The 70,906-nt window shown below is 38.2% G+C and overlaps 5 protein-coding genes and 1 non-coding gene across 11 annotated transcripts; 3 read left to right on the forward strand and 3 right to left on the reverse strand.

Moving 5' to 3' along the window:
- Positions 1-2,681: 2,681 nt before the first annotated feature.
- LOC107646131 (protein LATE ELONGATED HYPOCOTYL) lies at positions 2,682-10,819 on the forward strand. 5 transcript variants are annotated; one of them, XM_088492137.1, is made up of 8 exons: positions 2,682-3,065; positions 3,482-3,507; positions 3,738-3,932; positions 4,052-4,163; positions 4,407-4,476; positions 8,325-8,549; positions 8,640-10,046; positions 10,132-10,819. In XM_088492137.1, exons 4-8 carry the CDS (start codon positions 4,147-4,149, stop codon positions 10,528-10,530), a joined length of 2,118 nt encoding a protein of 705 aa, XP_088348263.1. In that variant the 5' UTR covers positions 2,682-3,065; positions 3,482-3,507; positions 3,738-3,932; positions 4,052-4,146; the 3' UTR covers positions 10,531-10,819. The 5 variants fall into 5 exon arrangements, with proteins under 5 accessions (XP_088348263.1, XP_016205809.1, XP_020959874.1 ...); XM_016350323.3 differs by having other exon boundaries at positions 4,407-4,468; XM_021104215.2 differs by having other exon boundaries at positions 2,704-3,065; positions 4,407-4,468; positions 8,643-10,046.
- A 287-nt stretch (positions 10,820-11,106) lies between these two features.
- On the reverse strand, positions 11,107-15,648 carry LOC107646132 (Protein kinase superfamily protein). The gene is made up of 13 exons (XM_016350325.3): positions 14,987-15,648; positions 14,774-14,891; positions 14,615-14,673; positions 14,414-14,478; positions 13,812-13,905; positions 13,628-13,708; positions 13,412-13,523; positions 13,192-13,246; positions 12,854-13,113; positions 12,403-12,767; positions 11,962-12,250; positions 11,783-11,853; positions 11,107-11,676 (listed from the first exon to the last, which is right to left on the reverse strand). Exons 1-13 carry the CDS (start codon positions 15,230-15,232, stop codon positions 11,446-11,448), a joined length of 2,046 nt encoding a protein of 681 aa, XP_016205811.1. The 5' UTR covers positions 15,233-15,648; the 3' UTR covers positions 11,107-11,445.
- Positions 15,649-24,574: 8,926 nt separating this feature from the next.
- On the forward strand, positions 24,575-24,937 carry LOC148554852 (uncharacterized). Its single transcript, XM_088490521.1, has one exon. It carries the CDS (start codon positions 24,575-24,577, stop codon positions 24,935-24,937), a length of 363 nt encoding a protein of 120 aa, XP_088346647.1.
- A 5,346-nt stretch (positions 24,938-30,283) lies between these two features.
- Positions 30,284-32,105, forward strand: LOC107648071 (soluble inorganic pyrophosphatase 1-like). Its single transcript, XM_016352087.3, has 8 exons — positions 30,284-30,498; positions 30,621-30,741; positions 30,843-30,871; positions 30,969-31,034; positions 31,116-31,223; positions 31,360-31,425; positions 31,522-31,724; positions 31,814-32,105. The coding sequence occupies exons 2-8, from the start codon at positions 30,621-30,623 to the stop codon at positions 31,854-31,856; spliced, it is 636 nt and encodes a 211-aa protein (XP_016207573.1). The 5' UTR covers positions 30,284-30,498; the 3' UTR covers positions 31,857-32,105.
- Positions 32,106-32,652: 547 nt separating this feature from the next.
- DCL1 (dicer-like 1) lies at positions 32,653-43,657 on the reverse strand. Of its 2 annotated transcripts, XM_088491983.1 has the most exons (21): positions 43,151-43,643; positions 41,755-43,030; positions 41,530-41,643; positions 40,575-40,785; positions 40,032-40,426; positions 39,721-39,952; positions 39,032-39,204; positions 38,819-38,941; positions 38,560-38,720; positions 37,772-38,005; positions 37,526-37,676; positions 37,261-37,443; positions 36,710-36,871; positions 36,534-36,629; positions 35,802-36,433; positions 35,349-35,449; positions 35,057-35,256; positions 34,061-34,975; positions 33,794-33,958; positions 33,322-33,686; positions 32,653-33,220 (listed from the first exon to the last, which is right to left on the reverse strand). In XM_088491983.1, the coding sequence occupies exons 2-21, from the start codon at positions 42,910-42,912 to the stop codon at positions 33,043-33,045; spliced, it is 5,949 nt and encodes a 1,982-aa protein (XP_088348109.1). In that variant the 5' UTR covers positions 42,913-43,030; positions 43,151-43,643; the 3' UTR covers positions 32,653-33,042. The 2 variants fall into 2 exon arrangements, with proteins under 2 accessions (XP_088348109.1, XP_020959875.2); XM_021104216.2 differs by having other exon boundaries at positions 41,755-43,657.
- A 10,733-nt stretch (positions 43,658-54,390) lies between these two features.
- On the reverse strand, positions 54,391-54,498 carry LOC148554853 (small nucleolar RNA R71). The gene has a single exon (XR_015887611.1). It is a non-coding gene; the product is annotated as a small nucleolar RNA R71 (small nucleolar RNA).
- Positions 54,499-70,906: the final 16,408 nt, after the last annotated feature.

The raw sequence follows: 70,906 nt of genomic DNA on the forward strand, positions 1-70,906 counted from the left end.
AATGTTACCCTATCATTAAATTTAACATGAATAATTTACTCTTTAGTTTCACTTTCCCTTTGTCTATTCTGAGTTTTTTTACTATGAATTTAGTTATAATAAATTGTAATTCTAACTTGAAAATTCTTAATGATTTTACTGGTTTTAGTTATATCATTTGTGACTTGAGTATTTATTAGTTGAAAAGTTATACTGAGAAGTTTTTTAGTGATAACATCTTTCATGATGAACTCCACCATGCTATTTCAAATGTAGCTTTCGTAAAGTTCTTTCTAAAACAGATTGTTTAAATACTTTTCTAAAGATTTATAAAAAAAATCTGATGCTCCTATCCTGAACCGAGACTTGGTAAATTGGAATTGAAAGGTGAAAGTCAACTTGATTCAAAGAATAATCAACTATGTATCTTATGGCCGTAATCATAAGTTTAGGAAAGTAAAAGGAAAAATAACTATTTGTACCTATGAACTTTATGAACGCTGATAGCCATCAAAGAAGGAAACTAATGTTGTATCCATTAAAGATGGATTCCGTATAATAAAAGTACTCAAACTCTAAATTTTGTTGATTTTTTAATAAAATTCTCAAATTAACCCCAACCTTTACCTTCAACCTCAACTCCATCACCAACCCTTCTTTCCTAAATCTTAAATTTTTACATCCTTCCATTAACACCACTTTAACTATCTTCTCTATTTTTTGCTACTCCATTACTGCCACTGCCACCATCTTTGGACGTCGACAATGATAAAGACGATGACAAGGCCTCCAGAAAATCTGTCTGTTCCCACGTAATGCTACCACTTCTGACAGTACCCACCCTAAGCCTCTGCACATAGATTACCTTTACCTCAACACGATGACGAGTCCAGAGTTCAAAGCTATTGGATTCAAGTTCCAGCAGGACCTTCGCACAGAGATGCTCCAACGCCTCTCCAGTAAGACCCCTCTTCTAGTGCCGCCACAAGATGGAGAAGCTCTGGAAACGATACTGAACCAAGATCCAGCGCATAAGGTCCCTTTCTGTGGTTCGATTCAACTCCTCTTGAGTTTACTTCAAACTCATGGACTCCATGGTGACAGGTTCCTCCCCTGTTAAGTCAGAGAATGCTGAACCAGAACGTTGGATCTAACTTCGGGACGAGGATTTTGGAGAAGAAGGAGAGAGAGGGAGATGGATCCAGTTGGAGAGGTTGTGTCTGCGATCAAGCTGCTTGGAGATGGGTTCGTGAGGATGGAGTAGATGAAGATGTAGATACCGTCATGGTGGCGGTGGTGGAGTAGCAGAGAAGAGAGAAGGTGATTAAAGTGGTGTTTATAGAGGAATGCGAAAGTTTGAAATTTAGGGAGGAAGAGATAGTGGTGAAGTTGAGGTTAAAGATAAGGGGTGGGAATAATTTGAAAATTTTATTAAAAAGTCAACAAAAATTTAAAGTTTGGGTACTTTTATCGTACGGAATCCATATTTGATAAGTACAACGTTAGTTTCCTTTTTTGACAGGTATTTTTGTTAGTGTTCATAAAGTTTATGGATACAAATGATTCTTCCGAAGAAAAAATATGTAAAATGGCTTTAGTCATAAAATGAGCTTCAACACATTATTAGCCTAGACTTAGGCCCCGCCAATTAGTTTGGTTTTATTTTTTCTTTTTTCTGTTTGTCTTTTTTTTTTCCTTTTATTTTTAAACAAAAAAAATCAAGAGTTTAATTTTGATGTATAAACATTATAAAATATTTTATATGACTCATATTCGTGTTTTTTGATAATTATTTATACAATCAATATAAAAAAATAGTTATTTTTATTGATGTGACAGTAAATATACGTATAAATTTTTTTTATAATGATAATGCATCAAAAACTAAATTAAAAAATTAATCGTAGAAACTAGGTATAAGTGGTGGATTACGGATAAAATTACATATAAAGTTAAAATTGGTGACAATATTATTTATACATAATGAGGCGTTAATAAAAAAAATCTTTTGAGACAAATAATTATATCAAATATAAATACTTTAACTTTAACTTAAAATATAAAAATAATACTATTTCACCCTAACTCATTGATTATATCTTAACTTATCCTACTTAATACAAAAGCGTTTACATATTTTTCGTTTTTTTTTTTTTAATGGCAATGCAGTAGGAACTAATATTAAATTAAATAAATAATTATACTAAGAAAATTGTAAAAATAAAACACCACTCGAACCATATGGATGTTACAGGATCTCATTAGGAATGCGCACGTGTCCCATGGACCCATCCAACGTCCTACACTAACTATAAATGGAAAGACACGTACCGGTCTCCGAAAAGCGGGAGCCACGTTGGCGGAAAATGGCACCATGAAACAACAATATCCATAGGGAGATGACCGGATGCAAGCGGTCACTGGCGCCACGCAATATGGGGACCCACGTCTGACAACTGGCGACGCTTTTACGGACTGATAAGCAGGGCGTAGAGTTTGTGGATGAGATTTGATTTGAGGGTGAGAAAAAGGACCCAACAAAATATAATAAAATAAAGGTAAGAAAATTGAAAAAGAGAAGCAATAAAAAATAAGAAAAAGCGCAACGGTGGGTGTTAGAAGCATCAACCACTAAATAAGTGCCACTTGGCAGGATGGATGGGAGTTTCCCTCTTGCGTCCTTAGCAGCCTCAAATTAAAACGACTCCTTCCTTTTTAAAAAATAAAAATGAAAAAATGAAAAATGGTAGAGAAATTATAGTGGCTGAGATTGCTTCTCCTTCGGGAAGAGTTTGGTGTCGATGCTTCTGGCTTGTTGTAGTTGTACTTGCAGAGTTTGCTCTCCCAAACACTCTTCTTCTAATCTTCTTCTTCCTACAGTTCTCTGTTGATTCTGCTTCTTCATTTTCTTCTTCCGATCCACAAGATTCAGATTCGCCATTGCTCGAGATGACTTCTCTGCCTCCGGGGACCGTTAGATGAATTCCCTCAATTCTCATGCATGATCGCTCTTCCAAGCCTCCTCCTCCTCCTCTTCTTCTTCTTCTTCTCCTCCTTCTTCTTCGTCACCATGACTTTGTTCCAAGGTACTTTACTGTTTGCTTTCTGTTTTCTCTTCTTCTTTCTTTATAATTTCTTTTTCCCCTCTTTTTGGTTTGGTTTCCGAGAAAATATAATCTCCAGAAACTGATAATCGATTTATTCTTCGCCTTTTCGTTTTCCTCTCTTTGGTTATGTTCACAAAATAAATTGCAGGATTCGAATACATCAGGTACGCTGAGCTGAACTTTTCTGCTAGGATAGTCTCTCGTTAAATATTCGCTACTACAAACAGCTGAACTTTCCTTTGCGATTAGTTTTTCTCGGTAACCAAACAAGAGAATGGAAATTGTTAATTAGTTTTTGTAGTGACAGAGATAGTATTAATTAAGTGATGTAAGAAGTCAGAAGCTAGAAGTGGTCTGAGATATTTACTAATTATAGTTGTTTCCACGTTTGGAAGGTTTCAGCGCTGTGGAGTTCGTTTTGGTGAGGATTCTGATTAAGGAATTTTCTTTTATTCTTTGGGAGAAGCGTCTCTCTCTCTCTCTCTCTGTCGCGGTGGATTCTTAAAATTTGATAAATCTTTTTCTTATAGTTCTTTCTATCTATTATCTTGTTTGTGTTATGACTTTATGAGTTGGAATGCTTATGAATAACTGTTGATTCCAAACAGAGACGGATCTCTACCTATTCTTCTCGCTTTGTTTATTTTGCAGTAGCAACCTCTTCTTTCTATCAGATACTGCTTACTTTCACCATAACGGCTTTAGGATTAGCTGTGCTCCATGTCACAAAGGACGAAAGGAGATATTCCTTTTATCCATTCCTTGTCAGGGAAGATCTGAAGCAGCGTCAGCTGCACACGTCCTGTAATGGATGCATACTCCTCTGGAGAAGAAGTGGTTGTTAAGGTCAGTTTATTGCAGTACATGGAAATCTTTAACTTGTCATGATGCAGCTCTGATTTTCTCTTGAAAGGAAATTAAACGATTTTAGTTTCATTAACTAATGAGATAACTGGCAATTGCAGACAAGAAAACCATATACAATTACGAAGCAAAGAGAACGATGGACAGAGGAGGAGCATAATCGGTTCCTAGAAGCCCTAAAGCTATATGGGCGAGCATGGCAGCGGATAGAAGGTAATATTTTACTCCCAACCGACGCCTAATTTTTTAATTTTTGTTTTTTGGCATTTCACCTGATGAATATGTTCAGTTTAGATTGCCAATTAATCTCGAAATATATCCGGACTCAAAATTTTGAAATTGATGTCAGCTGCTGACTTTCTTTTTAGGAAAAATAAATAGATCTTAACTGGAAACTCTTTTTTCTCCCGTCTTCTACCCGTTTTTCTTTTATCGTGTTTTGATTCTGTTGTGCAGAGCATATAGGAACAAAGACTGCTGTGCAAATCAGGAGCCATGCACAGAAATTCTTTTCAAAGGTCAATGGGTACCTTCTCATCTCGGATCATATGTTAGAAATATTGATCCTTTTACATGAATATATGCTTTTTCTTGACTTGCTATTGATTTATTTAGTAGTTTGGTACATCATTTAGTACACTTTAATCAATACAATTCCTGTCCATTGCCATAAAATAATTCTGTATCTAAACTGTTGCTTTCGAACTTGAAAGATCTTACATGAAAATTAAGTAAATCTGACAAATTGACCAACTTTGTCAGGGAAATTCAAAGCAAAAGTGATTCTTTGATGTTAATGTTTTGTTCAGAAAGTTGTTAGCTCTTTTTTTTTTTTACCAAAGATAGGAGACTCGAACCCGCAACCTCTTAATTGAGTATGGGGAGACAATGCCATTTGAGCTATAACTCATTGGCGAAAGTTGTTAGCTCTTTCTAAAGGCACTTGTGAGGATGGTATTGAATTATGGTTGATGAGTCATGGTACATCAAAATGAGATTGAGAAATTTACATTAGATAATAAAGGAGGTTAAAATCGTACATAAAACGTGATGGAAACTAAGTAATGGATATAACTATGTGTATCAGTAATGTTTCTAGATATGTCAAAAGATTATTTATGTTTAACATGGAAGCTTCTTTTTGGTGTATGTTCAAGTTGACTTAGAATGAAATAAATATAATACTCTGATTACAAAAACTTTTCATCTTATTGATTTGTTAAATTGTGATACTTTCAATGAAAACAAAATGTCATGAAGTTGATGCCCACTCCATAAACAATTAAACATAGTGTATGTAAGGATAGTATGACCCAATTTACATCACTGCACATTATGCATAGTGTTGGAGGCCCATTTTGGTATTCTAATCAGTGGCTTTTGGAGAACACATTACGCTACTGACTAAACAAGTAGAGAAAGTTTAACTACCTTCTACATTAAGGTTAAGCATTTCAAGGGTAAACCATCTTTGCAAAAGAAATCCAAATTTCCCTATGCTGCCGTAATATACAATAAATCCAAGTGCAAGAATCTTCAATATGCTATTGCGTATAAGTATAGAAGTTTCATGGATGTAGTTCAAATTAATAATGAGTAACGACTTAATGACTACTAGAGGTTCATTCAGAAAATTTAATGGATTTTAAGGCTGTAGGGTTCTTAAGTGAGATTTACAATGCTAATTTATAACTAAGAAAGTTGACCCTGCAAACCAACAAGTTTGGTTGGAATTCCAGCACTTTCAAAGCTAGTATGTAAGTCAGCCGGATCATGTGTGTATATGGACCAAGTGTAAGGATAATGTATTGGGTATTTAGGCTTTGTACTTTGTGTAGAGAAGTAAAGGAGGACAATAATTTAATGCCTAGAATGACAGGGTCTAGAGGATTGTTATCTAGCTGCAAAATCAGTGCCTATTAGAGTATAATGCAAGATAAGACAACACAGAGAGAAATGGAATCGTTTCTCATAACTCTTATTGAATACTCAATAACTCCAATGTTATTCTTCATTGAATATATCAGACGCACTTGTATATAGTATGTATATGCACAAAAGTAAAAGGATTTGGACACTGATAGTCTGATAGAGTAACTCCCTTATTCATTTGTTATGGCCTTTACTAAATTGCTTACAATTGCTGAAATTACAGTGCTCCTTAGGTGAAGGAAAAAGCTCAGGACATAACTTCAGTCTTAGGTATTTGTATGGGTTACATTTTCTGATGCACCTATGATTTCTGTGTTAAGCACAAGTCAATAACTGTTCTGAATTGAGTTACCATGCCAAACCCTTTTACTGGGTTCTATTTGGAGAATAGAAGGGGGCCTTCACTCTATTCGACAATAACCTACCGATAGCCACTTTGATACCAGCTATCAGTATTCAGTATTCACCTTAATCCAGCCTATAGATAACCCTTTCTGTGGCATCGATAACCAAGGGTCTGATACCATTGTTAAATACCTAAGGAAAGTGAAAAACCACACCTAAAAGCAATAGGATTTGGACTCTGGCAGTCTGATAGAGTAACACCCTTATTCTTTTTTTATGGCATTTACTAAATTACTTACAGTTGCTGAAATTACACTGTACGCATTAGGCGAAGGAAAAAGCTTAGGACATAACTTCAGTCTCAGGTATTTGGGTTACAATTGCTGAAATTACACTATACGTATTCGGTATTCACCTTAATCCAGCCTATATGTAATTTCCATGGTGCTGACAACCAAGGTTCTAATACCATTGTTATGTACCTAAAGAAGGTGGGAAACCACACCCAAAAAGCTAGCCATTAAGGAGAGAGAACCACTTTCCTTAAATATAACGTCAAGTATCCCAATTACCCGATGTGAGACTTTGGGCACTGTAATGGACATATAATATGTGAATTAATATTGGTTTTAAAGTTGAAAAAAGGAGTTGGGTTTGGGTGGGTTTTGGGTTTTGGATCCTTCCGGGTTTGCCCGGTTTTACCATGTCCAAAAAAAAAAAAAGTTGAAAAAAGCAGTGAAAGATGAGAGAGGGGGGGGGGGGTGGTTGGCCAAGTAGTCAGTTTGATTGTTTGGTCAAGGTCGCCCCCCCCCCCTCCCTTTTTTTTTCTATTTTTGTTCATTGCGATAGTATTTGTGCCTCATGTACAGCATAGAGCTACTTGTCAAAGCAAAAAGAGCAACAAATTAGTCACAAGGAACTAAGCCAGGTCAGGTCAGACGACGCCATAAAAAGTACCCGAAAATGGTTAAACCCACCCAGCTGAATTTGTGCTGCTTAATGTCAGAACCCAGCACAAACATTTAATAAGTACCACTGAAACCTCAAAGTTAACATTTTAGAGCTGACCTTACATGGAATTTATCAATTTAAACAGAAAACTAGCCTAATAGAAAATTTTATAAGTGGACTAAACCGGAAAAATGATATCGAAAGCTGTATTTTTTTAAAAAAAAACTTAGTTGTAGGATTGAAGATTAAACAAAATCATGCTCTGACATTAAATTATTCAACTTGCGAGTTATTGTCCTCATAGGAGATAGCTGGTCGATCTCTCATGGAGAATAACCGCTGGTTACTTTTGGACTTTCCTCAATAAAAGAAATATTTTTAAACTGATTACGGAGGAGCTGTAAAAGATCCCAGTATTGCACGACAAAACTTTTTCAAACATATACTATTCACATACCTCCACTTCAAGTCATTCACATAATACCTTGGTCCCTTTGACTTCTGTATAATGAGCTTGGTAGAAATGTTAGCTGTTTTTTCTACTGATGAGGAAAGGCTTTTTCTTTGATTTCCCAGTGCACCATACATGAAAGTTTTTAGTTGGAAAACTATATTCTGAGAAAAAGGGAACATTTATCAAATGTTTGTGGTTGTTTTCTTCATGTCAGATTCTTGTCAATAATTGCCTTTAGTCATGATTGTAATTGATAATATACGATATATGATTTGGTACTATGCAATCTCTTGTGGACTGTTAGTTGACATCTCCTGTTCCATGGAACTAGAACTCAGTTTCCAGCTCACTAATTCCACATTAATAATCCTTGATTACGCCTAAATTTATTTTTCCCCCCAACATGATTGGAGAAACTTTCTAGATACCGTCTTTTCTTGGCATTCTTCGAATAAAAAGGTCTTGTACATAGTTTTCTTCTCTTCATCTCAATAAAATTCCTTTTTTTTTTTTTGAAGAAAACAGTGTACAAAGTTGATTCTGCTACATGTGAGATCACTGTAATGTTCGTGTTAGATCTACCCAAAATTTACTGATTAGTATTTTGGAAATCATCAATCCCACCAGAATGCTTAGATGGTTTCTGTGAAACTTCAGCTGCTGATAATATTGTTACAATTTTTTACTTCCAGTTGGAGAAAGAGGCCCTTGTAAAGGGTGTTCCGTTAGGACAGGCTATTGATATAGACATCCCACCACCAAGGCCCAAAAGAAAACCAAGCAATCCTTATCCCCGTAAGACCAATGTTGGCACCCCAACCTCACATAGTGGAGCAAAATATGGAAAGCTTCTCATTTCAGTTGCATCTTCACATTGTAAACAAACTCTGGACTTGGAGAAAGAACCTCTACCAGAGGTTAATTTTTATTTTCTATATTTTGGTTCAGAAAATTTTATTGTGTATCCCTGTTAGTGAAATAATTGTGCTTGTTCCCTCTTCTGTCAGAAGCATAATGAAGATGAAAGGCCAACTTATGCAAACGAGAATAAGAGTGAAGGCTGCTCAAAAGTGTTTACTGTTCTTGAGGAGGCACCCAGTTCGTCCCCATCTTCAGCAGACAAGAATTTAATACCAATGTCAGTGCCAATGCAAAATTCATGTGCCTTGAGGGAGTATATACCTTTAGTGAAAGATGTAATAGCTGAAGATGAAGGAAATAAATCTTTTGTTACTGTTGAACTTGAAAATCAGAAGTTGGGGATAGATGATGGTAAGTGCACGCAAACCAATGGCATTTGTAAAGCCTCTAAGATGGACATTTATTGTGCTTCTAAAGCCAAAATGGTTCATACTGAGAAAGCAGATGGAATTCAAGGCAGTCAGAATTACCCAAGGCATGTCACTGTGCACGTCATTGATGGGAATCATGGAACTGCTACACAAAATCCATCCCATGATACATTGTTTCGAGACTCCGTAATTCCGCAAGGAGGGGTTAATGGGCAACCCAATCTTTTTACCAATCCAGCTGCATCAAACACAAGTGGAAGTCAAAATGACACAGCACGATCCTCTATTCATCAAACATTTCCCCCATGTCCTCCTTTCATGCAGCATAATCAGGAAGATTACCAATCATTTCTTCACATGTCATCCACATTTTCAAGTCTTATTGTTTCCACATTGATGCAAAACCCTGCCGCCCATGCTGCAGCAAGTTTTGCTGCAATGATTTGGCCCTGTGCAAGTGCAGAAACACCAGCAAATTCTCATTCGTGCTCTCAAGGAAGCTTTCCATCTAGCCATATTGGCTCTCCTCCAAGTGTGGCAGCTATAGCAGCTGCGACTGTAGCTGCTGCAACTGCGTGGTGGGCTGCCCATGGGCTGCTTCCTTTGTGTGCCCCACTTCATACTGCTTTTGCCTGTCCACCTTCATCAGCAACTGCAGCTCCCTTGATCAATACTGGCGAGGCATCACCCAAGACAGAGCAAGGAAACGTTGCTCCAGAAAATCCTCTGCAAGATCAGACAGCTGATCCAGAATATTCAGAAGCTCTTCATGCTCAAGATTCATCTTCTAAGTCACCAGCTGTTTCTTCATCCGAATATGAAGAGATTGGAGATGCCCAATTAAACGCTTCAACCAAGGCTACTACTGATCATGGGAAGAACCAAGAAGTTTCTGAACACCTTGACCCTGACAAAGTGAATGGCAGCAAACAAGTTGACCGCTCCTCATGTGGTTCCAACTCAGCCTCTAGCAGTGAAGAAACAGATGCACTAGAGAAGGAAGAAAAAGAAAAGGAAGAGTCCAAAACACATGATGCAAACCATGTAGATACTGAGCCAATTAATCGTCGTTGTAGAAGCATTAGCTACCTTACGGATTCTTGGAAGGAGGTCTCCGAAGAGGTGCTGGATAATATCTTATGACATAAATTTATTGTAATCTATGCATATATTGTTTTTCTCCTCATGCCATGTTTGTTATTATCAGGGACGGCTGGCCTTCCAGGCTCTATTCTCCAGAGAAGTGTTACCCCAAAGTTTTTCACCTCCGCATGATTTGATAAACAAGGATCATCAGATGGGCAATATCAAACATGACAAGCAGCAGGTTGAGTGCAAAGATGAAGAGGATCTTGACAGTAAGAAATGCAGTTCTCAGTGTGAAGGGGTGCAAAAAAACCTGCAATTTGAAGAAAATAAGAAAGACGAGGAGGGACTGCTGGCCATAGGTCTTCAACAAGGTAAGCTCAAGACTCGTCGAACAGGGTTTAAACCTTACAAAAGATGTTCAGTAGATGCCAAGGAAACAAGGATTGGAATGGCCTGTAACCATAGTGAAGAGAAGGGTCCCAAGAGAATACGCCTGGAAGGGGAGGCTTCAACATGACTATTGACATATGCAGCATTGAGCATGCAGGTGCAGTCACAGTCACACTAGGCACACCTCTTTTGCATATCATTAATGTCCCCTTCTTTGGTGTTGTATTGTTTTTATTCTACTTCAGCCCACGAAACTCATCGTGTAGGTGCGTGTACCATATTAAATTACCAGATACACTCTTTTACTTTCTTAAACTGATGTTACTGCTGTTAAAAACCCCGCTACATAGATAAGAAACATTAAGTACTGTTTGAGCATTGAACATTCAAGTAATTTATGATCCTTCATTCAGTCATTATCCCCGTTTTCTTTTCAAGTGTCGACATCTATGAATCATTTGTCTTCTATTTCAAACTATGCGCGCATTGACTAAAAAAGGTAGCATGACTGTATATGATTATTATAAATAATTTAATATGATGTATTACATGACACTAATGAAAGTATCGCTGTTTTCACTAAAAATTACTTACATGTACTAAGAAAGGTACTACAAATTTCTCCCGGTTGTGTGTACATTGCATATATTCCATGCATAAATGAACTAAGAACAGCTATTGTTTGAGGAAGGCGCTTTCTATATACAGATTTCAAAATCGTAGTAACTGCAATATAATTCCACCTTCTCAAAAGCAATTTGAATACATTGCACATGTAGTTGGTTCAGAACTGCATGTTAGACTATTTACAATTTCCACGTTGAAAGAATTAAGAACATTTATATACACGGAATTAAGCAAATATCAAGGTCCCTCTACAACGCCATAGTAGGTCATATATTTCTCTATACACTTAACGTATCTGTCAAAAGTTTAGTAGGCCACAATAATAAGAAGTTAGCCTTGACGCCACCAACAATTGCTTCACTTTATCCACAAATAACAAGTGGCCATGTAAGGACTACTGTACATAGCTGGTTATTTACTCAGACAAAAGAATATGGGTTGCTTTGGGAGAAGACTCTGATGAAGATTTTTGATGGGATTGCAAATTGTGAATATATTGTAGGATTCGCTTCTCGTTAGCAGCAGTAAGCAAAAATGGTGGGTTTAATGGAAGGTTCGTTGCTTCCCCCACAATAAAGGAAAGCAGAAGCATAGCTTTTGAATAAGATGCAGCTGCCCTACCTCTGTTCTCCATATATTCATCTACCTGGGAAAATGGCAAACACCTAAGTACTAGCATTTTCATTCATATACCCTTGAGGAAGACTAGGGCTCAGAAAAAATTGATTAGTGCACATTGGAGATGTACTTACAGCACCACTTTTACCAACTAGGAGTGCTTCTTGGAATATGATCTCCATTGCATCTGGCATCTCAGCTTCTCCTGTAAATATATTTTCTAGTACTATGAGTATATAGGAAGATAATTCCTTAGATAATATGGAACTAATGGAAGGATTAGAATAATTCCTGAAATAAAAAGCAGTCCTACCATCCATATTTTGAATATGACGTGACAGTGTCTGAGCACTATCAACTGCAGCAATAAACCCCTCTTTTGCCCACATGTAGACTGACAAAGGATCACAGAAATTTATTTTCTTTTCCACGTTTTGTGATGAACCCACATCTCCATAGGAAGTTCTGGCTTCATTGGCCAAAGTACTTGCAGGCAACACACCCTTATTCATCCAAGATTCACAAACGTCTAGAGCTTTCTTCCATATAGCCAAAACTACTAACTCAACTGCAAACGATTCCAGATACAATTTTGCATTGTACTGCAAGATATGGACATCCAAAATTATTATATATTTTGAAAAGACAACAGAAAGAGCGGCAGAGTACATTATAACTATTTTCATTTTCAGGCATATTTCAAAACCAATAAAAACCATATCACAGTGTGATGTAGTGAACAAGACTAACTCACCTTTTCACATGAAAGCTCCGCAAGGATCTGCACATACAGATGCAATAACTCTAGCCTGTTTGAAGAGCTCAGCGAGGAAGTTCCATGCATTTTACTTAAGACATCAAATGCACGGGATGCCACTAATGCCACAGGTTCACCACTTTTTGGATCTTCTAATTGACCAGCATGGCAATGGGATGGATCGTTTGTTTGCATTGGAACACCAGTTTCCATGTTAGTCCTCTTTGAAGAGCAAATAGAAACCTTGCAAGTGGAATTATCTTGCACAGATGCCTCAAAGTACTCAGAGAAAGCTTCCAATGATGCAAAATGATGATTGACTAGGACATAATCTTTTTCAATGGACTCCATTAAACGAGAAACTGAAAGGAAATTGAGGTTTGGAAGGATAAATAATGGGCAGGAAGCAATGCAAAAAGAAGAATGCAATTTTCAGAATGTATTAGACCTTGAGGTTCTTTTGACAAATGAGAACAACCAAAAACAGGCGTCTCAACAGCCTGAATGCCAATTGTTTTCTTCCCAGTATTTCTTTGCAGTGCCAAAGTATCATTGAGAACTGAATTGACTACAACTGGATCATCTACTAATGACTCAACATGATGCCCAGAATGCAACTGAGACATGTCTGAAGTGGAGGTAACTAAGTGTTGAACCACGGATCTCTCTGATGGATGCAATAAAGACTGCTCAACATGCATGATTAACCTGTAAGTTATGAAATTTAAGATATTAATATTAGTTATGACTTGGAAGGAAATGAGAAAGGAGGGAAGAAAATATCACCTGGGTTCCTGAAGGAAATTGTGATTGAAGAACTCCTTGAAAGTTAATCGCTCAACTGCATATTAAAATAAAAACTTTATGGAAGTTCTCCACATAAAATCTAACTGTCATGCAAAACATATGTATAATTATATTTAACCTCAGATTCATCATCCTTGTGCATCTGCAACATGATGCAGAAGATTTGACATACACACACAGATGTACATGCCATTGATACCTGGATTTCGACGTAAAAGGCCTTTGCAAAGATCCAAGCAATCAGAATGTAGCTCTTTTAAAGCCTCTTGGGGAAACTGCGGCTCGCTAGATGTCAAAATGTTTTGAAAAAGCTGCAATGCAAAAAATAAAAAATTGTCAGAGGAGAAAATAGGATCACAAGGAACTTTTATTTTTTGTTTTAATGAATTGAAGCAGAAGTAGCCTCTTCGAAAACCTGCAGTTGACTATTTCCATCAAATGGTGGCTTCCCAGTTACTAGTTGGAACAATATTGCCCCTACACTCCATAAATCAGCCTGCAATTACAATACAATTTTACTTTTTCATTCTTCATAAAAAAGAAAAAGGAGTAACAAATATTTGCATGTACAATCCAATATTGGTTCTAACTTTCATCACCTTGGCATCATATTTTTTATTTTGAATTATCTCTGGAGCCATGTATAATGGTGAACCACACAGAGTGTCAGCCAAACCCTGGGGTGTGAGAGACCTAGTATAACAGCACATTAGGAAAAGGAGTAAAGAAAGTTTTAGTATTCTTGATTCCATCCAGTTGGAGTTAAAAACCATTGGAGAACCAAATATAGGAAAACAGTTTGAATGCTTGCCAGAGAGAGAGAGAGAGAGAGAGAGAGAGAGAGAGAGAGAGAGAGAGAGAGAGAGAAGAGGAAAGCGGGGTGGGGGGGGGGGTGTTCCACAAGTAGAGAAGGTGCAGCATCAAGGATCAAACAATGTCATGGTATCATATCATAAATAATATTCATATTTAAACCATTAATATTTAAATGTCAAACAGTGTTGTTTATGGATAGTTTCCCCACTGGAGATGGCTGAGTGTCATGTAAATCTGCCATCAATCATTTATGAAGAAGCAAGACACAGCATCCTTTTTCAGAAAAACATTATTAGGTCATTCTAGCATAACAATAAGCCAGTGATAAGCATAAAATAATAATGGCATAAAGTTGTATTGTTTAACTCCAATGAAGCCATAGTACCTTGCAAAACCAAAATCTCCTATTTTCATGAGTGGTGTAGCTCCAGAAGTTGCCAATAGTAAGTTCTGCATGTATGTTTAGGGAAAAACAAGTATCATCAAGGCATGAACCATTTACAATGTGAAAGCCATAGTATCTTAAAAGAAAACTTATCAGCTTTTTGGTAGGAATCTAACAAAATATACTTGGTCACTTAGATACCTGTGGTTTCAAATCTCTGTGAATGAGGTTCTTCTCTTGAAGAACCTGCAACCCCGCAGCTACAAGGGAAAAGCACATGGCAACACAACATGAGTGATGGACACAAACATGAAAAAGCTTGAAATTATGATAATAAAGGAAAAAGCCATAAGAGGTTACCCAATTGGATCATGAAGTGCCTGGCAGTGGCTTCAGAAACTTTGCCATGGCGATGAATGTAAGCTGCAAGGTCGCCACCACTACAATACTCCAACACAAGGTAAATCCTGTCCTTGGTCTATAATCAGAGTAAAAAAACAGAAAAGGCAGCAACTTTGAGTATGAAAGAGTGAGTTGAATAAGCAGAATTGGGGTGCAGGGTGCCTCAGTTACCTGAATAGCTTCGAAGAGTCGAATGATGTTGGGATGATCGATTGTGCTGAGAATAGTAATCTCTTTAAACAGATTCTCACTCACTTTGGGGCTCAGCTGCTTCTTATCGATCTCCTTAACAGCCACCACCGTGCCGGATTTGCGGTGCCTTGAACGCCACACTACCGCGAAGGAACCCGACCCGATTTTAGGTCCAAGTATGTAATCTCCGATCACCCGGGTCCCTCCTCCTCCTCCGAAATCCATAACCCAATCGGAATTCCTATGAAAGAGAGCAAAGGAGAATCAGAAAACCTACGGAGCCATATGACGTGGTGTGTATGGCGTGCTGCCTGTGTGTAACTAACTAACTAACTCAGTGAAAGAGCGGAACGGAATTGAATTCAATAGGATTGGATTGTTGGGATGGATTGATGATATTTGGAAGGGAATCTAAGGAAAGATTGTGTTTTTCATTTTTTTTTTTTTTTGTGCGGAAACGAAGCCGAGAACAGCACAACAGGGCAACTGGCAAGTCACTCAAACTCACGGAAGTTGCTGAGTGGACCAACTACAACTTATCTGCGGAGATGACTTGGAAGAAACCTGCAAATTATAAAATAGGAACACCGAACACACACACTAACACTCTATTCATTATGCCTAATTAAAAAAACACTACTAATTTAATTTTAATGCGAATCTCACTTTATAACTCTATTCGTTTATTTTAATTTAGAATATCCACGTCAATAATAAATATAAAATCGCCAACTTTTTTTTTTTTATCAATTTTGCATTAAACAATTTTATTTTTATTGTACTTTAAATCTCTAACTATCTATCTTATAAGATTAAATAATTTTTTAAAATATAAATATGACAAATTCATTATTCAGGCATGCTACACATACAAGTCTTTTTGGCATACAAATTTATACAAATTGACCCAAACTTAACAAAAACAATTCTCCATTATGACAAATGGTTAATCTCCCTCAATCAAAATCGCAACACTCAAAATTCAAACAAGAATCAAAATCACTCAAAAATCTCTGAAAATCGTCGCGAAAAGTAAAGAAAATTTCGAAGCTGAATTCGAAAAGAATTATAAGAAAATGAAATAAGAATATGAAAAAGAAGAAGTAACAAAATATGAGGAGGAAGAGGAAGAATTTTAAATTATGCAGAACTTATCAGTATAAAAATACCGAAAATTCTTAAACAATACACATAAATATCTTATTTTTACACCGAAATTGGCTGTCAATACAGAAAAATGTTTCCTTTAATGTTGCATTTTTTTTTTAGTAAACTACTATTTCAATCTACGAATGTTGAAAATGCTAACAGATCTACCCATAAAAAAAAAAGAAATTACCATTTGTACCCATAAAACATGGGTTCCAAACAACAAAATTATTCAAACACTAAAAAATTACATAAAAATTCCAAATTACCCTTATCATCATCCATATCATCTTTTCCCTCCCCACTAACTACTCCATCATCCTCATATGCTCATCACCTTACCACCACTCCCACCACTAACCCCATCCTCTATCTCTCACCAATAATCAATTAATTTTCAAACAATCCTAGCAGTAATCTTTTCAGCCGCGAGCCACCTCTCCTCCTTCGTGACAAATGTCGCGGCCTCTGTTTTCGTTCCTGCAGCTTCCAGCGTCAGCGACCACCGCTGTCGTCCTCCTTCCACCGTGGCCACCCCTCCTTCTCTCCTTCCCTGTCTCGCTCTCGCCGATCAGAGGACCTTCGCACCAGCCCCTACTTTGCCGCCACCAGCAACCCTAGAGCCGCAGTTCCTCGCCTCTCCTCTCTTCACCGCTGACCACCCTCACCTATCGTAGCTACCTTCTCCTCATCACTGAACCAGTGCCGCCGATGGGCCACCACGCCAGCCGCCACCACCATGGCCCTCTTTGCGAACCAAAACCGCGACGAGCTCTCTCTCTTTCTGTTTCTTTCGCCATCTGTTTTAAACCAATGAACCCTAATTCACTTCTCTGTCTCCTCTTCTTCCCCTTCTTCTTTCCTCTTCAAGAACCAGAGATCTCTGAACCACCATCACAATCCTGCCATCATCACCTTCTGCACTTCTAGCCGCCAGAACCACCGCAAATCACCGTCGTCTCCACCATCTGCGACGAACCCGAGCCACCCTCACTGTCCCAGTCATTCTTTCTCTCGGTCCAGACCACCGCCAGGGAGCCACTCACCAGTGTCACACCTCCTCCACTGAACCCTAACTCAGCCCCTGTTCTCACTCTCTCTTCTACTCCAACGAGTTGTCGGCAACGTCACCATCATCATTAGCTTCTCAGTCGCTGAACCTTCAGAGCAACTACCGTAGCTAGCGTCTCTCTCGCCGAAACAGAGCTGAAACAGAACAAGCTCACCCCTGCCTCTCAGAGTTTGGATCAAGTGAGGATTACTCAATTCGTTCTATTCCCCACATGGCCTGTTTGAGTTTGGCAATTAATTTGTTGCAGGGACATTAGGTGGTAGCACTCTGTTTTGAGTTCAATGAAAAGTTAAAAACGATAATGATGATGGTAATTTGGGATTTTATGTGATTTTTTAGTGTTTGGATAATTTTTGGAACCCATGTTTTATGGGTACAAATGGTAATTTCTTTTTTTTTATAGGTAAATCTCGTTTTCAACTTTCGTGGGTAGAAATAGTAGTTTACTCTTTTTTTTTTCTTCTTTTTTTTTCCTTATTTCTTTCTTTCTTTTAGTTAAATGAATGTAAATTCATTCTCTTCCAAGTAATTTTGCAGCATTATATGTTTTTTCTTCTTCTTTGTTTGATTTTTTTTTGTTTTTATTCTTGTTAAAAGAGTAAAACAACAAGAAACTTGAGAAGGTAAAACAAGAAGAAAAAGATGATTAAGGAAAAAAAAAGAAGAAGATGGTGATGATGATGAAAAAAAAGAAGAAGAAGCAGTAGAAGATTAGGAGGAGGAAGAGGAAGAGTTTTGAATTATGTAAAACTTATCAGTACACATACACCGAAAATTCATAAACAATACATATAAATATCTTAGTTTTACACCGAAATTGGCTACAAATTATACACAAAAATGTTTCCTTTAATACTGCATTTTTTTTCTTCTTCTTTTTCTTATTTCTTTCTTTTTTTAGTTGAATGAATGTAGATTCATCCTCGTCTAAATAATTTTGTAGCATTATGTGTTTCTTCTTCTTTTTTGTTTGATTTTTTTTTTATTTTTATTATGTTAAGAGAGTAAAACAAGAAGAACCTTGACAAGGTAAAACAAGAGAAAAAGTTGAATAAGAAAAAAAAAGAAAATGATAATGATGATGATGATGATGATGATAAAAAAGAAGAAGAAGAGCAGCAGAAGATGAGGCGGAGGGAGAAGAAGAGTTTTGAATTATACAGAACTTATCAGTATATATATACTGAAAATTCTTAAACAATACACATAAATATCTTAGTTTTACACTGAAATTCGCTGCAAATACACAAAAATATTTTCTTTAATGCAGAACTCCTACATTACATTCAATTCAAACCATTAACGATAAATAACAATTTTCACAAACAAAAATATTATTCATCTACAGAATCATAAACTACTAACAAAGTAATGAAAACATTAATTAGAATCGAACCACACCTCAGCTAGTTGATTGAATTCAAAACAATAATCCACTTCGCTCTGGTTCAATCGACAATCTGAACTTGAATCATTAATTATCTTCAACAATGAGATAATTGTTCAAAACTAATTTCAGAGCTTGATTTCAAAAACGTAGACAATGAAGGAAATCGCAAAAAATGAAGAAAGAGAACGCAGAGAACAAACGAAGAGAAACACAGAAAACACAGAGATGGAAGAGAACGTAGATCGAAAATGCTGAGAAAATTCGAAAACAGAAATGAAATCTTTTCAAAAAAGGCAATTATATATTTGTGTGTTGATTGAAAAGTTGGTTAGATAGTGGCACGTGATGTGAATTAGGTTAAAGAGACTTGTATGGATTTGTATCGAAAAATTACTTGTAGGTGGAGAATATTTCTTCATTATTGGGAGGAAAAAAAAACAATTTCTCCTCTTCTAAAAGGTGGGAATTTTTTTAAATAAATAAAATAAATATTTTATTTTATAAAATAAATAATTTGTAATATTTTTACTAAAATGCATTAGAACTCTTATCTCGTTTACAGTGTAAATGAAATAATACTACACCTATCTTGTTTACACTGTAAACAAGATAAGGCCACATAACATTGACGGGTATATTTTGTTTACAGTATAAATGAGATACATGTATTCAGTTTACACTGTAAACAAGATATGTGAATAATTATGACGTTTACAGTGTAAACGATATACGTTACGACAAATTTTTAGCACCTATAAAAGGATGTGTTACCCTTTGTATTCTCCACAAATATTTCACTACTTCTTTTCTATCTTTTTCTTCCGAAAATAAGCTAAAATATCTAGTAGTAGTAGATATTTGGTTGTAAGTATTATCCCAATTGCCATTTGAGTGTGAGAATCCCATTCTGTTGCGTACCCGGTGAGTAAGTTCTTTGTCCGAACTGAAGAGATTGATATTGAGTAGCATCGGTGGTAGTAGTTGAAAAGAGATCATAAGGGTGGGGTATATATAGGTTGCTAACATCGATGAGAAACGAAATTTTTCGATTTCGTCTGTTTTTCCTCCATGGTGACAAGCATGTGCACCTGATGTTTGACATCCATATAGGAGAATCATGGCAGAACAAGTGATTGAGCTTTTTACAGAGGTTGGTGATATCAGTGGTGATGGATCTAGGCAGTCAGATTTCGTCCAGGATGAGCCACCTCTCGCACCACCACTGCTACACGTTACTCGTCCAGTGAAAGACATGGACGTTGGCAGGGAGGACTCAAACGAGGAGTATATTGCGGATAGCAACGAGAGCGGTTCTTCTGAAGATGATGACGAGGAGGATTTTGTACTGGAGACCCCGGTCAAGCCATCACGTCAGTATCTTCTGCCTGCCCCGAACCCAATTCCGACCTTGTCATCTATACCCAGTCACCTATCATACAATAGATTTGGATGCAATGCAAGAGAAAATCCATTTTCCAACACCGCTGAAAATGATTATAACTTAGACGGTGGTGTGGAGTTTTGGGTTGGCCACAGATTCAAAAGTCGAGATGCAGTATTGCAAGGTGTGAATAATTACAGCATTCACAGAAATACTGAGTACCAAGTTGCAGAGTCGGATCGATTAAAGTACTATGTGTATTGCCAACAATCTGAAGCAGGCTGTCCTTGGCGTCTCCGTGTTGCTCTCCGACAGAATCTCGGATATTGGTAAGTTCAAATTTAACTGTGTTCTATATTCTTAGTTATCATTGTTATGCTTGTTGTACATCTCAACCACGGTTGTTCTATTTCTTTAGGGAGGTGCGTAGAGTTGAAGGAGTGCACACGTATTTAGCACCCACCATGTCTCAACACCACTGATAGTTGGACATCAGTCTCATCTGCTGTGTCATCCTCCCGTTGATACAATCCTCGCCATCCATCAGCATCTCTATCCTAAAAGGTGCAGTTAGGCAAAGCTATCACTTCAAACCCTCATACAGAAAAGTCTGAATGGCAAAGCAAAAGAAAATTGCACAGATATACAGTGATTGGGAGGAGTCATACAATAAGGTGTCGAGGTTGTTGCAAGCACTGCAAAGTCAGTGTTGTACCGTACTATAAGAGACACCTTATGGTGTGTGATTGTAGCATGTTTGATAAGGTATTTTCGGCCTTTCCTTCCTATGTGAATGCTTTCAAGCATTGCAAGCCATTTGTATTCGTCGATGACATGCATCTATATGGCAAATATGGTGGTGTTTTACTTATTGCGGTGGCACAAAGTGGTAACATAAAAAAATACTCTCAATTAACATTCACATCAGAAATTAACTTACATAAAAATATTTACTTAATTAATTAATAACTTTATTAGTATACATGTACTTAATAAATTACTTAATTTAAATAAAAAATCGTAATAAATAATTAATAACCAAGATACTACCCAACTAGTTAATTAATACCTAAATTAATAAATAAGTAAAAACAAATTTGACAAATGAGTATAAATATTTATTTAATAAATTAACTTAAATAAAAATATTTACTTAACTAATTAATAGCCTTATTAGTAACATGTACTTAACAAATAACTTAATTTAAATAAAAAAGTCATACTAAATAATTAATAACTAAAATACCACACATCTAGTGAATTAATAACTAAAATAATAAATAAGTAGAAACAACTTCGATAAATCAGTAGAAACACTTACTTAATAAATTAATAAACATTAAGTTAGTTAATAACTAAACTAATAAATATCACGTTAATAAATAAATTTAAAATAACGATATTTAATAACTTAATCACCTAATGTCTACTTAACAACTTACTCTAAATAAAAACAAAATGAATAACATTTACTTACGAATTTAATTTAACCAATACAAAAAAGCAAAGCCTATCAGCCCTTCCTAACAATTCATTCATCCAACTAATACGTCTCGTACACTAGTTCTATAAAAATACCTTAATTATAGCTTCACTCACACATGTTCAAACATAAACACAAAGACAACAACACTAACCTTAAAGTCGACTAATCCTGCGATGTGCCATGTTACATTCAGGTGGTTGATATCCGGTCATGTGCATATGCGCACGCACCATACTCGCCTAATAAGTTGATAATATGGTCAGAAGAGGGTAGAAGTTTGAGAAAATTTGAAGAAATGGGTGAAAAACAACTCTAAATGGTCCTGTAAACAAATTGTATATATAAGCTGCGTTTAGTTTTATCTCGTTTACACTGTAAACGAGATAAGACCCTTACACAACACGTGTATATATAAACGTGATATGACCACGCCGTTTCGTACTTTATCTCGTTTACAGTGTAAATGAGATATATACAATTTTATTTTGTTTACATTGTAAAAAAGAGAAGAAATAAAGTACAATTTCGTAAAATTGCTACAAATTACATATTTTAGTAAATAAAATATTTATTTTATTTATTTAAAAAAATCCTAAAAGATGGACATTATATATTCATAGGAAGTATTAGATATTTAGATAGTAAAGACTATAGTATTATATAAAGCTAATAAGATAAATAATAAATAAAAGTATTTACTACTTTCTATAATTTTAAATAATTAATTCAATTTTTAAAGTATAAAACGAATTAAACTTATTATTTAGTTTTAAATTTAGATTAGATTAAATCAATTTTAAAAATTAAATCTAAAATCTAATTAAGTTTATACTGTTTGAATGGAATAAAATCACCTTCAAATAATTAATTTAACATTTCATTCATTATAAATTCTATTCAATGCTTTATTTATTGGCCTTTTTATTAAATATGCTACTCTTTACGAAATTTATTATCAAAATATGATTTTTTTTTGTAATTAATTAATCAAAGAAGTTATATAAATAAATTATTTAAAAATCAAATTTATATAAATACAATTTTTGAAAACAGGTTACATTCTTATTCTAAACCAATTCCCCTGCCATGATTTACAAATTACATATAATTTGTTATAGGGTATCACGGATTACAGCCAAAACGCACTAAATCATAATCTGATGCACCTTATCGTGAATTATGAATGAAAATTTTAAGGCATACACCGCTCTACCCTATAGCGGATTACATGTAATTTGTAAACCGAGGTAGGGTATAGCGGTTTATATAGAATTAGTTTAGGACACAAATGTAACATATTTTTAAAATTGTATTTGCGTAAATTTGATCTCCAAATGATTTATTTATATAAATTGTCCTAGTTACTCAGATGACAAATGTTATTTCTTTTGTCACAATGACAATTGATTCGTTATTTCATTTTAGTTAGACTTTTTTACTTAAATAAAATAAACACCTTCTAAAATTACTTGATTTTTCTAAAGTAATTTTTGAAACGTGAATCCCCTATTCCTAATAATATATAAATCATCCCAGGGCCTTATGGTTTATATAATATGTTAACCACCACACCCATAAATTGTCCCAGGGTGGCTAGCTTTACAATTTGTGTGTAAATATCCCAAGGTGGGAGGATGTACATGTTTCGAGGCAAAACACAAGGGGCTGGCACGATTTATTTGTAAAAGCTAACCCTCGGGAGTTTGGCACGATTTACCCTCAACTTAGCAAATTATCAAGACCCAACCATGATTTACCTTCAATTTGATAAAGCTTAAGACCCCAAGACCATTTACGAAGACCATGAGTCTATAAATACACGAGGATGGTGTATGCGGCTCAAATGTGAAGTTTATTGAGTTTGAGAGAGATGGATGAGAGTGTGTTTTTGCTAGTTTATCATCGAGGGAAAATTGATAAAAATACAAGTGAGGGTGTTACGTTCTTTAATAAAAAGCATATCAGTGTGTTTGTAAATCCATCAACGAATTTGATGGATTTACAGAATAGTATATTACAGAAGTTAGGAAAGTGCGGCAAAAAACATGTAAAGCAAATATTTTTTTGGATTCCTATCTCATTGAGGCAAGGTTATGTTAAGTTTCGAAAGTATGATGTGCTTGACAATGACGACATGCGAGTTATATTTCACAGTCAAGCAATATTTTCATATTTGGGCGCTATGAAGTTGTTTTCGAGAATGGTTGATGTAGATGGTAGCTTTGGTGGATCTGCTCCAAATCCATCAACTAACATGGTAGAAAGGAGTTCTAGCGCCATTCCAGCAGGTCAACAGGTTACTGCCTATGTCCATCATTTGTAGTAGATTTACCTATTCAGGCAGATAATGCAGATGACTTGGGGATGTGCATACCTTAGGAGAGCTTGCAGCTGCAATGAGAGCAGCACCTGTATTGGATGGTGCACCGGCATTCATGGAGGTCAGAGTTAGAGTTCCACTTGCAAAGGCTATAGGCGATGATGGTTCGGATTCGAAACCACCCATTATTAGTGATAACAGCAATGGCGAGGAAGACACAACACGTGCCGGTAGAGCACAAGCCCAATCAAGCTCTCAGACACAACAGTACCATTCACGCTTCTCTAATTTGGATCTTGAGGCAATGAATCAATCTACATTTCCAAACCACCAGCTCTCTATTATTCACGGAGATGGGCTTAGTATGCTTGGCACAGACGAGTTTCAAATTGGTCAGCGGTTCGAAAGCAAAGAAGAAGTTGTACTGACAGTGAAGAGTTATAATATTCGTTGTAATGTTGAGTATAAAGTGTTTTAGTCTAATTAATTGAAGTATCATAGAAAGTGTGTGCAGTTTGGAAATGGATGTAATTGGCTGATATGCGTGACTATGTGGCAGAAGAAAGGCTACTAGGAAGTTAAAAAGTACAATGGGCCGCACACATATCTTGCAACAGAGATATCCACTGATCACAGACAGCTTGATTATCATGTCATCTATGCGTCAATTCTATTGTTGGTCATGGCGGATGCATCAATCTCCATTAAAGTATTGTAGAATGCAGTCTCATCAAAATTTGGCTTCAAGCCCAGTTACAAGAAGGTGTGGATGGCTAAGCAAAAGGCGATTGCACAGATATATGGAGATTGGGAGGAGTCTTACAACCTGATTCCAAGGTGGATCATCGAGGTTCAGATATATATGTCTCGCACTATAGCAATGTTGCGCACTTCACATGTTAGGGCAGGTAACACAACCGATGGAACGAGGGTTTTTTTTCATCGATTATTTTTGACGTTTCCTCCATGTGATGAGGCCTTCAAATATTACAAGTCACTAATATCTACTGATGGTATTCATTTATATGGCAAGTATGGAGGTACTTTACTGATGGCAATTGCACAAGATGAAAACTCAAACATTCTCCTTGTTGCATTTGGGTTAGTCGAGGGCGTGAACACGGATTCGTGAAAGTTTTTCCTGAGTCATCTTTGTCAGCATATGACTCTTGAGCCTGGCATTCTAGTGATCTCTGACCACCACAACGCAATCAAGGCTGCCTTGGTTGCCGAAGATGGTGGGTGGCTTCCATCTATGGCATATCGTGCATTCTGTGCAAGATAAATTGCTGCTAGTTTCACACTAAACTTCAAGTCTATGGATGCCCAAAAGATCCTCGTGAATGTAGCATATGCGAAGACTGAACAGGAGCATCAATATTACATGGATATCCTGAGGCAGGAAGACCCAGCAATGGTTGATTGGTACAACAGGATTTGGTTAGAGTTCTGGACTCAATATTGGGATGGCGGTCACCGATACGGGCATATGACAACAAACATCTCTGAGTGTATTAACGCCGTTCTAAAGGTAACACGTAACCTACTAGTGGGTTCACTTGTTAAGCAACATATGGGTATTTGGCCGAGCTCTATGTCACAAAAGGAAAGGAAGCAGAGTCGCAGCTCGGGTCTAGGCAAGAATTTTGTTAGACACTTATGAAGGCATTTGAGAAGAATCTACATGCCTCAAGAAACATACGGGTTGATCTATATGACATAGGAAACTTTAAGTTTGTTGTTGAAGAGCTTGCTCCAATAGAGGGGAAGAATTGGTTTGAGTAACTGTCGGGTTTCGCATGCGACTGTGGAATTTTCAAGCCCTCCATTATCCATGTCGTCATGTGCTTGCAACATGTTCATATTACAAGCTAGCTAGATTGGAGGACTTATGTTGATGACGTGTATCGCCTCAACACCATGTTCAATGTTTATAAAATGGGTTTCTCTCCACCGATGCATGATGACTTGCTACCCATATATAAGGGTCCTCAGGTGATCCCCGATCCCGGCATGATGCGAGCTGCTATTAGTCATCCTCAGGCCACAGGGATCAGAAATAGTATAGATGAGATTGATCATGATTGCCCAAAGAGATGTGGAATATGTAGGCTTCCGGGTCATACTAGAAGACAACGTCCCCAGCGCCTAGGTGCTTCTGGTTCTCAAGCAGAGAGCAACGTATATTCGTTAGTGATCTAGCTGTTGGCTAATTTTATTTGTTGTTTATCTTTTGTCGTTAGGTTTTTATGTTCGCTTTAAGTTTACCATAATTCTAAATTTAGTGATGCATGACTTGTGTTTCTTAGTAGCCGTGTTTTGGACGAAGTGTTGTATCTTATCTATGGTCAGTAAATTTAACTAATTCAAAGTTATATTCTAATTCTTTTCCTTATTAAATTAGATTATACAATAACATATCAAAAGAAACTACCATCATATGTAAAGACTCCAAAATATGTGTTACAAACACAATGTACCATAATAGCTAGAAGATACATTAACATAGCGATAGATAAACTACAAAATTACCCTGACATATATAAACTTAATAACTAACGCATATGTGACCCAGTGCCACACTTGGCTGGCTTAATGACACGCTTCTTCCTCTAGGTGATCGGTACGAACGAATCTAGTGGCTAGACCACAGGTGCTGAAACCTGTTCCGGCTGATCGGTAGGTGAGAGCTGTGTATGTCCACCAAAGGCAGATGCAGGAGTACCACCCAACACAAATGGACCTTCCTAGTAACCAGTCAGCACTTCATTCAGGTCCATGTTAACATCCATTGCACCTCCCTCAAATTGTGGCCTATAATCACTACCAGGGCTGACAAATTGGGTAATCTCGGCAAAAAAAATCACTGCCCACACCAAAGACTTGCTCTAATTGCCTCAGGCTACTGAAGTCCGAAAATAGGGTTGATGCCTCAACATGGGAACCTCCATCCCCACCCTTAGCACCTCCACCAAATGCAAAACCCTCAACCCCTCCACCCCCACCCTCGGCACCACCACCAAATGCATAACCCCCAGCCCCTCCTCCTCTAGAACCTCCAGAACCACCAGCTTCTCCCCACCCAGTGCCACCCCCACCCCCTCCCCAACCAAAGCCACTTGCACCTCCTCTCCAACCGGAGCTACCACCACCCCAACCGGACCCACCTCCACCGTGTCCCCAACCTCCTCGATGACTTTGACTTCCAGCACCCCCACCCCCATTACCTTCATCATCATCATCATCAATGTCCTGCTCCTCATCCAACCCCAACACATCATTAAATCCTGCTGCCATAGGCTGGCTGTATTCTGCTGCCGACGTGCTCACGAGTTGCCCTAAGCCTGTTGTTTGGCACGTTTGGTCTCTGTTGTCTTGCTGGTGCAGCAATATGATCCCGAACAGGAGCATCTGCAGGAACCGATCCCTGGCAAGGATTTACAAGTAACCGATCATGTGAAAGGAACCTACGGGCTACCATAAACCACCAATTAAGATACTCTGCTGAAGGCCGAGGGTCTGGCACCAACTGAAATCCAAGCACACTCTGATGTCTATGGTCCCAATACGAATGCCATGTGGTGAATACTTTGGCAAACCATCGGGTCGGTCCACAACCATCCTTCGACAACAGGAAGTCAATGTTGATTACTGGTTCATGGATGTCTTGAACTCCCCTGAGCTGAGATAAAAACCTGTTAACCTGATGCCACTCAATTGACGCAAAGTATATCAACGCAGTAATCGACTTCCATAATAGTGTGTGATCAGACCTGAGGATATCAGGATGGACTACTTGGATAACCTCAAGAGCGTTGTACAGCATCCAAATGAACTGCAACATGAAAATTAGTCAAAATTAACAAAATTATAAATAGATACATGCAAGTATTATGTGAAAAACCTAAACAATTATCAAGTATAATCGAAAGTGATTAATGGAAGCTTATACTTGCATCATCTACACTCAACCTGTCTAGCTTGTGTTGACTAGTGATGACCTAAGGACCATTCTCGTCTGACGATGGTAGGTACCTACCTCACCTAGAAGATTTATAATGATAAGCATTAAACTTAGAAATAAGGTTTATGACTACTACACTGTAAACATCATCCATAAAAAGTACTCACCTCGATGCAAGCAGCTATAGTATGGTGTCAAATCCTCTGGTCCTGAACGTGGGAAAATGCTAAAAAAATCCAAGATTCCAGCAATGTCAGTGGTCCAGCTAGGTTTTTAACATTCCGGTTAGCTACTCTGCAAAGACACCTGTACAACCAAGACAAAGTAGCCGAACTCTAGCTATACTTGTCAAGCCTGTCGAGGTCCGCAACATACGAAAGCCACTGTAAATGAACCCTAGCACCAAACTTGCTCCCGAAAAGCATCGTGGACAATAACATCATAACATAACTACGCACGTAAATCTGTACCATTACCTCCGATGCATTAGTGAGAAAGACTTTGAACTTGTTCTGGAACCATGAAAAAGAAACTGTAAACTCATCGATAAAATCATCTGGTGGAAATTCACCGAACAATTCTCCAAACCACACCCAAGCAGGCTTCTCCCCCTCCATCAACTACTCGAAGTCGCTAAGACATCCACTAACTGCATGTCCATCAATAAGGAGACCAAATTGGTATGCCACATCCTGTAGAGTTATCGTGCACTCTCCAAACGGCATATGAAACGTATGGGGTCTCAAGACGCCATTGCTCCACAAATGCACTGATCAGTGGCTCATCAAGTTTAAACCAATAATCATTCAGTCTTGTAACATATAGTAAACTGGCACGATTTAAATAGGACATTACACGATCATGCATTATCATCTTCTATTGCCTACGGACACTCCTAATATATCAAGTTGGCTGATAAAACAGAAATATTAAAGCCACAATTTACAAGGTCATTATACACAAAAAAAATATAATTCAAAGTAAAAAAAAAAAGAATATGGAATAAGCTAGTGACGTAAAACAGGCCAGGTTATAAGTATCCATTATAATATCACAAATCTAACGTCACAAGCATAGATACATTATAAACAAAATTTTTGACTTTAAGTCTCTAGATTCACCTAGGTCTAACATCCTTTACAATCATCCAAAAACCTGAAAATTCACTAAACAATAAAACCCTAAATTTCATAATCACAAATATTCTAACAGTCAATCACATCTATCGACCTTTAAACCAGCCACGATCTCATTAGATATTCATATTGAAATTAGATTAAATTCATCAGGATATAAATGTCATCAACAGATCAATGGCATCAACTAAATACGGATTCTGATAACTAACCTCTTCATCGATAAATCCGGCAACATGCGCAATACCATTCAAGCAGTACATATATTCCTGATTGGCGGCCATCCTTGCCTCAGGGTTGATTCTTCCCACTCTGCCGCTCTATGCCACACTCCGCCGCACAGTGATTGCTCAATGCCAACCGCCGCCGCAACCTCGCCAATGTATGCTGCATGCTGCCACTCACTGCCCCTTCTCCCACCACTGCGGGCTCTCTTCCACCCCAATCTTGTCTTTGAAAGCTTCAATACAGTAAAAATGGAGGTTCTTCGTGTGCAACGTTAATCGCTGCAACGTCTTCAGCTTCTAAGTTGAGGGTAAATTGTGGCTGGGTGTTGAAGGTGTGCGTTTTGAACATAAATTGTGGTTGGGTGATGAGGGTTAGCTATTGCACATAAATCGTGTCAACCCCTATGCTTTTGCCTCAAAACACGTAAATCCTCTTACCTTGGGACGATTTATACACAACTGGTAAAGCTGGTCACCCTGGAACGAGAAGCTATTCATGCGTAAATCGTCCTAGGATGTGGTAGTTAATCTATTATATAAACCACAAGGCCTATAGACGATTTATATATTATTAGGAATAGGGGATTCATGTTTCAAAAATTGCTTTAGGAGAATCAAGTAATTTTAGAAGGTATTTATTTTATGTAAGTAAAGAAGCTTTTTAGTTATGATTGTTTAGAGTAATAAAATTCTTGGAGGCCAGTATTTTTTATTAATTTTGGTCAATATTTAACTAGTACAAATATCAAATTATCTTTAACAAATTAAATTTTACATATTTTTGTTTATAAATTTTGATAAATATAGGTATAAATTGTGTTGATTTTAATGTGAAAATTTGGATAAATATAAGTACAAATTATATATTTTATATATGTAATATTTACATATATGTGCAATTTTTTTATATTTAAATACTTATCCAAAATAACAATATTTGCTGGTGATGCATATAATATTATCTAGCAATTAGTTTTAATAAAAAAAATAATATTTTAGTAATAAGTTTCAAAAAGAATGGTACATGGATATAAAAAAAATTTATTTTACTAATACAAATGTAACAAATGAGGGTTATTATAGTAAAAAAAAAAAAAAAAGGAAAAGGTATGGACGTAAATAAGCAAGTTTGAAAATTCTACAAAACAAGTGTTGTGGTGAGCTTACATGTCTCGTCATGAAAGAGGCGAGGTATGCTCTCATGGCATTGACCACTTCTTCCTCCTTCTCTTCACCTCCCTATATAAATACATCGTCCTTCATATTTGCTTGGATCTGATCTCTCTTCTTCTTCTTCTTCTTATTCTTCTTCTTCAACTCTTTAATCTCTTCAATTCCTTCATAATATCATCGTCAACCTAATAAGGTACCTACGTGTTTTGTTTCCATTATTATTTGTTTTCTGCATTACATCAAATACCATGCATGCATTGTCATCCACATATACATATACATGGTTTTTTATTTTTGTTTGGTCATTGTTGAAAGATGAGTAAAAAGGATGAAGAATCCAAAGATAACCGCCAGGCACCAAAGTTGAATGAAAGGATCCTTTCATCACTGTCAAGGAGATCAGTAGCTGCACATCCTTGGCATGATCTTGATATTGGTAACTGCAAATTAAACTTTTTTTTTTCTTGATATGTTGCCATTCAATTTACGTACACTGCAAGGTTAAAATCATTTTCTTCTTCATTTTTCTATATGCAGGACCTGATGCTCCCAAAATTTTCAACTGTGTAAGTTTTTACCTTCTTGTGTCTGCAATAGCTTTGTCTTCTCCCAATGCAGCGAGTTTCTTTTTCGATTGATGGTTGTTTTTTTCTTTTTGTGCAGGTTGTGGAAATCACCAAGGGAAGCAAGGTGAAGTATGAACTGGATAAAAAGACCGGAATGATTAAGGTGTGAACTCTGAAAGAGAATTTCTTTTCTTTGATATTCTTGTTATTTAATTAATTAATTGTGTAAATGAATAATGGTCAGGTTGATCGGATTTTGTATTCATCGGTTGTGTATCCTCATAACTATGGTTTCATTCCTCGCACACTCTGTGATGACAATGATCCCCTTGATGTCTTGGTCCTCATGCAGGTAAACGAATGTTACTTCGTTCTTTTTAGGACCAAGTTTTTTATTACATGAGTTAATAATCACAACACTAAAATTGACCTCAAATCAAGAGTGACTTAATGAATTGAGTGATTTGTGAATGAATGAATGCATATAGGAGCCAGTTCTTCCTGGTTGTTTCCTGAGAGCCAGGGCCATTGGACTGATGCCTATGATCGACCAGGTACCTACCTACCTACCTATTTATGTATGTTATTTTCAGGTGGAATAGAATAAAGAATGGCATTTATTGATGAGAAAATTGAAAATGAATGTGTAGGGAGAGAAGGATGACAAGATAATTGCAGTATGCGCAGATGATCCAGAGTATAAGCACTACACTGACTTCAAAGAACTTCCGCCTCATCGTCTCACTGAGATCAAACGCTTCTTTGAAGATTACAAGAAGAATGAGAACAAGGAGGTTGCTGTCAATGAGTTCTTGCCTGCAGCCACTGCTTTTGAAGCCGTCCAGTCCTCAATGTTTGTATTTCTCTTTCTTCATCTATCATAATCATAATCAGATCTTGTTAGCTATGTGTATATCTGAATTGCATTTGCATGAAATGCAGGGACCTTTATGGAGAGTATATTATGCAATCCCTGGGGCGATAGGCAAGAATGCTGTTTTCCAATGGAATTCCATCCATCCATCAGAAATAAGCCGCACTTTTCTACTATGTTTTGATTTTTTCGTATCTCTACACCTTTTATACTTTTTTGTATTTAGTGGATACTATACCACTTGTTTCGGTATATTAAGACATCCTTAATGTGTAATGCTTCTGGTAGAATCCTTACATTGGAAATGTATAACTATATTTTACACTTTCCAAATGAATAACTTCATATGATTTTTCTCTCTATTTTGGCTCCAACTTAGAAATAGAATTATATTATGTGTATATTAAAAATTAACCACCGATCAACCATCTATATAAAATATTTGTTAAAATATAAAATACACATGAAAAATATATAAATTGACATATAAATATATATAAATATATTGTGGCTAAATTTTAATAAATACACTTGGCAAAAGGAATTGCAGCACTTCCAATTTTTCAGTTTAGGTAAATATTTTCTTATGAGTTGAAAATGCTCAACAATAAGTATTTTATTCAATTCATTGAAACAAATATAAATTTATCACCCATTCTAAGTTCCTCCAATGTCCTCCATCCAAACATACAACTGAGTGGAGGCGGAAGTAATTTAAGCAAAACCATAAGAGCTGGTATGTGCACAATATGCATCATTCAGAATAAGCTATAACTGTTACAATCATAAAGTGAACACACATAAAGCTCTTCTATAAAATTTTCACCTGTGTTTTACTCCCATCCAAACGCATAGTAAGTGTCATCCAAAATTTGCATGAAGTGTTTCAGGAGTGAGCATGTATAAGTTTGTACAAATATCACTAACAATTTGTTATTGGATTAAGATGTGGGCAATTTAGTTGATAGAAGTATAAATAATACTATCATTTTCAGTGACAGTGTCAACAGGTTACCTATAATATGAGCTCTAAAAAACAATCAAAGACTACAAAGTTGGCTGTTTCCCATCCTCTGCTGGAAAGACTGGCCTTGGTAAGTGCTCATAAACATTAATCATAACTTAGAAGAGTTGAGGACTTGAGGGTCATACATACTATCATCTCTTGTGTACTTTTATCAGCGGAATCAGAGATTTTGCTGCTGTTTATTTATTCAAGTATTCACTGAAACATGGTATATAAGAATTGTTGAATGTTTAGAAAAAATAGAATGAGAATAACCACTCACTCCATCTTTCATGAGTATAATTTATTTAGTAGTTCTAAGAGAAGAACAGCAGCAGAGTCTTTGGCCTTCTTGACACTGGGCATTGGCTCTCCAACACATTCATCTGTCCATCCTCTATCAGTAGTATTGACGCGCACCGCAAATGTGAAACGCTTCGCATGTGCTGGACCGCCCTCATTCACACATCTGCATGTTTTAAGTGAAAAAAGTTATCCTATTATCAAAGTTCCAGAGTTGGCTCTTGTTGGGATCCATACAACACAAAAAAACATAAGTAACTAACATACCGATAGAATGGCATAGGCCAATTTCTTCGCAAACAAATATCGTTTAATGTTTGTCTGGTAAATGTTTGGTTTCCATTCTTTTTCCCATTTTCATCATTCTTCTGATTCTTTGCCACCTCCTTTTCTTTCAAAGCAGCTAGGGCATTTCTGGCAGCTAATTTCTGAGCCATTTTCTTTTGTGGATTTTGAGCGGCCCCAACTTGCACGCCATCAATGAATACTTCAACAGTGGCCAGATTGCCAACACGACTTGCTCTGTATTCTAAGCCTTCGGCCTGCTGCTGGCATCGCTCTTGCAGCTCACGCACAGGATGCATTGGCAGAGTCTCTGGTGTAACCATGGGATGCAATAGAGGCTGAAAAACCTGGGAAGATCAGAAAACTCCATCAATTTTTATTTTTATACTTCCATTTTGGCAAAACATGGGGAAAAAATTGCCAAGCCATGTAGGTTTGAAAGGTGGATGCCAACCTTCCAAACGATAGTAGTATCCCTTCCACTATCAAGAAAAATGGAGCCAGCAATAGATTCAACAATGTCACCAAGGACCTTGGGAGCTTTGCAGTCTCCCAGGCCAAAGGAGTTAAATCCCGGCTTTGACAATTCATCCTGAACTTCCTTGACAAATTCTTTGATCTGCACACAACAAAATTACGTCGTCAGCAGAGATTGGGAGAATAGGCACAGGTTATAAGATCTGTCTACAAGCAATAATCTGAAAGGCCTCAGAAAGAAGACCTGCTTTTCTAAGGCACTAGACCCATGTCGGAGATGCACATGAAGATTGTGTTTAACTGCAACACGAGCAAAATTTTCATTATTTACAGCAGCAGCCCGAAGGTCAGTCAATCGTCCCGGTGGCAAATTTGTGTAAGTGAAAAACAAATGCCTGGTAATAAGATGGTCCAAAACTGCATCACCAACAAATTCCAACCGCTGATAACAGGATACTCCTGATGATGGTCTGGACGCATGAGTAATGGCTTCTACCAGAAGCCCCCTGTCTTTAAACTTCATATTCAAAGCACCTTCTAAAGCATCAAAATCAACACTCCTAAGTATGCTCTCTGGAACATTGAAAGGCTTTCTTGCACAGTCCATCTCATCAGGATCAAACTCTATCTGAATGCCAATCCAGTTCATAAGGTGGTTAGCGGCACTCTTACCTCCTTGGACATAATATACACCAATGAGTGCTTCCACAACATCAGCAAGTGTCTTGCTGGACAGTACCCTGTAAGAACTTGAATCACTCTCAAGCTCACCATCTTCCAGCTCATCTTCATATTCATCAGTGTGACAATCCATTCTCTCAGTGTTAGAAATGGATGTATCCTGGTCAAATAAAGTTGACTCTCCATCCTTGGTATCCTCATCGAAGACAGGCAGTACCCCAGGAGCCGCCCATCTTGATGGGGCAAAGCGATCTGCTTGAATATATGATTGAAGGCCTTTACTTAATGCATACTGATATAAAACCATGTTGCTGACCATTTGTTGCCTCATCCTAGTAAGTTGGCCCTCATGTTTCTGCGGGTATTTTAGGAAAAGAAATCGACTAACGACCCATTTCAGGTAAGCATCTCCAAGAAGCTCTGCCCTTTCATAGCAGAATGTCTCCTGACAAGATGCAGCAGTCAAGGCCTCCAAGATCTGTTCATGTAGAAGTAGAACACATGGGGTTAACAACAAAATCTAGCACTAAAAGCTAACTATCTTGAGCTGAGAAGATACCTTCAAAGCCTGCACAGGATAATTTATCATATTCCTAAGCTGAACTGCAAGTAGCATACTTTCAACCCTCCTCATGATTGAAGGCAATCTCTGGGCACCCCGAACAAGTGATCCAGGAAGAGGGTGTACTAGGCATAGTTCAGGAGGAAGGAACACGTAATATGTTTTGTCATGAGATTCTTCAGATTCTCCTTCATGTGCTACAATAATGACATGTGACATTTCCAATCGATGAAAAATCTATAAATTTGAAGAACAAAATAATTTGAGGATAGAAATCATCAAAACGCACCTTCACTGTGTTCGAATCGAGGGGAAAGAAGATTCTTACAGTATGACACACCACGCCCTCTTATAAGCGGTTGTTGCTTGTAAATCAAATCAACCCCATACCTACAATAAATCAACAAAATAACAAGTAGCCACATGCACCCTCTGTTGTACAGGAGGAGACAAAGTTTCTCTGATCTGGAAGGATCAACAAACTATTGGCACCTTCCGTGGGATATTGTTGGTAAGTCCCTCACATTTTAAAGGTGGCAATAGAAGTTTCCTTCACAGATCAAGATTAGCTCCTTGCTCTTCCCAGACAACATTCGTGGTGCACATTGGCAATCAAGTTATCAAAAGAAAAGGTTAAAAGATGGTGAAGTGGGAGGCTTGTTTTGACGGAAAAAGTATCTTCAAATCAAAATGGTAAACATCTTAGAAAATATTATAAACTAAAAGAGAATGCTCATCATACTTTTGCTTGTAATAATCAGCATATGAACTGTACTCGAGAGGACCAAGATAACCTTCTTTCCTAGGGAAAGAGTTCTCTGCAGACATATCATAACGTATTGAATCAACATAAAACCTCTTCCCAGAGTGTGCAGCAGTTACAATTTTCCCAACCAGATCCTCTGCGTTAGTACAAGTATCCGCCATCATCAATTTTCCTTTGGTCGTCAAACTGATATGTTTTTGTGTTTGCATGGCATCTCTGTTAGGAACCAATCCTGAAGCTTTTACCACATCAAACTGGGCTACAGCTCCTCTGATTCCATAGGTTGGATGTGCTTTTTGCCCAAACACCATGCCATGACGCAATTTTCCAAATCCATACTCCCTTCTGTCTCCACCTAAAGTTCTCTCATTAGTACCAAGGTAAACATCTGGCCGAGCCTTCTGGAGGGGATTTTTCCATGCATCCGATCCAATTATTGTCTCGACCAGAAACCAATCAATTTGTTTCACAGGATCTACAGACTTATCGCTAATCATTGGGACAAATAAATATGCTTTTGCGGGATCCCAAGGAGTGGTAGAAGGTTCAACATCCACATCCAAGACAATGCTCATTAACCTTACATGAAAGCTTTTCAAGGTCGCCAACTGCATGTCAAATATACGTATCATTCCAGCATCAGGAACTTTTTTTTTTTTTCAGTTACAAACATCTGAAATAAATATAGATAATAGTTAATTAGTAAACCTGACTCTCACTGATATCTATTGACCCTCTAAAGACAAGAGATGCCTTTGTAGTCACAGTTCGAGCGATAAATAGATCCATTGACATCGATAACACCTACAAAGAGAAATAATCAGGGGGAGCAAATGAATAGTCAACTATAAACTAGAAGCAGTAGCACAAACAGAAATTACTACCTCTGCATCCAGCTCATTGCCAAAAAGTACTGCAAAATCTGAAACTTGAGTTAAGAACGGATCCTTTGAAATTCCTACATTTTCGCACTCCACGGAATACATATAAAGATGAAACAATTTGGAATTGTTGTAAGCATCTTTTCCAGATAAGATCCATTCTCCCTGAAATCGAAGATAACACTAAGCAATAATGGATATTTTAGGGCAGGTGAATAAACCCAAGATAAGAACAAAACCTACTTTTAACTAGAGGCATAAGAGAAAGCTTATGTACTTTATAGTACATTTATACTTGATCTTTTGGTCTATTTTTATTCCCATAGAAGTATAGGTGTTGTTTTTTAGATGTAAAAATGTTAAAGATTGCACAAGTCTAATTTTTGTCCTCTCTACTCCATCAATAATCTATCTCCAGAATCTTCAAGATCAGAGCATTGATACCTATGCTTTCTTAGCAGACCAAAAATGGCAGTATTTTCATGCCAGCTATATACCAAAAGTCCAAAACCCACTCAGAAACTTAGACCATATGGCTTAGAGAATGAACCAACCTTCAGTGTGTCAGCCACACCTTCAGGATAGAACTCCCTGTGTCTAGCAGTCCCTGGAAGTGGATCCCCTTCATCATTTTGCTCAGCCTTTTCTCTTTCTCCCCCACTTCCTTTGTCCGGCAATAGCATGTCAGTGAATGCTCCCATCTCATGCAATTTCTTGCAAGCAGCCAGACAAACAGCCTACAAAACAACAATTAATTAAGCAATGCTTCTTGTCTGAAGATGCTCATAGTTAATCAAATCTATAATAATGATTGCATGCCTGTTGTGCCAGACGCATTGAACTGCAGATAGGACCCTCAAGATTTTCAAATGGTGCATTACAAGGTAGTTGAAGCTTGCAAGAATATTCAGTGGGACATCCTGGTTTTTCATGCTTCTCCATGATAAACTCAGGGCGAAGAATTGAATACCTGGATAACAGATGGAAAGAACCCAAGTTATAATTGAAAGGACAAGAATAAAGAAACTGCAAATGAAGCTATACTCTCGAGCAAAAATGTAGCACCTGTCGCTTGGTAGTTGGGAACAGTAGAAGTGGATAAGACCTACAGCAGAATTTAAGCTCACAACTGCCCCGGTTGACTTGACCTGGTAAACTGTTCCCGGTCGGGTATCTACTGAAATCAATCTTGAAGTGTCTTTCAGATGACTAAGGTCTGTTCTCTCTATTGCTTCTTTGCGTAAGGTCTCCTCGCTGTTTCTTGCATTCCTAAGGAATGCTTCATGTGACAAATTTCCCCTGTATACAACGCAAATCACAAAAACAGAATGACACACATATGGTAGTAAGATATTTTGGTTACTTAGCATCCATTATAATGCAAAACCATGCTATGAAAAGTAAAGCAGTCAAACAATGCTGATTAAGATACATTGAAGGAGGGATTTTGATGCTTTCACCCAAAAAAAAAAAAAACACTTCAATTCCATTAAAGCAAGTAATTGACTTAAATAGATGCGAATCAGCGAACAGATCATTCAAGGAAGAAAATAAACCCAGATGGGCACTGGCAGATCTTCAAAAGGGTAGGGTTGGCAGGTTCCCCTGAAATTCTTTTTATTCAATGATCATCCATGAAACCGTTACATCTCAAACAATTACCTCAACCATGATCCCCAGACCAAAAAACAAAAGAAAAGAAAAGACAATATGACTCCAGTTCTGCCAGTGCAAGAGGCCAAACATAGTAGTTCTCTCAGAGGATCAAAATCCTCTCAGGATTGCAACAACCTAGAAATGCATTTTGATCAACAAAGGAATATATCAATACTTAACAAGGACATAATCAGTACCTCTCAACCATCAGGATGTAATCAGACCCAGGCTTTCTAGCACGACCCCTAGATTGAATGTATGCCAGAACAGTCTTTGCAAGGTCAAAGCGAATAACGACATTGCATTGCCGGATATCAAGCCCTTCTTCAGCAACACTAGTAGCAACTAACAATGTAACCTACAAATGAATCCTAAGGTTAGATTGGGAGAACCAAAGTATTATTTCCCTCCCAGGTAACTGATAATGGAGAAGTGTGACTAAGAAATAGATCTCACCCTCCCATCACGGAACTTGGCAATTGTATCCTGCATTTGGTAGGTCCGCATTTCCTGACTATTGTTGTGACCAATCAAGCTTGCACATTTCACAAAACTAAGAGATGGGAGCTCTGCAAAGACCTACAAGATTGGTGAACAGTGGGCTTATAGATCTTGAACACACAGCAGAATCAACCAAAAGGAACTATGCAAATAATGCATATGTATAACCTTGGGTAGAACTAATGCAGACACAACACGCTCAACAAAGATGATTGCACGGAAGTCTTCTGTGTTCTGATACTTCAGTAGTATTTTGATGAGTGCCTGCACCTTGGGGGTCACCTTTCCATCAGCCACAGCTGCTCCTATTATGACATCCACATGCTCCCCACCAGAGACAACTACAAAAGAATGTTAGAATAAATAAAACGGAAAACTACTTTCAATCTCAATTCTCAACCATTGGTACTTCAATAGCGTTAGAAAGGGAGACAAAAATTAGACATTTGGAGGAAAGACCATGATGTTGACAAAGAACACGGTATGGAATGGCAAAAATCACAATCTCAGTGCATATGTTAGGCTTAGACAATATGAAACTCTTATGCACAAAGCAATACATAGCTGTAACACCTTTTTGTCTCATTAAAACCAATCTGTACCATCAAACCCAGAATATATGTGCCCAAGTGAATTGCGAAACAGTGATTTCCCTTTCGCAAAAAAATATATTTTTCCCAAAACCTGACTCCTTCAAATTCCTACATGCTCTGAAGAGTTACCGGAACAAACTTAAAATTTACATTTTATTCAGATAATATACAGATTCGGATAACCACAACATAACGCTAATAATCAGATATATTAGTCAGGGCCAGGTTTGCTAATAATAAAAAAGTGAGATCATCCAGGCTCACCATGACTGTCTGGAAGTTCTCCTTCCTCAATCTCTTCAGGTTCAGTCCCATTGCAAGTTGTTTCATGCTTTGAGTCATCAACTTCAGCATGTTTGTCAGAAACTGCACCCTCTGACAACTGACATTTCAGAAGAGAGACAACTTTGCTAAGATAAGATTCCTGAAACTTGACATCTAGTTGGTAGTTAGCCCTTTCATCATTCTGCAAAGCTGCTAGAAAAGATTGTGCAACCTGTACATAGAAGAGAGAAAGGGATTATAAAGTTAGCCAAGATACTCATCATCCTCATTCTCCATGAAATAGTACATACCTTAAATGCACACCACTGCCCCAGTTCACCAAGTGCATAATTGATAGCTCTCAACTTCTGAATTAGGTTTGCAGCTCCATCACTTTCTGTTCTCTCAGAAACACCATATACTTGTCGCAGCTCCTCCTTTGCGCCAGCATCTCTAGCTCCCATAAACTGCCATTTGCTTCTCCTTGAACTCGATTTTGCAGCTTCTTCAACTTCAACCTCCATCTGCTTTATTTGCTCATGTAGATAACATAAACTGCCGGCTTTGTCATACTCCACCACAACTTCAGAGGGCATGGGCACATGTCTCTCCAGCTCCTTGCGATCTTTAATGGTACAAACTATTGAATCCAGCTTGCTCTCAAGATTTCGAATTTTTATTGCACAATCTACTTGGCTGGAGACTCCTGAATATACGATAAACATGAAGAGATTTAAAATTAAAACAAGGAAAATATGACACTTAACAATCCTTGGGTAAACCTAAACCATGGCTTAAAAAAGTTATGAACAGAGTACAGGATCCAATATTAAGTTGAGAATTTGAATAAATACCCTTCAAGTTTACAGGAGAAGCAGTCATTCCAAATACAGATGGCCTGTTCTCTTTAGGAGTTGTGTGGTAGAACTCAGACATCACCAGCGAATATGGATGTTTCTTAACAGCATGATGGCACTCATCAAGAATTAGGAGATTGATTGCTTCCATTTTAATGATGCTATGCCTCAAGATGTTCAGAAGAATTTGAGCTGTCATGACTAAGACCTAAAACAAGAACAGACAGTTGAAAATTCTCAGCTATCACAATCTGGCCAAGAAAAAATTAAGAACCTTATGGAAAACAGCTACAATGACTTCAAAAGGTACACTCTGATTACAAATTCCAAGTTTTTACCTATGGAATGAGAGTTCTGGGTATACCAAAACCCCACGAATTCGGAAATCATATTGTTGAGGAACAACAGCCATCAACAATATCATGCTGACATGATTTGACAAAAAAATGCACAATACACTATACTACTAATGGAACTACGCTTAGATTTAAATCCAAACATCAACCATCGCTTCTAACTTCTACTTTATACATAAAAATAAGGTAAACCTCAAACCATTTATACAATTTTCCTTTATACAGACTATACTAAGTTACAAAAAATTCTATAAAAGTAGGAACTAACAATGCCCCATTCACTATGAAGACTGCTTGACTATAACTATAATATCTATGCAAGTTTTTCTTTACATTTCAACAACAAGGCATACATAGCCAGAAACGAAAAACTGATATTCAACAATAATTGAAACAACCAACAACTTTATACTTAATCAGTAGCCAATATCTATAAGGGACTAGATAAGTATCAACAGCTATGAAGAGAACAAATCATGATCAGACATCAAAAGTCAAATGTTTAGGAAAACACACATCTTAAATAAAACTCAGAATAAATCAAGAAACAGAAAGCACAGCCCAACTCATCTTGAAAAGAGGTTTTAAAGGCATACATGTTTAGTGTCGAATTCACGCTGCCACCTTCGAGCATCCCAGAAATCCTGACCCATTTCTCCACAGTAATGACCCACTTGATAGCCAGTCCGCTCACGAATTACTTCAGCTTGCTGTTTTCAGACAAAGAATTAGAATTACATCAACTTTACATTGCGTTGGATAAATCATTAATGTCTCTTAGCAGAAGCATTTATAAATATATAATTGTAAAATTGTATTACCTGGTAAACAAGTGGGACTTTTGGAACTAAAAATACTGCAAGCATTTTCTTATTTTGCTTTTGCAAACTCTCGTGTATACTTTTGATGAGAAGAACTGCAATGAGGGTCTTCCCTGCTCCAGTTTCAAGAAAAGCTATAGTATTCTTCGTCTTTGCCTGCTCAAGAACATCCAATTGATACTGTCTAGCTTTCTCCTCAGGAACCCTCTCCTTAGCCTCCTCAGATGTCTTGTCAAGCTTTCCATTGCTTTCCTGTTTTGTGTCATTAGCCATTTTCTCTTCTCGATCCCTATCGGCTTCCCAAGTGCCCATGCGAAAAACCATGTCATTAGAACCCAATTTATCCCTCTCCCAGTAACCCCTCTGCTCTCTATCCCTCCAATCCCTATCTCTAACATCTCTCCAGCCACAATTGCCATAATGTTCTTTTTTCCTGCTACTATCTTTGTCCCTCCTAACATCAATCTCATCTCTACTATCTCGAGGCCTCTTCCTATTAAAACATCTCTCTTTCTCCTTGAATTGATAATTAACTCTACCAGAATAATGTCTGTCATTCTTATAGTTGCCAAGCCTCGCCCTTTTGCAGTATCTCTCTTCACCATCAACATCATATTCCCTCAACTGATCGCGCCCTCTGCTCAGGCCTCCGTTTTCCACAAAACAACCAACCAAAACTCTCCCTTCATCATTACCATTCAACAACTTATTGCAGCCGTTAGTTTCAGCCCGTGGATGCTGAAAAGCATCTGCCGTGCGACCATGCTTCTCTGCAACCAATTCATTCTTCGCGGAACCATTGGAGGCAGGAAGTGGAGTCAGAGAGTGCTGCAGCTTGGAGTGTGCTGCTGCAGAAGGAGGGGCATCATGAGGCAACCATGGTTGTTGTGGTGGTGGTGGTGCTGCTGCTGCAGCTGGTTCAGCAGGAGCATTGGAATTGGATTCGGCATCAAGCGGGAGGCCACCACCATTCTTTATGCTATCAAGGATTCGATCAATCCCACCAAAGAAATCCTGGTTGGAAGCGTTGTCAGGCTGCTCAGACACAATTGAAGACACATCAAAATCAATGAAATCGCATGATATGTCCTCACAGGCGTCCAGCCAGTAAGAAGGGTCACCCTCCCCTGACCCCGGAACCCTATTCCCACCCTCCATATCCCCTAAATAACTAAAACTTCAATTTGATAAGGAAATAAAAATTAAAAATCGGATTCAACAGGTAGAATGATAACGAAAAGGTCGAAACTTGGAGGAAGAGAAGTGAAGCGTGGTGCTGCAGAAGCAAAAGAGGGTTAAGCTCAGAACTCTGGAGTAGATATTAAATAGAGCGCACGAAGCACGCAGAAGAAATAGGAACAAATAGAAAGAGAAAGAGCAAAGTGAGTGAGTGCACCAAAAACCACAAATCCTGTAGTGTGATTCTGTAAGATTCCGCTGTCTGTCAAAGAAAATTATTCTGGTGCTCCTTTTTTCTTTTCAATTCCGATTCAACCCTCTTCAGTCTTCTCCAACTCCCACGCGTGCGAGCGAGGGAGTGACTTCAACTCTCAACTCTTTTACCTAGAACACAAACACACACATAACACAACTCAAGCTTGTTAACAGTTACTGCAGTTGTTTCTGTTTTGCTACCGGATTCTGAATTTTGCTTCTTCTTCTTCCACTGTTGCCGCTTTTTTTTTTAATCTGTTTTTGGGCATAAAAGAAAAACCACAGCGACAGAGATAGAAGAAACAGAGCAAAATCTCAGACTCGGCGGAAAACACTCCCAACACACACAGGACAGCCACAACAAACATTAACCCAATAGAATTCCATCGCATTTATTAAGGAAAAAAATATAGAATTAAATAGGAGAATGTTTTCTTCTTTTCTTTTTCTTTTTTTTTTAATGTTAGATATTTTTTTCACGACTTATGGACCTGATTATGAGTCGGGTTTTACCCACCCGAATCAATATCCCCCAAACTGCAAATGCCTTCAAAATATAAATAAATAATATTAATATTATATCATCTATCTATATCTGTATCGATATAACATAATAACAACTTATGATATTCTCTACCCTTTTTATCTCATTTTTAAGATATCGAATATATTTGCAAAAAGATATTATTTGATGGGACAAAATTATTGGCAGCAGAAGATAATAGACTTGACTCTGTTGAATTGACTTAAAAACTGTCCATCAATGGCATCTCGGTCAAATGATTATTATTTACTAGTTACTAACTTTTAACAATTGGCATATATATCAATATTCTCCGAATAATTTAATATTGATTTAAGAGAATGTAAAACAAAAAATCTGAGAAGGGTAATATACTATGAAGCCAACGAGTTATAGCTCAATTGGCATAGTCTCCACATACTCAATTAAGAGGTGTCCGCGTGTCGGACACATTTTGGATACGACATTCACTGCGTGTCTACTGTGTCCAACCGTGTCTTAATAAAAAATAAAAATTTTTTTTTCTGAATACTCTTGAATACACCTAAATACAATCATGTATCTGCGTGTCTAGTCTTATTTTTAACATATATTTTTAAAATAAAATACTTTATATTTTATATATATGCGTGTCTCCGTGTCATGTAAAATTTTAAAATTCTCGTATTAGCATGTCCCGTGTCGTGTCGTGTCCCACGTATTCGTGTCAGTGTCCGTGCATCATAGGTAATATATATCAGTCAATTAATTTAAAGGTCAACAAATATCGATAATGCAATATTTTCTTCTTCTTTAATTAATGTGTCATATTTTTCGGTAGACCAGAAATGTGAGATTTTTTTATTTAAATTAAATAAATATAAAATTTATGAAAATACATACATATGTGTAATTATATAAATATACAATAAATTTGGATTTTCTAAATGAATATTGGATATTGAAAGGATTTCAAAAATTGAATACATCTCGGATCTTACCATTTCAGATACTAAAACTTCAATGTCAAAAAAGATAAATAGAATTTCAATGAGATATATGCAAAAATAGAATATGGGCTCAATATCTGAGATATGCACAATGTACAAACTAATGACTTAGTACTTGAGATGTGCTTTTTTTAATTTAATTCAAATAATTTTAAATTTTAAAATTATAAAAATATTTTATTTAAAATTTAGATAATTATAATTTAAATTAATAATTTAATTTAACTCAATAAAAATATACTTGTATTGTTGAACTAATTATTTATAAGTATTGCAAAATTAATTTTAAAAAAATGACATTAATAATTTAAGTCATGAGTGTATAAAAATAAATTTGTCTACACTCTACACGCACATTGAAAAACTTTAAAGGTAACTTTTTTAAACTTTTGACTTATGAAAATTAGTAGTTGTTCTTATCTTGACCCAACGCTATGGCCCAGGTCCAAATGAAATGCCCAATCCAAAAATTGAGCCTCACTTGACACCGACCTTCTCTCAAGAAGTCGGTTCCAACCACGACTTGCCCTAAGGAAGTCGAAAGTGAAGATTAGCTGGCAGATAACACTTATTCAAATAAGTAACTGCCCCCAAAAATCTCTCACCCACTTCCAGGAGCCATATCTCAACTTTCCTAAGATAAAGAGACAGTTATCCTCCTTAAAAAGTGAAACTACTTCAACGGTGGTTATTGGTTCACCACTATAAATACACTGACACCCCTCAGATATCACTAAGTTCCAATACTCTCTAAACTTGCTTAGACCATTGCTGACTTAGGCATCGGAGTGTCTTTGCAGGTACCACCCCCCATTCACTCTCACATACAAGTCGGAAGGAAGCTCCCAAACACAAATCCGCTCGAAGGCTTCTTCCCTCAAACGATTGGGCCAACCCAACGAGTCCAGCCCATCAATCTCCGGTTACCCATCGTAACATTGGTGCCGTTGCCAGGGACCCGAGAGATCAACCCAGAATGGCGGACAATTCACCCGAAGATGGCCACACGGCATCCGATTCTGAGCAAGAGAATCTGGATGTTGGGAACAATGACGCAGACATGGCCACTCACCAAGGCGCGATCAACCAGAACAGGGAAGCCACCTCTAGGTTAAAGGACCCAAAGGCAAATTCTTCCAAAGGGCGCGAATCCCGAAAAGAAGGACAGCCCCATGCAACCGATTTCATGGGACTGTTCCACGGCCACCAAGGACGTTTGGAGCAGCTGGAGCAGGAGTTAGAACGACAACGAGAGGCGGAGAGAAACTTGAGGAACCAAATAGAACGACGAAAAGAGCTAGAAGAAAAGCTCTTAAGGCTGGAGTCCACTCTCAAAAGTCGAAGCTCCCGTAATGACCGAGAATATTCTCCCTTGGGAGGAGAAGACCCATTCAGTGAAGACATAATGAGGGAAAAAGTTTCGAGGAACTTCAAAAGCCCTGATATGGACCTCTATGACGGAACCACGGATCTGAAACATCATCTAAGCAACTTCAAAAGTCGGATGTATCTCGCTGACGCTTCTGATGCTACTCGTTGCAAAGCTTTCCCGACTACCTTGTCGAAAGCGGTGATGAAGTAGCCTTCTTCCTAGGTCGGTCACTAGCTTTGATGACCTCTCGCGAAAGTTCCTGATGTGGTTCTCCATCCAAAAAGACAAAGTAAAGCACGCACCAAGCCTCCTGGGAGGAAAACAGGAGGTCGGAGAGCCTCTACGGGACTACATGGAAAGGTTCAATAAAGCGTGCCTGGAGATTTAAGACCTGCCCACAGAGGCAGTAATTATGGAGCTAGTAAATGGACTTCGAGAAGGTCCCTTCTCCCAATCCATATCAAAAAGGCACCCGACCTCCTTGAGCGATGTACAAAAAAGAGCTGTGAAGTACATCAACATGGAGGAAAATGCCAGATTGCGAGAGCCGAGTTGGCGACCTGGGCACTCTCACTCATCAAAAGAGAAAGAAAAAGAGCCCAAGAAAAAAGAGGAAGTCGGTCCTGAAAGGCCCAGGAGATATCACTCTTATACTCCTCTAAGAGTTTTCCTAGTTGACGTCTACAGAGAAATCTGCCATACCGAAAGGCTACCTCCCCCTAGACCCATCAAAAACAAAAACGGGGGGAGTCGCGGCGACTACTGTGAGTACCATAAGATATACGGTCACTCAACAAATGATTGTTATGACCTTAAAAATGTGATAGAAAAGTTGGCCAGAGAAGGTCGGCTTGATAGATATCTCTTGGAAAGGTCGGACCATCGTGAAAAAAAGAAGCGAGACGACGAGGACCGGAGAGATCTACCCCCACAAACCCCAGAAAGACATATACATATGATCTTAGGGAGATTCGGGGGAGGCGACCTCACAAAGTCGGCTCGCAAGAGGCATTTGAAGGAAGTCTACCAGGTCGGGGGCCAGGCTCCCGACCTCCCCACTATCTCATTTACCAAATAAGATGGACAAGGAATCATACTTGGATATGACGATCCGGTAGTGATAACCATGATCCTTCCCAATGCCCATCTCCACAAAACTCTGGTGGATCAGGAAAGCTCAGCTGACATCCTCTTCAAACCAGCGTTCGACAAGCTGGGGTTGGATGAAAAGGAATTGAGAGCCTACCCTGACACACTGTATGGACTGGGAAATACACCAATAAAATCACTGGGATACATACCCCTTCATACCACTTTTGGAAAAGGGGAAAAATCCAAAACTCTGAGCATCGACTTCATAATCATCGATGTAGGGTCAGCCTATAACGCCTTAATAGGCAGAACTACCTTGAATCGGCTCGAAGCAGTGGTATCCACCCCTCATCTCTGCATGAAATTTCCAACACCAGAGGGAATAGCAACCATCAGAGGAGACTAGAAGTTAGCAAGGAAATGCTACAATGAAAGCCTGAACCTAAGAAAGAATGGAAAGGAGGTGCACGCCATTGAACTCGGAGGAGTCAGAGCTAAGGAAGAGTTGCGACCACAACCCGGGGGAAAAACTGAGGAGGTACAGGTTGGAAAAGAGGAAGGAAAAAAAACCAATATAGGAGCCGACTTGAAAGAAGAGTTGAAGGAGAAGCTTATAAAACTCTTACAAGAAAATTCCGACCTCTTCGCCCGGAAAGCCTCCGACACGCCAGGGATAGATCCCGAACTCATGTCACACAAACTATCAGTTCATCCCGTATCGCGACCTATTCAACAAAGAAGGCGGAAGCTCGGACCTGAACGGACTCAAGTGGTGGAAGAACAAGTGCAAGCCCTCCTAGAAGTCGGGTTCATCAAAGAGGTCAAATATCCGTCATGGCTGGCAAATGTAGTGCTGGTCAAAAAACAAAACAGCAAGTGGAGGATATGCGTCGATTACACTGACCTGAACAAGGTGTGTCCCAAAGACCCATATCCACTTCCAAGCATTGATACTCTAGTAGACTCCAGCTCAGGGTACCAATACTTGTCGTTTATGGATGCATACTCGGGATACAATCAAATCCCAATGTACAAGCCGGATGAAGAAAAAACATCATTCATCACGCCTAGGGCAAACTATTGTTATGTGGTCATACCCTTTGGGCTAAAAAACGCTGGAGCCATATATCAAAGAATGATGAACAAGGTGTTTGCGCCTCACCTTGACAGACTGATGGAAATCTATGTAGACGACATGCTAGTAAAAACCAAGGATGAGACCAACCTCTTGGCAGACCTGGAGCAAGTCTTCAACACCATAAGGTTGCATGGGATGAGGTTGAATCCCACAAAATGCACCTTCGTAGTGGAGGCCGGAAAATTTCTAGGATTCATGCTTACACAAAGAGGAACTGAAGCTAATCCCGAGAAGTGTAAAGCAGTCCTAGAAATGAAAAGCCTGACTTGTCTAAAAGAGGTCCAGCAGCTAAATGACCGACTTGCCGCCCTCTCCAGGTTCTTGGCAAGATCAGCATTAAGATCCCTACCACTCTTCTCTCTACTAAGAAAAGGATGCCAATTCGAATGGACTCCTGAGTGCGAAGAAGCATTCTAGGAATTCAAAAAGTGTTTAAGCCGACCTCCCATTCTAACCCGACCTGAAATCGGGGAAGAACTCATCCTGTATCTGTCTGTAGCGGACAAAGCCATAGCATCAGCCCTGATACGGGAAGACAAGGTTGGACAGCATCCTGTATACTTCACCAGCAAAGTTCTACAAGACCCTGAATTAAGGTATCAAAAGCTTGAAAAGTTTGCATATGCCTTAATAGTAGCCTCTCGAAGGTTACAACCTTATTTTCAAGCTCACATAATAAGAGTCCGAACGAACTAACCCATGAAACAAATCCTCCAGAAGACGGATATTGCAGGTAGGATGGTTCAATGGGCAATAGAGCTATCCGAGTTCGACTTAAAGTATGAAACTCGGACAGCAATAAAAGCCCAGTGCCTCACCGACTTCGTAGCAGAATATGCAGGAGACCAAGAGAAAGAATTCACTACGTGGGAGTTATACATAGATGGATCCTCAAACAAAATAGGAAGCAGTACAAGCATAATTCTGGTCGACAAAGGGGGAACGCAAATAGAAGTCTCCCTCAAGTTTGAATTCCCAGCTTCTAACAACCAGGCAGAATACGAAGCTTTGATTGCAGGGTTAAAACTGGCAGAAGAAGTCGGTGCAACAAAAGTAGTGGTATTCAGCGACTCTCAGATGGTGACCTCCCAAATAAATGGAGAGTATCAGGCTAAAGACCCCAACATGAAGAGATACTTGGATAAGACCTTGGAGTATCTTAGGTGCTTTGCAGAAACTGAGGTCAATCATATAACTCGGGATCTTAACAGCAGAGCAGACGCCCTCTCCAAGCTAGCAAGTACCAAACCAGGGGGGAATAATAGGAGTCTGATTCAAGAAACTCTCTAAGAACCCTCTGTGGCAAAAACAGAGGCCAAGCAAGACGTCCTTGAAGTCTCCAGATTAGATCTCGGGTGGATGAACCCCTTAATCGAATATCTAAAATTCGACATCCTACCAAAAGAGGAAAAAGAAGCTAAGAAAATCCGGAAGGAAGCACAAAACTACACTTTGGTGAAAAATATCCTCTACAAAAGGGGGATATCAACACCATTATTAAAGTGCGTTCCGACCTCAAGGATGACAGAATTCTTAGAAGAGGTCCACAATGGTATCTACGGAAACTATCTCGGAGCGAGGTCACTGGCCAGGAAAGTCATCCGAGCTGGGTTCTACTGGCCAACTTTACAGAAAGATGCCACTGAGTTTGTAAAGAAGTGTCAGTCATGCCATATGCATGCAAAACCTCCACGTTGCTCCCCCCGAGGAGCTCATAAGTATAACTTTTCCATGGCTTTTTGCTAAATGGGGATTGGACCTGTTTGGACCCTTTCCCCAAGCACATGGACAAGTAAAATACTTGATATTGGGAGTAGACTACTTTACGAAGTGGATAGAAGTAGAACCATTGGCCACCATCACTGCTCAGAGAAGTCGGAAGTTTCTCTACAAAAACATTATCACAAGGTATGGGGTACCTCACTCCATCACAACTGATAATGGCACCCAGTTCACCGACTCAACCATCAGAAACCTAGTAGCCAGCTGATGAGCAGATAATTTATACGCTTTTTGGTATTATTTTTAGTATGTTTTTAGTAGAATCTAGTTACTTTTAGGGATGTTTTTATTAGTTTTTATGTTAAATTCACATTTCTGGACTTTACTATGAGTTTTTGTGTTTTCTGTAATTTCAGGTATTTTCTGGCTGAAATTGAGGGACTTGAGCAAAAATCAGATTCAGAGGTAGAAGAAGGACTGCTGATGCTGTTGGATTCTAACCTCCCTGCACTCAAAGTGGATTTTCTGGAGCTATAGAACTCAAAATGGCGCGCTTCCAATTGCGTTGGAAAGTAGACATCCAGGGATTTCCAGCAATGTATAATAGTCCATACTTTTCCCAAGTTTAGACGATGCAAACTGGCGTTCAACGCCAGCTCTCTGCCCAATTCTAGCGTCCAACGCCAGAAACAAGTTGCAAAGTGGAGTTCAACGCCCAAACTGGCACAAAAGCTGGCGTTCAACTCCAAGAATGACCTCTCTACGTGTAGACTTCAAGCTCAGCCTAAGCACACACCAAGTGGGCCCCGGAAGTGGATTTATGTATCAATTACTTACTTCTGTAAATCCTAGTGACTAGTTTATTATAAATAGAACTTTTTATCATTGTATTCGTAGTCTTGGTTACTCCGGTTCCCCTTTGGGGCCGAGACCAATGAACTCCATTATCACTTATGTATTTTCAACGGTAGAGTTTCTGCACTCCATAGATTAAGGTGTGGAGCTCTGCTGTTCCTCAAAGATTAATGCAAAGTACTACTGTTTTCTATTCAATTCATCTTATTTCGCTTCTAAGATATTCATTCGCACTTCAACCTGAATGTGATGAACATGACAATCATCATCATTCCCTATGAACGCGTGCCTGACAACCACTTCCGTTCTACATTAGATTGAATGAGTATCTCTTAGATCTCTTAATCAGAATCTTCGTGGTATAAGCTAGATTGATGGCGGGATTCATGAGAGTCCGGAAAGTCTAAACCTTGTCCGTGGTATTCCGAGTAGGACTCTGGGATTGAATGATGTGACAAACTCCAAACTCGCGAGTGCTGGGCGTAGTGACAGACGCAAAAGGATAGTAAATTCTATTCCAGTATGATCGAGAACCTCCAAGATGATTAGCCATGCAGTGACAGCGCATCGGACCATTTTCACATAGAGGAATAGGATGCAACCAACGACAAAGGTGATGCCTCCAGACGATTAGCCGTGCTGTGACAGAGCATTTGGACCATTTTTCCGAGAGGATTGAAAGTAGCCATTGGCACCGGTGACATCCTTACATAAAGCCAGCCATAGAAAGGAGTAAGACGGATTGGATGAAGACAGCAGGAAAGCAGAGGTTCAGAGGAATGAATGCATCTCCATACGCTTATCTGAAATTCTCACCAATGATTTACATAAGTATTTCTATCCTTATTTTAGTATTAATTTCGAAAACTCCATAACTATTTTATATCCGCCTGACTGAGATTTACAAGGTGACCATAGCTTGCTTCATACCAACAATCTCCGTGGGATCGACCCTTACTCACGTAAGGTTTATTACTTGGACGACCCAGTGCACTTGCTGGTTAGTTATGCGAAGTTGTGAAGATATGTTTAGACCATGGTTCTGTGCATCCGTTTTTGGTGCCATCGCCAGGGAATCAATTTCGAACAATAATTCACAACCTGAGTAACAATTTCGCATACAACGTTTTTGGCGCCGTTGCCGGGGATTGTTCGAGTTTGGACAACTGACGGTTCATCTTGTTGCTCAGATTGGGTAACTTTCTTTTCGTTTTCTTTTCAAAAAGTTTTCAAAAAAAATATTTCAAAAAAAATTTCTCCTTTGTTTTCAAAGAAAAAAAAATGTGTTTTCAAAAAAATATTTTTCTTCAGAATTTTTAAGAATGAATTCTAGTGTTTCATGAAACATGTTGAATCCTATCTGGCTGTAAATCCATACCCAAACTGCTTTGGGACTGGTCTTCAACTAATCACCTCAATGGATGTAATTTACATGCTAGAGCTTGGCTGGCTATTAAGCCATGCCTAACCCTCAGATTGGAGCTTTAGACTAAGAATGCTAGATTCCTGGAATTCATATTAAAAATTTTGGAATCCTTATTTTTGTTTTTCAAATAATTTTCGAAAAAATACAAAAAAATTAGAAAATCATAAAAATCAAAAATATTTTTTTGTGTTTCTTGTTTGAGTCTTGAGTCATGTTATAAGTTTGGTGTCAATTGCATGTTCATCTTGCATTTTTCGAAAAAAATTCATGCATTCATAGTGTTCTTCATGATCTTCAAGTTGTTCTTGGTAAGTCTTCTTGTTTGATCTTTGCATTTGCATGTTTTGTGTCTTTTCTTGTTTTTCATATGCATTCCTGAATTCTTTATGTCTAAGCATTAAAGAATTCTAAGTTTGGTGTCTTGCATGTTTTCTTTGCATTAAAAATTTTTCAAAAATGTGTTCTTGATGTTCATCATGATCTTCATAGTGTTCTTGGTGTTCATCTTGACATTCATAGCATTCTTGCATGCATTCATTGTTTTGATCCATAACTTTCATGCATTGCATCATTTTTCTTGTTTTTCTCTCTCATCATAAAAATTCAAAAAAAAAAATCTTTCCCTTTTTCTCTCTTAAAATTTCGAAAATTAGATTTGACTTTTTCAAAAATTTTTAAAATCTAGTTGTTTTTATGAGTCAAATCAAATTTTCAATTTAAAAAAAATCTTATCTTTTTCAAAATCTTTTCAAAAATCAAATCTTTTTTCAATTTTTTTAGTTATTTTCGAAAATTTCAAAAATATTTTTCAAAAATATTTTTCTTAATTTTACATCATATTTTCGAAAATAACATCATCAATTAATGTTTTGATTCAAAAATTTCAAGTTTGTTACTTACTTGTTAAGAAAGATTCAAACTTTAAGTTCTAGAATCATATCTTGTGATTTCTTGTGAATCAAGTCATTAATTGAGATTTTAAAAATCAAATCTTTTTCAAAAACTAATTTCTATCATATCTTTTCAAAAATATCTTCTTATCTTACCTTTTTCAAAAAAGTGATTGCAAAATATCTTTTCTAACTTCCTAACTTCTTATCTTTTCAAAATTTGTTTCAACTAACTAACTAACTTTTTGTTTGTTTCTTACCTTTTTCAAAACTACCTAACTAACTCTCTTTCTCTAATTTTCGAAAAAATCTTCCCTCTTTTTCAAAATTTCTTTTTAATTAGACTAATTATTTTATTTTTTATTTGAATTTTCGAAAAACTACTAACCTTTTTCAAAAACTATTTTCAAAAATCACTAACTCTTTTTCAAAAATTATTTTCGAAAATTCTCTCCTCCTTTCATCCCCTTCTATTTATTTATTCATCTACTAACACTTCTCTTCATCTCACATCTCTGCTCCTATCATCACCTTTGTGTTTGGATTCTTCATTCTTCTTCACCCCTATTCCTTTTCTTCTTCTACTAACAATAAGGAACCTCTTTACTGTGACATAGAGGATTTCTCTTCTTTTCTTTTTCTCTTCTCTTCTCTTTCTTATGAGCAGGGACAAAGAAAAAGGCATTCTTGTTGAAGCTGATCCAGAACCTGAAAGGACTCTGAAGAGAAAACTAAGAGAAGCTAAATTACAACAATCCAGAGACAACCCTATTGAAAATTTCGAACAAGTAAAGGAGATGGCAGCCGAACCCAACAACAATAATACAAGGAGAATGCTTGGTAACTTTACTGCACCTAATTCCAATTTACATGGAAGAAGCATCTCCATTCCTACCATTGGAGCAAACAATTTTGACTGAAACCTCAGCTAGTTTCTCTGATGCAGCAGAACTGCAAGTTTCATGGACTTCCATCTGAAGATCCTTTTCAGTTCTTAACTGAATTCTTGCAGATCTGTGATACTGTTAAGACTAATGGAGTAGATCCTGAAGTCTACAGGCTCATGCTTTTCCCTTTTACTGTAAGAGACAGAGCTAGAATATGGTTGGACTCTCAACCCAAAGACAGCCTGAACTCTTGGGATAAGCTGGTCACGGCTTTCTTAGCCAAGTTCTTTCCTCCTCAAAAGTTGAGCAAGCTTAGAGCTGATGTTCAAACCTTCAGACAGAAAGAAGGTGAATCCCTCTATGAAGCTTGGGAAAGATACAAGCAGCTGACCAAAAAGTGTCCTTCTGACATGCTTTCAGAATGGACCATCCTGGATATATTCTATGATGGTTTATCTGAGCTATCAAAGATGTCATTGGATACTTCTACAGGTGGATCCATTCACCTAAAGAAAATGCCTGCAGAAGCTCAAGAACTCATTGACATGGTTGCTAAAAACCAGTTTATGTACACTTCTAAGAGGAATCCTGTGAGTAATGGGACGCCTATGAAGAATGGAGTTCTTGAAATTGATACTCTGAATGCCATATTGGCTCAGAATAAAATATTGACTCAGCAAGTCAATATGATTTCTCAGAGTCTGAATGGAATGCAAGCTGCATCCAACAGTACTCAAGAGGCATCTTTTGAGGAAGAAGCTTATGATCCTGAGAACCCTGCAATAGCAGAGTTAAAATACATGGGTGAACCATATGGAAACACCTACAATCCATTATGGAGAAATCACCCAAATCTCTCATGGAAGGATCAAAAGCCTCAACAAGGCTTTAATAATGGTGGAAGAAACAGGTTTAGCAATAGCAAGCCTTTTTCATCATCCACTCAGTAACAGACAGAGAATTCTGAGCAGAATCCATCTAGCTTAGCAAATTTAGTCTCTGATCTATCTAAGGCCACTGTAAGTTTCATGAATGAAACAAGGTCTTCCATTAGAAATTTGGAAGCACAAGTGGGCCAGCTAAGTAAAAGGATCACTGAAATCCCTCCTAGTACTCTCCCAAGCAATACAGAAGAGAATCCAAAAGGAGAGTGCAAGGCCATTGAATTAATTACCATGGCCGAACCCACAAGAGAGGAGAAGGACGTGAATCCCAAGGAAGAAGACCTCCTGGGACGTCCAGTGATCAATAAGGAGCTTCCCTCTGAGGAACCAAAGGACTCTGAGGCTCATCTAGAGACCATAGAGATTCCATTGAACCTCCTTATGCCATTCATGAGCTCTGATGAGTATTCTTCTTCTGAAGAAAATGAGGATGTTACTGAAGAGCAAGCTGCCAAGTTCCTTGGTGCAATCATGAAGCTAAATGCCAAATTATTTGGTATTGAGACTTGGAAAGATAAACCTCCCTTGTTCACCAATAAACTAAGTGATCTGGATCAACTGACATTGCCTCAGAAGAAACAGGATCCTGGAAAGTTCATAATACCTTGTACCATAAGCACCATGATCTTTAAGGCTCTGTGTGACCTTGGTTCAGGGATAAACCTCATGCCCCTCTCTGTAATAGAGAAACTGGGAATCTATGGGGTGCAAGCTGCTAAAATCTCATTAGAGATGGCAGACAATTCAAGAAAACAGGCTTATGGACAAGTAGAGGACGTGTTAGTAAAGGTTGAAGGCCTTTACATCCCTGCTGATTTCATAGTCCTGGATACTGGAAAGGAAGAGGATGAATCCATCATCCTAGGAAGACCTTTTCTAGCCATAGCAAGAGCTGTGATTGATGTGGACAGAGGAGAATTGATCCTTCAATTAAATAAGGACAACCTTGTGTTTACAACTCAAGGATCTCTCTCTGCATCCATGGAGAGGAAGCAGAAAAAGCTTCTCTCAAAGCAGAGTCAACCAAAGCCCCCACAGTCAAACTCTAAGTTTGGTGTCAAACCCCCATATCCAAACTCTAAGTTTGGTGTTGGGAGGTCTCAACAAAGCTCTTCACATCTGTGAGGCTCCATGAGAGCCCACTGTCAAGCTATTGACATTAAAGAAGCGCTTGTTGGGAGGCAACCCAATGTTTATTTATCTAATTTTATTTTTGTTTTTCATGTTTTCTTAGGTTCATGATCATGTGGAGTCACAAAATAAACGAAAAATTTAGAAACAGAATCAAAAACAGCGGAAGAAAAATCACACCCTGGAGGAAGCACCTGTCTGGCGTTCAACGCCAGAACAGAGCATGGTTCTGGCGCTGAACGCCCAAAATGGGCAGTATCTGGGCGCTGAACGCCCAAAATGGGCAGCATTTGGGCGCTGAACGCCAGAATTGCACCCTGGAGAGGAGCTGGCGCTGAACGCCCAGAACAAGTATGGTTCTGGCGTTCAACGCCAGAAATGGGCAACAAATGGGCGTTGAACGCCCAAAATGGGCACCAACCTGGCGCTGAACGCCCAGAGTTGTGTGCAAGGGCATTTTACATGCCTAATTTGGTGCAAGGTTGTAAATCCTTGAACACCTCAGGATCTGTGGACCCCACAGGATCCCCACCTACCTCCACTCACTCTCTTCTCTCTTCTCAATCATCCTCTATTCCCAATAAACACTCTTTCCCAAAACCCTTCACCTATCACCTCCATCTCTCTTCCCTATTAACCCTTCACCACTCACATCCACCCACTCTTCCCCATAAACCTACCCAATAAACTCCACCTACCTTCAAAATTCAAATCAATTTCCCACCCATATGGCCGAACCTTAACCCCCCCTCCCTTTCCTATATAAAGGCTTCCATTCTTCCTCATTTTCACACAACACAACCCTCTCTTCTTTTCTTAGCCGAAACACACCTCCCCCCTCTTCTCCATCTTTTCTTCTTCTTCTTCATCTAATTCTTTATTTTCTTGCTCGAGGGCGAGCAATATTCTAAGTTTGGTGTGGTAAAAGCATAAGCTTTTTGTTTTTCCATTACCATTGATGGCACCTAAGACCAGAGAATCCTCTAGAAAAGGGAAAGGGAAGACAAAAACTTCCACCTCCGAGTCATGGGAGATGGAAAGATTCATCTCCAAAGCTCATCAAGACCACTTCTATGATGTTGTGGCCAAGAAGAAGGTGATCCCCGAGGTCCCTTTCAAACTCAAAAGAAATGAGTATCCGGAGATCCGACATGAAATTAAAAGAAGAGGTTGGGAAGTTCTAACAAATCCCATCCAACAAGTCGGCATCCTAATGGTTCAAGAGTTCTATGCCAATGCATGGATCACCAAGAACCATGATCAAAGTAAGAACCCGGATCCAAAGAACTATGTTACAATGGTTCGGGGGAAATACTTGGATTTTAGTCCGGAAAATGTGAGGTTGGCGTTTAACTTGCCTATGATGCAAGGAGATGAACGCCCCTACACTAGAAGGGTCAACTTTAATCAAAGGTTGGACCAAGTCCTCATGGACATATGTGTGGAAGGAGCTCAATGGAAGATTGACTCCAAAGGCAAGCCGGTTCAACTAAGAAGATTGGACCTCAAGCCTGTTGCTAGAGGATGGTTGGAGTTCATCCAACACTCCATCATCCCCACTAGCAATCGATCTGAAGTTACTGTGGATCGGGCCATCATGATCCATAGCATCATGATTAGAGAAGAAGTAGGGGTTCATGAAGTCATCTCCCTTGAACTCTACAAAATAGCCGAAAAGCCCTCTCCTGGGACAAGGCTAGCTTTTCCTCATCTTATCTGTCATCTATGTTACTCAGCTGGAGCTTCCATAGAAGGAGACATTCACATTGAGGAAGAGAAGCCCATCACTAAAAAAAAGATGGAGCAAGCAAGAGAGCCCATTCATGGAGCTCAAGAGGCGCAGGAAGCTCATCACCATGAGATCCCGGAGATGCCTCATATGCATTTTCCTCCACAAAACTATTGGGAGCAAATCAACACCTCCCTAGGAGAATTAAGTTCCAACATGGGACAACTAAGGGTGGAACATCAAGAGCACTCCATCATCCTTCATGAAATAAGAGAAGATCAAAAAGCAATGAGGGAGGAGCAACAAAGACAAGGAAGAGACATAGAAGAGCTCAAGGACATCATTGGTTCCTCAAGAAGGAAACGCCACCATCACTAAGGTGGACTCATTCCTTGTTCTTACTTTCTCTGTTTTTCATTTTCTCTATGTTAAGTGCTTATCTATGTTTGTGTCTTCATTACATGATCATTAGTAGTTAGTAACTTTGTCTTAAAGTTATGAATGTCCTATGAATCCATCACCTCTCTTAAATGAAAAATGTTTTAATTCAAAAGAACAAGAAGTACATGAGTTTTGAATTTATCCTTGAACTTAGTTTAATTATATTGATGTGGTGACAATGCTTTTTGTTTTCTGAATGTATGCTTGAACAGTGCATATGTCTTTTGAAGTTGTTGTTTAAGAATGTTAAATATGTTGGCTCTTGAAAGAATGATGACTAGGAGACATGTTATTTGATAATCTGAAAAATCATAAAAATGATTCTTGAAGCAAGAAAAAGCAGCAAAGAACAAAGCTTGCAGAAAAAAAAAAATAAAATAGGCGAAAAAAAATAGAAAGGAAAAAAAAAGCAAGCAGAAAAAGCCAAAAGCTCTTAAAACCAAGAGGCAAGAGCAAAAAGCCAATAACCCTTAAAACCAAAAGGCAAGGGCAAATAAAAAGGATCCCAAGGCTTTGAGCATCAGTGGATAGGAGGGCCTAAAGGAATAAAATCCTGGTCTAAGCGGCTAAACCGAGCTGTCCCTAACCATGTGCTTGTGGCGTGTAGGTGTCAAGTGAAAACTTGAGATTGAGCAGTTAAAGTCAAGGTCCAAAGCAAAAAAAGAGTGTGCTTAAGAACCCTGGACACCTCTAATTGGGGACTCTAGCAAAGCTGAGTCACAATCTGAAAAGGTTCACCCAATTATGTGTCTGTGGCATTTATGTATCCGGTGGTAATACTGGAAAACAAAGTGCTTAGGGCCACGGCCAAGACTCATAAAATAGCTGTGTTCAAGAATTATCATACTGAACTAGGAGAATCAATAACACTATCTGAACTCTGAGTTCCTATAGATGCCAATCATTCTGAACTTCAATGGATAAAGTGAGATGCCAAAACTATTCAAGAGGCAAAAAGCTATAAGTCCCGCTCATTTAATTGGAGCTATGTTTCATTGATAGTTTGGAATTTATAGTATATTCTCTTCTTTTTATCCTATTTGATTTTCAGTTGCTTGGGGACAAGCAATAATTTAAGTTTGGTGTTGTGATGAGCGGATAATTTATACGCTTTTTGGCATTGTTTTTAGTATATTTTTAGTAGAATCTAGTTACTTTTAGGGATGTTTTTATTAGTTTTTATGTTAAATTCACATTTTTGGACTTTACTATGAGTTTTTGTATTTTTCTGTGATTTCAGGTATTTTCTGGCTGAAATTGAGGGACTTGAGCAAAAATCAGATTCAGAGGTAGAAGAAGGACTGCTGATGCTGTTGGATTCTGACCTCTCTGCACTCAAAGTGGGTTTTATGGAGCTACAGAACTCAAAATGGCACGCTTCCAATTGCGTTAGAAAGTAGACATCCAGGGCTTTCCAGAAATGTATAATAGTCCATACTTTGCTCAAGTTTAGATGACGCAAACTGGCGTTCAACGCCAGCTTTCTGCCCAATTCTGGCGTCCAGCGCCAGAAACAAGTTGCAAAGTGGAGTTCAATGCCCAAACTGGCACAAAAGCTGGCGTTCAACTCCAAGAATGACCTCTCCACGTGTAAAATTCAAGCTCAGCCCAAGCACACACCAAGTGGGCCCCGGAAGTGGATTTATGCATCAATTACTTACTTTTGTAAACCCTAGTGACTAGTTTATTATAAATAGAACTTTTTATCATTGTATTCATAGTCTTGGTTACTCCGGTTACCCTCTGGGGTCGAGACCAATGAACTCCATTATCACTTATGTATTTTCAACGGTAGAGTTTCTGCACTCCATAGATTAAGGTGTGGAGCTCTGCTGTTCCTCAAAGATTAATGCAAAGTACTACTGTTTTCTATTCAATTCATCTTATTTCGCTTCTAAGATATTCATTCGCACTTCAACCTGAATGTGATGAACGTAACAATCATCATCATTCCCTATGAACGCGTGCCTGACAACCACTTCCGTTCTACATTAGATTGAATGAGTATCTCTTAGATCTCTTAATCAGAATCTTCGTGGTATAAGCTAGATTGATGGCAGCATTCATGAGAGTCCGGAAAGTCTAAACCTTGTCCGTGGTATTTCGAGTAGGACTCTGGGATTGAATGACTGTGACGAACTCCAAACTCGCGAGTGCTGGGCGTAGTGACAGACGCAAAAGGATAGTAAATTCTATTCCAGTATGATCGAGAACCTCCAAGATGATTAGCCATGCAGTGACAGCGCATCGGACCATTTTCACATAGAGGAATAGGATGCAACCAACGACAAGGGTGATGCCTCCAGACGATTAGCCGTGCTGTGACAGAGTATTTGGACCATTTTCCTGAGAGGATTGAAAGTAGCCATTGGCACCGGTGACATCCTTACATAAAGCCAGCCATAGAAAGGAGTAAGACGGATTGGATGAAGACAGCAGGAAAGCAGATGTTCAGAGGAATGAATGCATCTCCATACGCTTATCTGAAATTCTCACCAATGATTTACATAAGTATTTCTATCTTTATTTTAGTATTAATTTCGAAAACTCCATAACTATTTTATATCCGCCTGACTGAGATTTACAAGGTGACCATAGCTTGCTTCATACCAACAATCTTCGTGGGATCGACCCTTACTCATGTAAGGTTTATTACTTGGACGACCCAGTGCACTTGCTGGTTAGTTATGCGAAGTTGTGAAGATATGTTTAGACCATGGTTCTGTGCATCCGTTTTTGGTGCCATCGCCAGGGAATCAATTTCGAACAATAATTCACAACCTGAGTAACAATTTCGCATACCACCAGCATGAAGATCAAGCATCAGTTCACCTCGGTAGAACATCCACAGGCAAATGGGCAAGTCGAGGCAGCTAACAAAGTCATACTGGCAGGGTTAAAGAAAAGGCTACAAGATGCAAAAGGAGCCTGGGCTGAAGAACTCCCACAAGTACTTTGGACTTATCGGACTACACCTCAGTCTGCCATAGGAGAAACACCCTTCTGACTTGCTAACGACGTAGAAGCCATGATACCAGTGGAAATCAATGAGCAAAGTCCAAGGGTGAGCTTCTACGATGAGGTTGGAAACATATAGGGGCACAAAGAAGAACTGGAGTTACTCCCTGAGGTCCGAGAACAAGCCCAGATAAGAGAAGCAGCATTAAAGCAAAGGATGACTACAAGATACAATAAAAAAGTCATTCGAAGAAGTTTCACCCCAAACGACTTAGTTTTGATTAGAAATGACATCGGTGTCAATAAGTCTGGGGAGGGAAAGCTCGCTGCCAATTGGAAAGGACCATACAAAATTAGTGAGGTCTTAGGAAAAGGCTATTATAAGGTGACCGACTTAAACGGCACCGAGCTACCTAGATCGTGGCATGCTTGTAATATGAAAAGGTACTATAGTCAAAAGTGAACCCCGCTCACTGATGTACTCTTTTTCCAACTTCATGTTTTTTTTCCAAAGAAAAGGGTTTTCTTGAAGGATGGTTTTTAACGAGGCATCAAAGTGGGTACTAAGGGGAAACAAATTGTCAAAGTCCTTAGTAGCAAAAAGTACATTCGCAAATAAATAAAGATATTTTTCCTACATCTCTTTATAAGTTCCTTTATACATTATTCTTTCTACGAAACGCGCCGACTTAAACTCGATAAAATGTGAAAATCCCATGAACCGACCTAGATGGTCGTCAGGATAAAACGACGAGGTACAAGTCGGTGTAAAGAGGTCATAAAAGCAGATCATGATAAACTTGGAAATTACCTAACCTACAAGTCGGGAAAACCGAGAAGAAAAATGCATCGCAGAAATAACCTAAGCCACGAAAACTCAGTAAATCAAAAATTGAGTACAAAGGAATATAAAAAGAGAAAAAGAAAATCCAACAAAAATTAAAGGCACAGGCTGTCCCATGTCTCTGAGAAAACCTAAAACCGCTAAGGCAAAAGATAGCCAGCCAGGATAAAGGATTTTCCAAAGCAAAAAGATCAAAAAGGGGTTTTGGAAAAACATAAATCATGCACACTAAAAAGATATCCTAAACTCTTACCCAAAAAAGGGTATTTTTAAATATTTTGTTTACGACCATGAAAGGTCAAGAAATGTCAATTAACCGCCGCCACAACAAAGAAACAAAATATAAAATTATTTAAAAAACAGGGAGCGCACAGGCCAGCCCCATATAGCCAGAATCAATTAAGAAGGAAGACTACCACCACCAGGAGAAGGGCCATCACCATCAGGACCAGGAAGAGAGGTCAGAACAGCACCAGGAGGTGGTGGAACAGGCTGATCAGGGTTTTGAGAAAGAACTCCCGAGGAACTCGGCGCATCCCCCCAAGGAGGAGACTCCACTATCCTTTTTCCCCTCGTCTTCAACTCGGAATCGGTCGCAGGTCGGGGAAGGGAGACAATGGCACCGTCCACTACGATCTTGTCAGGATCCAATGGAGAGAGGTCCAAGTCAGGAGCAATGACTCCGACTTGTTCCTTAAAAATTCTCCATGCCTCCTCTGCACCCTCAGCGATCGAATCCTCCAAGTCCTGGAAAGAGTCCCGACACCCAGAAAGCTCCTTCTTCAGATCCAGATTCTCCCCAAAGAGCCTAATGTAATTTTGCTCTGCCTTCTCCTTAAGGCCATCTGCCATGGCACACTGGCCCAGCAACTTCTTCTCCCTCTCTCGAATCCGATCCTTTTCCTCCTGTAACTTGGTAACCTCCTCCTTTAACCTCTTTTCCTCCTCCTGGTATAAAGAAATTCTCCCCTCAAGCTCCTCAACCCGTCGGGCAAAACCCAAAGAGCTAAGGAGAGTATGTTCAAAAATATCCAGGAGTTTTGTACACACCCAGCCGCCCGGACGCTCCCCTAAACTATAATATTCAGATGGTTCTGAACCATAGCATCATCCATATTAATAGATGAATGGGGAAAAATATGGTTCCGGACAAATTGGGGGCCATCGAATGTAACCCCGGAAGAAGAACCAGAAGTCTTTCGCTTCTTCTTCTCGGGTTCAGGGGAAGATCGGGGCGGAGGTGAAGGAGAAGGAAGAGAGAAGTAGAGGAAGAGGATACCATGATAGGACGGGAGGAAGTCCCCAAATTATGAGGAGGAGGAGGAGGAAGGTTGCCAGTGGCCCTTGCAGCGTCCACCCGCGCCCGATATCTTTTCTTAGCATCCTGAACTTTTTGATAAGAGGAGGCAGAAGCTTTCTTCACCATTTCTGAAAAAGAAGAAGGCAAAAAATCAATTTACAAGGAAATCGGAAATCCAGAGTTAGAAATAATTAAAACAAGTCGGAGAAAATAAAAAAATAATCATATCTACCTATTTGGGTTCGAACAAAATTTGGAGACCCTTGAAGAAATTTTTTTGTATCCAAGTAAGGGGCCTTCACCCACTTCCAGGAGCCATATCTCAACTTCCCTAAGATAAAGGGACGGTTATCCTCCTTAAAAGGTGGAACTACTTCAACGGTGGTTATTGGTTCACCACTATAAATACACTGACACCCCTCAAGTATCACTAAGTTCCAATACTCTCTAAACTTGCTTAGACCATTGCTGGCTTAGGCATCAGAGTGTCTTTGCAGGTACCACCCCCCATTCACTCTCACATACAAGTCGGAAGGAAGCTCCCAAACACAAATCCGCTCGAAGGCTTCTTCCCTCAAACGATTGGGCCAACCCAACGAGTCCAGCCCATCAATCTTCGGTTACCCATCGTAATAGTAGTATTAATGTTTGGTGCAATTTTCAAAACCAAATTACATATTTCTAAGAAGCTATTTAGGAGCTTATAGAGAAGTTAAAAAAATGACTTCTCTCGTAATACTACTACTTTTTATCACATTTCTATAAAATAAGCACTTTTAAAACTAAAAATCCAAACACAAAATAACTTATTTATAAGCTACTTTTAATATAGTCATTTATTGTTTAAGTTATTTTTTTAAAAGTAGCTTAATTAAGCTGTTTTCCTAAACTGGACTTTAAGCATCCTTACTAACCTTAATTTCCATTCATAGCTTAATCCCAACGTTGTTATGATTTTTTAATCTAACAACGCCATCTTCTATGTTGGTATGGTAAAATAATATCTATATAATATAAACTTAATCTAATAATATCGCATAATAATATCTAGGAGACAATAATTTTATTAAATATAGTATTTTTTAAAATAATCATAAATAATTTAATTATAAATAATCAAATATACAAGTATAAATAATTAAATATAATAATTTTTCAGAACTCATAAATATTTAGTATAATAATATGAGTATATTTAATTAATAATTTAATTTATTTCAATAAAAACAAATAAACATATTCATTATTTATAAAAAAGACCTTACTTTTTTTATAAAAAATTTAATTTTTAATTTATTTATTATTTATTATTAAAATACAAATTTAAAATTTTTATTTATAAATATATAAATACCATTGGAATCTAAAAAATAACATACTCATTAGAAAAACTTGAATTCATTGAAAACAGTTATAAAGTGGAATAAGAAGCATCCATGGCGATTTCACATAATCCAAAACCAGCACATATGCGTCTTTTCATCCTTATGTACTCTCCCTCACCTCATTTAGTGTCCCGTGAGTTCTTAACAAACCAATAATTAGTACCAGTTTCATTTGTATCATAATCAACTACCATAACACCATATGATTAAGTTCATATACCCATGTGTTCTATCAAAATATAACGACTCAACTTTTCGCCTGTCATGACCAAGGCTAGCAGTCAGGCGCTACTATTTAGCTAACCTTAGATACTTTAGACCATAGATTAAGTGTATACATATGAGCCTGTAGCGCTAGTCGAGAATCGTGTATATAGTCATGCATATTGGAATAATTGTAAATTAAGCACTTAATACAAGAAACGAAAAAGCATAGCATATCATACTCATATCATACATGAAACACACGGAGGCTTAATTCATCACAAAACCCAAGTTCATACTTAATTACTTACTATATTATGTACATACTATATCTTTAATGCTTACAAGCCCCGGCTCACAAGAGCCACCCTAGACTAGAACCCGATCTACATTATTAAATAAATAAAAAGAGCCAGCCCTCTAAAAAGATTATTCAAAAGCGAGGGCAAGGACCACTATTATTAAGACTACTACTACTACTGCTGCTGCTGCTGCTACTGTTGCTGATACTGGATCTCCAAAAACTGCTGTCACAATATGCTGAAGCGAGGGAATCACTTTGACGCGCCGATGATGTTGCTATTGCTCGCATCCTCTATGGAGTCCTCTTCTGCGGTCTCAAAAGAGCTAGAGTACAGATCCACCATCATCTGGTCAATCCACGCCTCTGAGCTAAACTCGGTTGAAGGTGCAGAACGAGAGCTTTCAGGAACCCTTGGCCCGTCAAATCCTGGCTCAGCTACAGGGGATAGTGGTGGAACGTCGGGCATAGGTACATCAAGAACTACTTGATCCTCTTCGGGGTCGGGTATGTCAATGATCGGAGACTCCGGTATTAGCTCTGCCATATTCAGAGGGTAAGGCGGAAAAGGATACTGGCCTCTGCCGGGGTGAAGCTCGGATAGCTGTGTATCATAAGGCATGTTAGGGTCAAACTCCTGGCTGAGCAGAGGGTGAGAGAAAGGATGGTCAGGAAGATAGTAGGTGCGTGTACGCGGACTACCCTAAAACACCGCACTCCCCGTTGCGGGGTCCATGTATCTGCCGTACGCTGGGTACTCAAAGAAGATCACGTCGGTCCCCATCTGCGGACATGGGAAAAAGGGAGTGAGAACCTAAGGTTCCTAGCAGGATACTTTACGAAGAACCTAAGGGGGTCCGCAGCCTAAGTCTAATCGTTTATAAGGTCACAACAATAATCAATCATACAAACAGATGCAATCACAAGTATATAACCGTATAACAGTCACATATACAAGTAAGCAGACACAAGCAAGGAAATGTAGCAACCAAGTATAATGCATGTCTGGTCCTGCGCAGGTCATGACTCATGCGTCGGTTGGCTACCCGCAGCCCGACGTTACTTGGTGCTCCCAGTGAGTAGCAATCCATATGGCGGGCGTCCCCATATTCATATAGTCTTTGACCAGGTGGGATGGAAGTCCGCTCTGCCAGGTACTTCTTAGCACCTTGGGGTTTATAGTTTCTTCTTCCGCAACACATCTCAACAGAATTTATTTCTAAGGGACTTCTCCTCCCTTCTTTTGTAAAAACTTGTGTCCGGCTCTTTCTTAAAATTTCTCAGCCTTGTCACATTTTACCATTTTCTCTTTTTTTTTTTACTTCTTTTTTACCGTTTTCATTAGGTTTTTAATGACGCTTTCACCCCCTAATGCTATTATTTTACTATTTTATCTTCATATTTTTTCTAATATACCCTTTCTCATTGATTAAGTTAATTATTCATTTTTAATTTGACTTTATGCCTGAAATTACTAATATGCCCCTAAGTACCCTAGTTTTACCGTTTAACCTTATTTAGCATCCAAATTTCACCGGATTAGTCCTAATAGTTGCCTATGCTTAAAATTGTTCCTAATATTTTTATTAAATACCAATTTTTACATAAGAAACCTAAAATCAAATTTATCCTTTATTAATTTAATTACTTATTCTAGTTACTGCTTTTTACCATTTTACTTCTAACTTTTACTAAAACTTTTATTTAGGCCCGAAACTTTTTTATAATTATAATCTTGACCCAAATAATTTATATAATTACTATTTTACTCCTAACAACACTAAATTCGTAATTTTAATTATTTTTCATTTAAATTATATTTTAACTCTCTTTTTACCCAAAAATGACCATAACACCTTTTTTACCTTTTCACCTTTGTTTTATAGGATTAAAACTGTTTTTCTAACTACTTTTAAGTCTTTTCTATCATAATTTTCGTACTCTTAGTGACTAAAAATTTCAGAGGTACAGTTTTTATATTTTTCTTCACTTTTTGTGACGTTTAAAGCTTGAAACTTAAACTCCAAGCGCTTCCATGCTTCCAGTTGTTTTCAAGAAAAATCCAGAGGCAATACAATAGTATGTTACACATGTTTAGCATGCCAAAACAATGGTAACTCACAAAATTTTCAGAAATTCAAAACAAGCACAAATTCACCACAAAGTGGCTCATATAAGCACTGACAACAAGCACAACTGTACTCTAACTAATCCTAACCCTTACCTCTTATGTAATTCAGTTAGTAAACCTTTTTCATACTAGAAAATATGCATACAAGGGCAGAAACACAGCTGGTGGTGGTGAATTTCGTTTTGGGCCTAAAGTGTCGCAAAACGTTGAAATTCATCCATTGTGAGCTCGAAACTCCTTAACTCCTTAGGCGTGATCCATGGGTGCTTCAAGAGGAGTTCTCTATATATGGAGGAGAGTAAGAATTCATCATGGCTACTATTTTTTTAAAAGAAAAAGAAAAGGAGAAAGAACAAGAGTTTACCTAGCCGAAATTCGGTATAAACGCAAAGATTGGCGAAAACGGACAAGAGTTTGTGCTTGTATGCTTTGAGTACTTGAAGAACACTTGAAGAATAGTATATGAATGGTGAGATAAGGGGCTGAAAACGCAGGTAGTATGTGCAGAATTTTCTCTGTTTCTCCTCTCTCACTCACGGTTCTTATCTCTCTCTTTATAGTAAAATGTTATTGAATTTTTGCTTAGTAATTGTCTTAAATAAAATTTGAAGTCTAACCTAATTAAATGTGGTAAAAGAGGGCTAAAAAATTAGAGAGATATGGGTTGATAGAAAGAGAGAAGAGGTGTGATTTTGAGGAAACACACTCAGCGCCATAATGACGTGTTAATCTGCAGTTAACTCCGGTTAATTACTCGTGGTTAAAAATATAGCAGAGAGAGATGAGAGGCTGAGATAATCTCAGCCCAGAGACTATGAGAGGGAGGTCAAGTTACTTGGGTAGCAAGCAAGAGGATTCAGGACTCTAGGAGTCATTTGCGAAATACTAGGCAGAAATTTGGTTCGGATAACTTTTACCGGGCAGTAAAATAATTAATGGCTAATAACTATTCTTAAAGAAGTAAATCATGAATAGATAACTAATATAAATCTAGAGACACATTTACTTGAGTAGAAATTACTTTTTACCACTCGTTCTAAGATTTTTTGTTACTAGAATTTTTCTTGGTGCATGCACAATCATCACTAAAAGCGTTTTTACGGTTCAAAAGTTTCTGGTGTGGTAACTAAGCCAATGGTAAGATAGTATTTAATATCTATTAGTCAAATTTGACTTAGAGGAATTAATTACTCTTATAAAGCCAAGTTTGACCTCGTAACTCTCTTTTTTTTTTCAGCTAAAAAAGTCTATTTACCTTAAATCTGGTTCTTACATCCTAACCTTCATAAAGTAAATTTTGTCCTCAAAATTTAGTCACCTGAGAATAACTGTGGGTAATCCGTCTTTATTATGCTCTCTAGCTCCCAGGTGTGTTCTTCCATGCTATTTCGTCCCCAAGCAACTTTTACTAACAGAACCTCCTTGCCTCTCAGCTGTTTGATACTCCGGTCGACTATTTGTACGGGTGGTACTCGAAACGTCAAGTCATCCCGTAACTGTTCTGTTTCAGGTTCTAGGACATAACTTTCATCTAGATTATATTTTCTAAGCTGGGAAACGTGGAATACCTCATGAAGATTGGATATATAAGGGGGAAGAGCTATTTGGTAGGCTACTGATCCCACTCTTTTTAGAATCTGAAAAGGACCTATGAACCTAGGGCTTAGTTTCTTGGTCTTGAGATTACGACCCACTCCGGTGGTTGGTGTTACTTTAAGAAAAACATGATCACCCTCAGTAAACTCTAAAGGTTTCCTTCTCCTATCGGCGTAGCTCTTTTGTCGGCTCTGGGCCGTCCGAATCTTCTCGCAAATTCTCTTGATTTGCTCAATTGTCTCCTGAACTAACTCTGGTTCTAGCATACTGGATTCTTTCCCTTCATACCAGCATAGTGGGGATTGACATTTGCGATCGTAGAGTACTTCGTATGGTGCCATCCCGATACTTGCATGGAAACTATTGTTGTAGGCAAATTCTACAAGCGGTAGGTATCTTTTCCAACTTCCTTTCTGGTCTACCGCACATGCTTGTAACATATCTTCCAGGGTCTAAATAGTCCTTTTCGACTGGCCATTCGTCTGAGGATGATAAGTTGTACTCATGTGCAGACACGTTCCGAATGCTTTATGAAAAGCTCCCAAAATCGTGAAGTGAATCTCGGGTCCCTATCTGACACAATACTAGATGGTACCCTGTGTAACCTGACTATTTCTCGAATATAAAGTTGTGTGAGCTTTTCCATTGAATAGTCCATTCGGATTGGTAAAAAGTGAGCAGACTTGGTCAATCTATCCACAATTGCCTAGATGGCGTCATTTCTGGATGTGGTTCTTGGCAGTCCTGAAACAAAGTCTGTAATACCCTAATTAGCCTAAGCTTTACCTCGCATCGTAAAGCCAAGGTTAATCAGAGATTACGACAGTTCTAAGCTCATACATAGTATATATAGAAGGAATAGTATAATCTAGAAGTCTGATGAAAGATATAGCTCAAATTTTGGATTTCAAAAGCGCAAAATATACTAACGAAGCTACTAGCTTAAGGCACAAGAAACAGATAAGATACAACAAAAGATAAGTATATAATATCATAGGAAACTAGCCACGGCTCGCGAAGTTTAAGTTGGTTAGCCATATACAAGTATACAGATCCATACAGAGACCTGACAGTTTAAAAAAAACAGCTTATACGAGTTTTTCTCTCATAATACAAGCCTCTAGGTAAAGACAAAATACAAAAAGAGAGATGTATAAACAAGATAAACCAAAAAGACTCCAAAAGAATCTAAGATCCTCCGCTTCTATCACCATCCAAAGCAACTCACCGAGGTGGATTGCGACTTGCATCTGAAAAACACAACAGAAATATGGTATGAGAACCGGAGGTTCTCAGTATGGTAACAGTGCCCAATGATGTAGGATATAAGATCTCGGGACGCCAAAGGCAATCCTACGCTCCATATCCATCACAAGATTCAAACTTAAGCATTCTAAAACAAATAAGCATAATTATATAAATCTTAACATAACTAAACCGAGTAATCTATCTTAAGGGGTTTCTATTCTAACTAAACATCGCTGTCCCACAGCCTTCACCAACCTATCTTCCATGTGATCCCATTGTCACCGCCTTCCAAACCTCCTCAGCCCCAGACAATCACAATTAATGCAAACAAGTAAAACACAGATAATATTCATATACAATAAGTAGATCAAGAAGCAGGTAGGCATGTTATACAATTAGGCAAACTCAAGTAAACAAAACAAGTAAGCATATAGAAGATGCACATGATGAATGTCTGCCCTATTGGATGTGATATCACATGTCAGTTAATGCCAAACCCGACAGAAAATCTGGTCGACAACGCCCGGATTAGTCTCTCTATTGCGCATAAGGAGGAATAATTCCGAGGGATGAGTGCCCTACCACCTTCTCCTTTCAGAGGGAAACATTCCG

This window comes from Arachis ipaensis, chromosome B6 (genome assembly GCF_059453495.1).
Source record: "Arachis ipaensis isolate K30076 ecotype BB chromosome B6, ASM5945349v1, whole genome shotgun sequence".
NCBI lineage: Eukaryota > Viridiplantae > Streptophyta > Magnoliopsida > Fabales > Fabaceae > Arachis > Arachis ipaensis.

What these genes read in the sequence shown, in the direction of transcription:
- LOC148554852 (XM_088490521.1), top strand. Translation starts at nt 24,575, where the DNA reads ATGGCTAAGCAAAAGGCGATTGCACAGATATATGGAGATTGGGAGGAG.
- LOC107646132 (XM_016350325.3), bottom strand. Translation starts at nt 15,232, where the DNA reads ATGGATTTCGGAGGAGGAGGAGGGACCCGGGTGATCGGAGATTACATA. An exon ending in ATGGAAATAGTCAACTGCAG is followed by an intron (nt 13,524 to 13,627) that starts GTTTTCGAAGAG and finishes TTTGCATTGCAG; the next exon opens with CTTTTTCAAAACATTTTGAC. An exon ending in TTTGTCAAAAGAACCTCAAG is followed by an intron (nt 12,768 to 12,853) that starts GTCTAATACATT and finishes ATTTCCTTTCAG; the next exon opens with TTTCTCGTTTAATGGAGTCC.
- LOC107646131 (XM_016350323.3), top strand. Translation starts at nt 3,894, where the DNA reads ATGGATGCATACTCCTCTGGAGAAGAAGTGGTTGTTAAG. An exon ending in AGCATGGCAGCGGATAGAAG is followed by an intron (nt 4,164 to 4,406) that starts GTAATATTTTAC and finishes TCTGTTGTGCAG; the next exon opens with AGCATATAGGAACAAAGACT. An exon ending in CACAGAAATTCTTTTCAAAG is followed by an intron (nt 4,469 to 8,324) that starts GTCAATGGGTAC and finishes TTTTACTTCCAG; the next exon opens with TTGGAGAAAGAGGCCCTTGT.
- DCL1 (XM_021104216.2), bottom strand. Translation starts at nt 42,912, where the DNA reads ATGGAGGGTGGGAATAGGGTTCCGGGGTCAGGGGAGGGTGACCCTTCT. An exon ending in GGCAGTGGTGTGCATTTAAG is followed by an intron (nt 39,953 to 40,031) that starts GTATGTACTATT and finishes TTCTATGTACAG; the next exon opens with GTTGCACAATCTTTTCTAGC. An exon ending in TGGCCTATGCCATTCTATCG is followed by an intron (nt 33,221 to 33,321) that starts GTATGTTAGTTA and finishes TAAAACATGCAG; the next exon opens with ATGTGTGAATGAGGGCGGTC.
- LOC107648071 (XM_016352087.3), top strand. Translation starts at nt 30,621, where the DNA reads ATGAGTAAAAAGGATGAAGAATCCAAAGATAACCGCCAGGCACCAAAG. An exon ending in TGATGCCTATGATCGACCAG is followed by an intron (nt 31,426 to 31,521) that starts GTACCTACCTAC and finishes ATGAATGTGTAG; the next exon opens with GGAGAGAAGGATGACAAGAT. An exon ending in GAAGCCGTCCAGTCCTCAAT is followed by an intron (nt 31,725 to 31,813) that starts GTTTGTATTTCT and finishes CATGAAATGCAG; the next exon opens with GGACCTTTATGGAGAGTATA.